The 65067-nt window shown below is 41.2% G+C and overlaps 4 protein-coding genes across 4 annotated transcripts in view; 3 read left to right on the top strand and 1 right to left on the bottom strand.

Moving 5' to 3' along the window:
• C6H17orf98 (chromosome 6 C17orf98 homolog) overlaps positions 1-1990 on the top strand; it is a 5651-nt gene extending 3661 nt beyond the window's left edge. Inside the window, exon 3 of the mRNA XM_042475056.1 lies at positions 1747-1990. Coding sequence (XP_042330990.1) covers positions 1747-1904 — 158 coding nt within the window. The 3' untranslated portion in view covers positions 1905-1990. The remainder of the gene's footprint in view (positions 1-1746) is intronic.
• A 3236-nt stretch (positions 1991-5226) lies between these two features.
• CWC25 (CWC25 spliceosome associated protein homolog) lies at positions 5227-14831 on the top strand. Its single transcript, XM_042475054.1, has 10 exons — positions 5227-5424; positions 7150-7322; positions 7691-7927; positions 9004-9073; positions 9919-10034; positions 10604-10667; positions 10899-11062; positions 11342-11428; positions 12385-12546; positions 14489-14831. Exons 1-10 carry the CDS (start codon positions 5407-5409, stop codon positions 14601-14603), a joined length of 1206 nt encoding a protein of 401 aa, XP_042330988.1. The 5' UTR covers positions 5227-5406; the 3' UTR covers positions 14604-14831.
• Positions 14832-17482: 2651 nt separating this feature from the next.
• PIP4K2B (phosphatidylinositol-5-phosphate 4-kinase type 2 beta) lies at positions 17483-50388 on the top strand. The gene is made up of 10 exons (XM_042472589.1): positions 17483-18581; positions 30622-30719; positions 38148-38244; positions 39344-39496; positions 41311-41457; positions 41958-41996; positions 43732-43845; positions 44291-44549; positions 45781-45884; positions 46978-50388. The coding sequence occupies exons 1-10, from the start codon at positions 18402-18404 to the stop codon at positions 47056-47058; spliced, it is 1272 nt and encodes a 423-aa protein (XP_042328523.1). The 5' UTR covers positions 17483-18401; the 3' UTR covers positions 47059-50388.
• Positions 50389-53495: 3107 nt separating this feature from the next.
• PSMB3 (proteasome 20S subunit beta 3) lies at positions 53496-62475 on the bottom strand. Its single transcript, XM_042472590.1, has 6 exons — positions 62367-62475; positions 58113-58297; positions 56368-56475; positions 55462-55639; positions 54083-54177; positions 53496-53702 (listed from the first exon to the last, which is right to left on the bottom strand). Exons 1-6 carry the CDS (start codon positions 62367-62369, stop codon positions 53654-53656), a joined length of 618 nt encoding a protein of 205 aa, XP_042328524.1. The 5' UTR covers positions 62370-62475; the 3' UTR covers positions 53496-53653.
• Positions 62476-65067: the final 2592 nt, after the last annotated feature.

The following is a 65067-nucleotide window of genomic DNA, read 5'->3' as shown; positions in this document are numbered from 1 at the left end:
GCCAATAGTATGGGGTTGTGAGAATCATAGTCCAAAATATCTAGAGCAGTGGTTCCCAACCTTCCTAATGCTGCAACCCTTTAATACAGTTCCTCATCTTGTGGTGACCCAAACCCATTAAATTATTTTCATTGCTACTTCATAACTGTAATTAAATAGGTATTTTCTAATGGTCTTAGGCGACCCCCATGAAAGGGTAATTTGACCCCCCAAAGGGGTCCCAACCCACAGGTTGGGAACCACTATCTAGAGAGAAGAGCATTCACCTTTCCCATATATACCAATTAAAAATCATAATTTCTTAGTATGCTTTTCAAGTTAATAGTGATACGAGTGGAATGATTGCTCTAAAATATGACCCAGAATCCTCTGCAACACTTGGGCTGTCCCTTCTTACACAAAAGCAGATTTAGAAAGGGTTGCTTCAAGGTGGAAAGAAAACTTTTATGTATTATTCAGATGGGGTTTAATGGCCAAGTGTCTCTCTCAGTGCCATGTAAAATTCTAGGAAGCCAGTTTTACACCATGAACTTACAAAGTTTATTCAATAGTCCTGCGTATATTGAAATAAATGTTGAAGGCCCACTGCAAATTGTTCTTCGGTGGTTGAATACTCAAAGGGGCTAAACCTTTTTAGTCCCTTTTCATCTGCTGCAGGTGGAAGATCATTTAATTTCCAAGGCAATTCCCTTAGATGCTCAAAAATCTGCCCCAAATAACAATTTATATTAAAGGAACCCACTTCTAGGGCTCTTTTGCACTGCACAATTATTACACTGTGGTTTTACATTAACTATCATGGGTCCATCCTATGGGATTATGGGATTTTCAGTTCAGGGAGAGGTGTTTAGAATTCTCAATCATAGAGTTCTAGTATGTCTGTAAATGACAAACCCCAGGATTCCATAGAAGGCAGACAATGCAGTTAAAGTGGAATACAGTACTATAATGGGGTCATGGGAAAGGGTGTCTGTTTTTGAGAAAGCTATATTTATGTTAAACAGTACAGGGATCCTAGAATTTATTAAAAGGCAAACTGCAACTCTTTTGAGGCTTCCAAAAGAGGCAGTTCATCTTTTGTTGACAAGTAGGCCACAAAAAGAGAGATGTGGGTTGCATGTAGTACTGGGGCTCCACTTAGCCCACCTTGACCTAGAGTCCAGTGCATGTGTAGGCAGCTTTGGGCTTCCCAATGCTTTTGAACTGCAACTCCCATAATATTTCAATATTGGCTAGGCTGGCTAGCCTAAGCCTGATAGCAGTTGGTGACAACCAGAGGCCAAAAACATCTGGAGATCCACAGTTGTCTACCCATGATTTAGATACTACTCAGATACGACCAAAGAAAAAGAATATTGAGTAAAGTGATAAAAAGAGGGTAGTGGGAACTTAGTATCTGTTGGAGATTGGTTCCAACTTCCAGGCCATTCATTCATTCAGAGTTTTTATACCCCAAACAACGGTTTACAAATTATTACACATTTCCCTGTCCTCAGGCTTACAGTCTAAAAAAAAGGACATGAAATAGAAGGAGAAGGGAATGGCAGTGGGGAAGGGGCTCAAGTCTAGTGGTTCTTCTCTCCCTCTGAGAGAATGCCTTCCATAAATACCAAAATCTACGGATGCTCCAGTCCCATTAAATACAATGGCACAGTAAATTGGTATCTCTTATATAAAATGGCAAAGTCAAAGTTTACTTTTTGCTTATTTACTTTCTGTACAATACTTGTTTTTCTTTATGCACAGGTCATTCTCCACAGCAAGTGGCTGGTCATCATTTATACTTGATGAATGTGAAGCCTATCAATGGATTCAATGGCCGTTATGGTTACCGCCGTAACACTCCTGATCTCCGCACACGCTCTTCTTGCTTTGGCGAAGTCACATGGTTCCCCATCCATTGAGGAATAATATGGCATATCTTCTGTGCCTTCCTTTGATGCGTTTTGGTTTTGATTTTCCCATAATAATAAAATACGCTTAATTTTCACATACCTAAATTAATCTCTGATCACCACCATCACTAGAAAGTTAAGATGGTGAAGAGGCACCCAGGTCAAATCTTTCATGTGGTGAAAAATGGTTTTGACCGCACATACACCTGGATTGTGTTTTCAATGAAGAGAATGTATGTCTTCTGAACCCACAGTGAATGTAGACAGGATACTGTCCATTCTTCAAAAAGGAAGACCACAGTAAATTTGCTGGGTCTGTTCAATCAGCCTTCAAAGTTTCTTCTCCTACTACTGCCGTTGCTCTTTCCACACGTACTTTGACCTGGAAATGTTAGTGGGCATAGTCAAAAATACGGAAGACCCACAGGACAACTGGTGCCCCGGTGTGACAATTTAAGATAGGCTATGACAGGTGTGTAGCTGTGGGGGTGCAGAAACGAAAGGAGTACATGACTCCTAAAGAATTCAACACACACCGCATGAAATTTTACTGACTTTCCAAATTTCTAGCATTCCAGAGAGAGAGAGAGAGACTGAAAAATCTTCATATCTAAAATTCATATTTTCTGTGTTCACATTTCCTTGGTAACACTGCCTGCCACTTTTCTTTGCACAGCTATAAAGTAGGGCCTTAGTATCCACTGGAGTTTGGTTCCAGGACCTCTGTGGATACCAAAATCCATGGATGCTCAGGTCCCATATGAAATACAATGGCACAGTAAAATGGTGTCCCTTATATAACATGGCAAAATCAAGGAATTTTTATATATATTAAATATTTTCAAGCTGTGGATGCTTAAATTCATGGGTAAAGAATCTGTGGATACAGAGGGCCAACTGTACTCTGAATTCCCAAATGCTGGACTGTAGTTTTAAGTTACTGCAGTACTACAGTTTTGGGGACTGAACGAAAATGTAATTTGACAGGCAGGATTCTTATCTGGGGTCAATAATCTCACCCTCGGAGCCCTCCTGCCACAACAAAAAAAAAAAAATATCCCATAATTCCATAGAATGGAGCTGCAGCAGTTAGAGTAGTTTTTGGTGGGTTTTTCGGGCTATGAGGCCTGTTCAGGAAGAGTTTCTTCCTGATGTTTCGCCATCGTCTTCAGGGAATGGTGGCATGGACAAGAGTGGGTATATATGCTGTTGGTTGAGGGGAAGTGATTTGCATGTTGATCTGTGTATTGTTCTGTTGTTGAATGGCAAGCCCTCCGGGTGTCTATTTAATTAATGATCCATTGTCTGCTGGGAAACCCTCCTCACCCTGGGTAGTGTTCATTTGCATTTGCTGGGTCTTGATTTGGGTGTTTTGTTTTTCAGGACTGGTAGCCAAACTTTGTTTTCTTTAAGGGTTTCTTCTTTCCTGTTGAAGTTGTCCATGTGTTTATGGCTTTCAATGGCTTCCCTGTGCGGGAGGTTAAAGCGGTTTCAAAGCATATTATGTCTCCTGTGAGGATGCAACCAGGGTTGCAGTCCAATGTGTAAACCACAACACAATGCTGACTCCATACTAGGAGCACTGGTGGCACAATGGTTAAATGCTAGTACTGCAGCCACTGACAGCCACAAGGTTGTGAGTTCGATCCCAGGCAGGGCTCCAGGGTTCACTCAGCCTTCATCCTTGGTAAAATGAGTCCCCAGCTTGCTGGGAGCAATTGGCTTACACATTACAAACCGCTTAGATCGGTCCTCAAACTGTGCTCTTTAAGGGATTTTGGACTTCAGCTCCCAGAATCTCAGACTAATCGCCAATATGGCTGAGGCTATGGGGAGCTGAAGTCCAAAATCTTTTAAAGGGCACTGTTTGGGAACCACTGCTTTAGAGAGTGGTGAGTTCACTATAAAGCAGTACAGAAATGTAAATGATATTGCTATTCAGTGCTATTGCTGTACTACACCATACCACTAAAGAAAGACATCATGGGCTTGGCACATTTACTAAGGAAAGTATGCACTCGTGCATCTCCACAATTCAAAAAGGATGTTGAGAAGCTGGAGCGTGTCCAAAGGAGGGCGACTAAAATGGAGAAGGGTCTGGAAGCCATGTCTTATGAGGACTGGAGAGACTTAGGGAGCTGGGGATGTTTAGCCTGGAGAAGAGAAGGTTAAGAGCTGATATGACAATCTGGTTTAAATATTTGAAGGGGTTTCATTTTAAAAAAATTTAATTTGCTTGAAAACAAAAAGATAAAATACAGTTTAGCTGTACAATAATCCATCCATCATTTTTCTTCCACTGAAGTCTCTTTTTCTATTTTCTATTATATTTTTATACCTCTATCTATCAATCTATCATTTTGTATTACTATTTGTCTTAGTCCCGGATAAGTCTTTCCCATTTCTTTTTAAATTGCTGATCTGTTTTTCCACGAATAACCATCAGTTTATCCATTAATGCTAGTTCGTTTAATTTAAATACCCTTTTAATCATAATAACATAAACTATTTCTTCTCGGTTGAATTTATCTTTTAGTCCCTCAGTTATATTTAACAAAAAATAGTTCTGGACTCATCCTGAATCCAATTTGGAAAATGTTTTGTATCTTTTTATGAAGTGTTTCCCAATTTTATTTATTTATTTTCTCTTTCTTTCTTTCTTTCCTTCTTTCTTTTGTGCTTCCACCACATATGATAAAGGAAGGGGTTTCATATTGAGGATGGAGCAAGCTTGTTTTCTGCTGCTCTAGAGAATAGGATGCAAAGTGGAGGAAAAGAGATTCCTCCTCAACATTAGGAGGAACTTCCTGACAGTAAGAGCTGTTTGACATGGAACACACTCCTTCCTCAGAGTGTTGTGGAGTATCCTTCCTTGGAGGTTTTTAAACAGAGGATGGATGTCTGTCTTTTGGGGGTGCTTTGATTGAGAATTCCTGCATGGCAGAATGGGGCTGGACTGGATGGCTCTGTCTTGTGCTCTCTTCCAAGATTGTATTTCAATGGTCCCCAAACTGTGCCCCTTAAGATTGTGGACTTCATCTCCCAGAAGCCTCGGCCATGTTGGCCAATACTCTGGGATTCCGGGAGCTGAAGTCTACAAAACCCCTTAAAGAGCACAGTTTGGGGACTACTGTGACTCTGTACACATGCGGACGCTGCTTACATGTTTAAACTTGCAATATTCCCTCACACTTTCAATCCGAGTGAACTGAAAGAGTGCTCTAGACTTTCTATCTCTACACACCCGGGTGTCCGCGCAGGCGCAGTCAACCCTCACAGGCCGCGGACGGAAATGGTTGATCCTGAAGTTTGGGAAAAGCGGCAACCACAGAGACTGACGTCATCATCCTGCGACCACCGCAGGGGCGTTGAAAGGAGCGTTTACGTCATCATCCTGCGACCGCCGCCGAGCGTTTAAGGGAGCCTTGACGTCATCGTCCTGCGACCTCTGGACGTTGAAAGGAAGGAAGGGAGCAACTGAGAAGAAGCCGGCAGAGGCTCCTCGGGCAAGATGGGGGGCGGCGACTTGGTGAGGAGAAGGAGGGGGCTTTCGAGCTTTGTTGTCCGGGATCAAGCGGGGAAAGGAGGGAGGGAACCCTTGGGGAGCTGCGGGTTGTGGGTAAGAAGGATTTCCCCGCCGCAACGGCTGCTGGAGTTCCTGGCGAAGGGAGGACAACAGATGGACTGGGAGTAAAGTTGAAGGGGAGGATTGTGGCGCCTTTGGAGTATTAGGCCCCAACACACTGCAATCCAGTTTGAGACCGCTTTGACTGCCCTGGCTCAGTGCTAGGGAATCCTGGGAATTGTAGTTTTGTGAGACATTTAGCCTTGTGTCATACAGAGCTCTGGTGCCACAATGAACTACAATTCCCAAGATTTCCCTAGCACTGAGTCAGGGCAGTTAAAGCGGTCTCAAACTGGATTAGTTCTGGAGTACATCTTGGATCTTAGAATCATTGCTCAGTGGCATTGATGGAGTTGACAACCCCTCCCTTTCAGAGTGTCTACACTGTAGAAATGCATCCCTCCCTCCACAATTGCGCCTTTGGCTTTTGCAGATGTTATTATTCACGGATTTTATTAATATGTTCTCCTCTAGGAATATCTAGGTCCTCCGTTGCAACTCTGTAGTCAGCTTTAACCAAAACGCACACTGAAAGACCTAGAGAGAACGCTCCGCTGGGCATTTGTAGCTCCTCCAGTGCAATTCTGTTGCCAGTGTCTGGCTGAGGTCAACCGCAGAGTTGAACTTGAGGACCTAGAAGTTCTTAGAGAGGTGTTTTTCTACATTCAGGGGGGTCTGCCATGGCTCCCTGCTCCAGGATCCTGGGATTTGTAGTTTTGTGAGGCACCAGCACTCTTCGGCAGAGAAGGCTTAAAGACCTTGTAAAACTACAAATCCCAGGACTCCATAGGAAGGAGCTACAGCACTTAAAGTGATATCAAACCACAATATAGTATTTTTACCTAACGTGGCTAAAACATGGGGAAGCCAGGCATGTTTTTTTCTGGCTGGCTGTGTCCTTGCTTTAAGGGAGAGACAACCAGCCTGATCATTTATTATTTAATTCATTAGGTATGTTGATATTCCACTCTTCCTCTAATGTGTTTATTTAGTTAGAATATTGGACTTCAGCTCCCAGAATCCTAGATTATTGGCCAACATGGCTTACAGTTTACGTCCAGAATGTCTTAAAGGGCACAATTTGGGGACCACTGGTTTAGAGTATTAATATCCTGCTCTTCAGTCACAAAGGTCGTCAGAGCAGTTTACAGGTTGCAAATTTGACAGTTCCCTGCCCTCAGGTTTACAATCTTAAAAGACTCAGTTTTTCTAATGTGTTCATATGGGCGTAGTTAGCACTTATTTCCCCTACTTTATTCTCACAACAAACCTGTGAGGTAAGTGAAGCTGAGAGGAACAGACTAAGGTCATCCTGTCAATGCTCTGGTGAAATATTAGTTTTCCAGGGTCAGGTCCTGTATATTGATTTGCCAGGGTCAGGTCCAAAATACTAGCCATTACACCACATTGGCTCTTAAATTGTCAGGTTAAAACATAATAATAATAATATTAATAATAATAATAATAATACGTTTTATTTATAGACCGCTATTCCAAATAGATCTCTCCTCCTGAGCACTCTGTATGTGCTGTTGCATTACACTGAGACTATCTTTCCATTTGCTTTCCCCTCCCTTGGTACAGAAGTTGTAGGAGAATATTAATTCAGTTGCACATTCTTGTCAATAGAACCTGAAGAAGAGCTGGCATCCGCAAACCTTGCGTAATGTGGAAAAGGTTTGGAAGGCAGAACAGAAACATGAAGCTGAACGGAAGAAAATTGAGGAGCTCCAGCGGGAGCTGCATGAGGAGCGAGCGCGAGAAGAAATGCAGCGTTACGCAGAGGATGTGGGCGCTGTCAAGTATGTTGGAAGCAATTTTATTTGTGGATGGTCTTGCCTAGGCCTTTAATGCAGCTAAATCTTCTCCAAGGCTACATAACAGAAGCAGAATAGTTCAAGAGACAGAACAGATATGATATGATAACAAAAATCATACAGTATATTATACATACCTACATATACACTCTTTTCAGGATTCTCCTAAGTCATGCTATAGGTTTAAGAATTAAATATTTCAAATATTTTAGTCTAAACCTTCTCTCTGGCCTCCTAGATTTCTTTATGTTGGGAGAACCAGTTTGAGAAGCTTCTTAGTGGGATAATTGCCTTATGTTTGCCTTGGTCTGAAAATCTTGTTTTGTGTCATTCTCCCCCTCCCCATACATTAGGAAAAAAGATGAGAAGCTAGAATGGATGTACCAAGGACCAGGAGGCATGGTGAACAGAGATGAATACCTTATGGGCCGTCCAGTTGACAAGTTTGTCTTTGAGTCAATGGAGGACAAGGAGGCAGGCTGTTCTTCTGAGACTGGCCTTCTGCCAGGCTCTATCTTTGCCCCGACAGGTGCCAACTCTGCCTTAGATATGGCCAGCAAGATCCGAGAAGATCCACTTTTTATGATAAGGTAACAATGATGAATATCTTTCTATGGAAAGTACCTGTAAATATATATTATTGACTTTATTGGAGAAATGATGGTAAAATATGGATATGTAATTTATATATAATATATGTAATAAGGTAAGGATCAGTTGGGAGGCGATAAGAGTATTAAATGTTGGGAGCGGCTGGCAATTGGCTTAATGTCTGAAGAGATGAAAAGTGTGTAGGACGGTCGAGGAGAGATAAGAATTTAGTTGAGGTAAGATTATGATGACACGGGAAGAATTAGTAGAGTCAATTAGGATTTAGATAATTTAAATATTTAATTATATGTTGTACTGTTTAATACATTATTTTTATATTATATGTCTCTCTGGGAATGTTACAGTAGTGTTATGTGTTGAGTTCAGACACATTGTGTCAGCTGTGGCTCAAGGGTAGTGGTGGGATTATACAAAGAAAGGGTGTCACTCAGGAACCACAAGAACATTTAGAAGGTGCCTATAAGTGGTGTTGGCAACAGCAGGACAATTGGGGGGGGGGCACATTTGGTGCTAGTGTAGGATAAGTAGAAATCTTCACATACAGCACAATAAAATATGAGATAAAATTAAGCAGAGAGAATAAAAACACTGTGACCATATAAAACTAAACAGAATCCACCAGCAATTATAAAGAGTTCTAGAATATTAAAAAATACCAAAAATAGTTCTTAGGATATCTGAGAAAATAAAAATATCTTAATGTAATGTTGGAAACACATAATTTGATGTTGAAAACATAGATGCCAAGTGAGTTTATGTGAAGAAGGCTTTCCACAAACAGGATTCCACCTCTGAAAAATCCCCTTTTCTTGTAGCCAGATGCTTCTCCTTATTTAGGCTGCAAGTTCAAACTTTTTTTAATACTACATTAGAGGTCAGAATCACATGGACCTCAGATGTTGTTGAGCTGCAACTCCCAGTAACCATAGCCAGCATAGTCATTGGTGAGGAACTCTGAAGTTGCAGACCAAAATTTGGAGGATCACATGAATTCCTACCTCTGGTCTTCAATCTGCATAGGAATTTCATATCAGCATTATTACTTTTTATTTAGGAAGAGGGAGGAGGAAAAGAAACGTGAAGTTCTGAACAATCCTGTAAAAATGAAGAAGATCAAAGAATTGGTGAGTTAACGCAGAATGTTTTGAGAATAAATAAAGTAAGAACAGTATGAAAGTGAACTCTAGGACTTATATTCTTTCCATGCTTCTTCCAAGTAAGCATGTTAAGTAAATTTCATCATGTTGGAAAGGGATCAGAAATAAAGCTGTCGATATTCCATATTTGCTTTTTGCAAATTCTAGTTCAGACACACTTGAAATGTTACGTATATTGTTCAATTCTGTACCTCAGAAATGATAATGTAGAGCTGAAGGGGTTATAGAACATGACAGCTGTGTGAACGGGAGCATCTTTCTATGACGAAAGGATGTGTTTTCAGCTTTATAGCTTTAAAAAAAGTTAGTGAGCAATGATAGAGGTATATAAAGTTAAACATGGTGTGGAGAAAATGTATAGGAGACGGTTTATTCCCTCTTTCCTAATACTAGAGTCCAAGGTCACCCAATGAAGGTGAGTGGTGGGAGACATGGGTCAGCAGAGTGCATAGTTAAACTGGAAGCTATTCCCAAAATGGGTAGCTACTAACTTGATTTTTTAAAAAGGCTAGAGATTCGGGTGGCTATGTATTTTTAGCATCAGAAGAAGTATGTCTCTGAGCACCAACTTGTTGTTGTTCATAAAATTAGGAATATGCTGGTGCTCTTGTGTCTTACTTATGGTCTTCTCAGAAGTGTTTGGTGGGCCATTATGGGAGGAGACTGCTGACTAGATAGGCCTGTGATCAGATTAAGCAAAGTTCTTAAAGTCTTGGGATAAATGGGTTAAAAAATTACTTAGAACTATTACCATGAATAATGTGGAATTGCTCTCTCCCTCTCTTTGTATCTTTTTCCTTTTTCAATTACAGTTGCAAAGCAGTTTGGATAAGAAGAAAAAGAAGAAGAAAAAGGAGAAGAAAAAGAAGCACAAGAAGCATAGACACCACAGTCCTAGCAGCAGTGACAATGAACAGAATAAAACAAAGTACATATATGCACCACAGACTGACAGCACTACTTAACATTTATTTCACCCTCTTTATTTTACAAAGTACTTTACAGTCTTTGTTGTCTTGGCCTTGCCAAATAGGGTTGTCCTGTTCCTTTTTTAGAGATAAGTAAAATAGACCAGGAGAGAATAAATTTCCTAAAGCTGCAGAAGTAGTATTTAAACAGAGGGCTGAGCCATATCATCTATGTAATTATACTAGCTCTGTGGAAATTAATAGCTGTTACGTGGGATCTGGTTATCTTCTTGTCTACACTACCCACAGGTTACCTTGGTCTCTTATCTCTGTAGCTCAAAAGAACACTTGTACCTCCCCATCTAGAAATTTATCAGAATCCCTCAATATATCCTGATCTGCTTGTCATTATTTAGTCCTTTTCTGTCAGTTAGGTTGGAAGCTGGGCAAGGACATGGCTTGGTGATTATAGGATCCAAGGGGGTTTAGAATTAGAGTGTCTTAGAATAATTGGGGAATCTGGGTGCATCTGGCAGCATAATGGTTGTCATTCTGACAGGCATTGAATTTCAATATACTTTTGCCTTAGATCACGAGAGAAAATGGACAAAATGGAGCCAGTTCATCCCAGAATGCCAGAATATGGCTTGCAGGTATGTACAGCTGTCTGCAGATTGTCTATGAGATGATTTTTACAGTGAGTGGAAGTGAAAGAGTTTAGTAGTATGGCTGCCATTGGTCCTACAGTTGCTCCCACAAAAAATCTCCCAAGAGGAGAATTTATGTATGAATGACTGATGTTTATTTGTTATATGTTTGCTTTGTGACAATAGCATCTTTGTCTAGCTCTAGCACTTATAACAGAAGCATCTCTCTCATTCTAGATTCGAGGTAATGGCCATGACAAGATGTCTTCCCACAAGCTACAACAGAACTCTATGTCAAGGAGCCAATGCCTAACACCAGAGAGGCACTCAAGCAAGAAAAGCACATATGAGGTGGAGCAGAGCAGTCACAGAAGGTCAAGATCACCTAGAGATAATAAACAGTAAGCAGGGGCAAAGCAACTGTTGTTGGTTATCTGTTGTATTATAGAGTACAAGCTGCTTAACAATCATTTGAAGTCATTTGTATATGGTGGGATGTCTTAAAGCAGAGCAGGAACTGAGTGTACTTGAACAGCAGTTATTGTGCCATCCAACACACACTGAAGTCATAATGCAAGATAGTGAGTTGGCAAGGACGTGGAATAAATCCAGTAGTTTTAATTTCATTGGGATCAGGTGGCCATTCTTGTGGTGGAAAGAAATTTCTTCCTGAATTGCAGGCACAACAGCAAGGACCAGAAGACAAAAACAGGAAGCAGGAGCATTTCTCCCAAAAAAGAAAGTTACAGAAGACAACAAACCTCAAGGTATGCTGGGTGGCTATAGTAACAATGGATATTAGATGATTTGTGTTATAAGAGAGGTGAGGAGAACAGTTTTATAGAGCTGTGCAATCCATGCAGGAAGCATGAAAACTGAATGGGAAAAAAATGGAAATACATTCATAGGCCCATTTTGTTTCAGTGTGTCGACTGAAAACAGCCAAACACAATTCACACTTTTAAAAAGCTACCTTCCTAGATGCTGAGGATTAGAAATATGTTCTTAATTTTGGAATTAGCAGAGTATAATAGGAGTGAAGGATCCCATCATACACGGGTTACTATTCAGTGCTCCCAAAGTTATTCCTTCATGCAGGCCAATGCAAAAGTGAACATTCAGCTTTCAAATAAAAGAACATTGTCCAGTGTTACGTGATTTATCTCTGTTAAAATCACATAACATCAGTGACACAGTTCCTGCCTCTGCACTGGTTTTCTGGTTTGTGTGCGTGCCTTTTAGTCACCTGCTGCACACACAAACTAGCACTAAACACGAGTGCCCCTGTTTATCTTCCAAGACCAGACAGGATTTGGTGCCTTTAGTCTATTTAGGTTTTCTATTAATTACTAGATAAAACTATGCTGCAGGCACCTGTTTGATTTAGAATATTCTAAACAACTTGGAACACTGCATATTGCCACAGAAGCATGTTACAGGAATGAGTCCTGGTGCTGCAAGGCAGTTTCCAGGATAAATCCTTGCTGCAATTAATTATAATTGATCTGTTAGAGCCTTTTTATCGATAATCTTTGATTCCCTGTGCTTTATAACCTAGTGGTGATGGTGGTCCCTGTTTCTCTTTATAATAGCTGGGAGAAATTTACTTGGTGCTCAGCTGGTGGCTGGGTAGAGATGTGATTTTGAACCTTGACAGTCTATTGTTGAGCTTCCAGCTCAGAAAGCCTGGGTGACTAAAACCATGCATGCTTGATTTAAGCAGAAAACTCTCAGCAGAAGAGTTGGAAAGAAGACGGCAAGAAATGATGGAGAATGCCAAGTGGCGGGAAGAGGAAAGGATGAACAATGTAAAAAGACATAGAAAAGAAGAGGAACGAGAGCGAGCACTGGAGAAGTTTGGCCGTAGTGATGGGAAGTTCATACAGTAAGTGTCCTGCTTCCCCTATCCTCTAAACCTGGGGAGAAGCTGCAGCTTATTAATAGAGCATATGTTTTCACATGCAGAATGCAACAGCTCCACCAGTCAAAAGGTGTGAAAGATCTCTTGCTTGAGATCTTGAAGAGCCACTGCCTGTCAGAGTAGAGCCCTGGTGGCGCAGTGGTTAAGGAGCCCTGGTGGCGCAGTGGTTAAATGCCTGTACTGCAGCCATTCACTCGAAACCACAAGGTGGCGAGTTCAAGACCAGCAAAAGGGCCCAAGCTCGACTCAGGCTTGCATCCTTCCGAGGTCGCTAAAATGAGTACCCAGACTGTTGGGGGCAAATTAGCTTACTTGCTAATTAGCTTACTTGCTGTTCACCGCTATGATCTTTAGAATAGCGGTATATAAATAAAACAAATTAATTAATTAAAAATTAGACAATACTCTTGACGAACAAATTCTTTAACTCAGTATAAAGCACCTCATGTGCAACCAAAAGAATAATGTCTGTATTAGTGGACTGTGGCTTGGAGTGCTTGCTGCCAGCTTCAACTGGTGCACCAGCTACAGCTTTTCCTGGACAGAGATAATGTAGCCCCAGTGGTCTGTCCATGCCCCACCATTGAGGTTCTCTCTTTCAGGACATGCAAGAGGGGCTTCTCAGCTGTGGCACCCCACCTGTGGAATGTTCTCCTCTGGAGGCTTGATTGGCATCAACACTCTTATCATTTAGGCACCAATTTAAAGCTTGGCTGTTAGTCAAAGTCTTTGGGCCTCAATAATTCAACTGTTATACAGTGGTCCCTCCACATTCGTTGGGTTAAGGGCACAGGACCCCCATGAAAGTGGAAAAACAGCAAATGTCTTTTTTACCTGACCATCTTTCTAGGAATTTCTAGGTCCTCCAGCATAATTCTGTGCTCAACATCAAACAGAGGTTGACCATAGAATTATGCTGGATGGCCTACAAATGTCCAGAGAAGTGTTTTCTCTAGGAATATTTAGGTCCTCCACCATGACTTTCATGGTCAGCTTTCAGCCAAGCCTCACTGGAGGACCTAGAGATTCCTAGAGATAACATATCAATTAAGTCCATGAATAATCAAATCCACAAAAATCAAAACCACCGATATGGAGGGACTGACTGTATAAAGTTTTTAAAATGTTTAACATTTTAAAATCTGTTTTTAACTCATTATGTCGCTTAATACGATTTTACCTTCTTTAAACTGTCTTACTGTTTTTAGCCTATTTAACTGGTTTTAATGCTACTGTAACCTGCCCTCAGATCTCTAGATACAGGGCAGGATATAAATATTTTAATAAATACATAAATTAGATGAGCAAGAGCTGAGATTGATTAATAGGGAAAAGTGAGTGGCTCAGCAGCAAGTGAGGTGTGACTCTTGTTATCCAGAAAAGGATTAACTAAAGCAGGTATTGAGGAGAAGCTCCAGGAATGGTGAGAACTGAATATGAAAGTGGAAGCTGCATTAAACATTAGTAGTCGCATAGAAAGGAATAGCTGGGTAAAAGAGGCAAAGAGCACACCTTATTTTTACTGAGATGTTCTATACATCATCATCATATGATCTAGAGACTCAAGCCAGCTAACAACAAATTTAAAACAGTACAAGTTAAAAGCATTAAAATGTAGATATAACATTAAAAATATTTTTAAAACTCACAAATAACACATTAAAAATTAAAATGTATTGAAAATTCTATACAAACTCTATAGAAAAATTTACGCATCCTGATCACTCAGATATTATTGTGCATATAGTGGAGGGAGCATTGCTCAAGATTTGTATGCCCACCATTTCTACTTCATATTCTCCTTTCATTAACGTATTTCCTTCTGTTCCCTTCCCATCAGTTTCCTTTTGGGGAAGGAAATGTGACTTTTCTAGTCTTAATCATATGTCTTCCTCTCTCTCTGTAGCCACATGAAGCTGGAGAGTGCATCTACCTCCTCTCTTGAAGACCGGGTCAAAAGGAACATTCATTCCATTCAAAGGACAGCAGCAGCCCTGGAAAAAAACTTCATGCAAAGATGAGATTCTCATGAGATGAGAGACCACTGAGGACTTGCACTTGCGGGGTGCTTTTTAACCTCAAAGGAACGGGGATGAGGAAAACAGAAAACTATGAGGCTTTCACAGCCTTGCATCAGCTCTTTCCTCCATGTGCGAGAGGTTTTGTGTCTGAACAATGAATTGAAGTTTACTGTGATGTATTGTTACAAACACAGTTCTAAAATACCAAACTAAAGTATTTTAAAATTCTGTAGGTTCAACATTTTTGAACTTGATGTACTCCATGCAAGCCATTTCAGCAGTAGCCCCTGACCTTTATTTGATGCTCTATAATTTCACTACATTGTGGAAGGGCTATAAGTTGTAGACAGGAGGGCATGAGTTAACAGAGGATGCTACCTCATAAGTTCACATCTACAGTGGGCAGGACTGGTAAGCAGCAGGGGAACAACAGAAGCAGAATACTGTACCAAATATCCAAAGCCCCCAAAAAAGCACTGGCATTTCATTGGTTAACAGTATTTTCATTCAGGAAGACCTTAAGGCATCTGGAGTTTGAACAGGTCCAGACATATAGTGAGATCTAATGGACTGTGCAAGGTTCAGTTTGACAGTTTCTGCCTTGTTTACTTGTTTTTCTTTGCTCTTCAAGACTGTTGTGTTCCCTTCAGCCAAGTCACAGCTTGTGCCTTTTATGTGGATTAGCAGACTTCTAAGTGTAGGTACAAAACAGATTTTGAAATGTGCAAGTAAAAAGTAACCTTTGGCCAAATAGAACTTTAATACGACATCCTTCTGTACATTACATTCTTCCTTGGTAATATGTAAATATTGAACTTTGTATATCTGGATGGCATTTAATATACTTATAATTCTCGTAAGTGGCTAATGTTTGGATTTTTTAATAAGCTGCTCATGTTATATATAGGTCAGTGAAGATATTGTGGGTTTCCTTTGAAACTGGAAGAAAATGTGCAACAGTTGCGAAAAAACATTAGTATTTCCCACCCACAGCAACTAGTTTTGATGTGGGGCCTTTCTGTAATGGGGAAGAAGGTTAAGTCTGCCCACGAAGTGCTCTCCTTGTTCTCTCCTCATACTGGTGCTCTCTCAAATCCCTCTGGGCTACACACTGAGAAGTGGCCACATGGAGGGGTATTATAATAACCACTGAGCTAGATCAAAGTGAATACCTAAGTAATCCAGCATTTTGGTTGCACAGTAAGCCAAATGGCTATGGAAAGCCTGCACTAGGGCATGTATGCAATAGCACCCTCCCTCTTGTGGGGCATACTGCCTTTGATACTGGAGATAATGTCACCATTATGACTGGTTGCCATTGAGTGCTTACTGGGATAGCTTGTAATAATATTTTAGTCTACGAGAAACGGTCTTGGTTTGCCACAAGGCAAAGGTGACTTTTCTTAGACCAGGGCCTTCAATGCTAGAGACACTCTTCAGAGCTGTCTTTACGAAGGTGTCAGGGAAGAGTGGGTTAAACCTGCCACAGTACACCTAAATTCTATGTCTGATAAGCTTTATCATTTATCTTGACAGGTAATGGCAAAACTATAAATCTAATCAATGGATGACTCAGTGCAAGACCTGGTTTTCTCCCATTTATACTGAAGGCGGAGAAGACACACACATTCCCTCTCTCTTTCACACACATACATATATACATGTATATATACATACACTGATGATGATTGCCACACTACCCTCTTATGGTGCTGCTATTCCACATTTACTGCTCTGGCTGCCTCCTGTTGCATTCTGGGATTTGTAGTTCAGTGGTGCCTAAGAGCTCTGGCTGAGAATTCTAAAGGCCTCCTCCTTCAACTGCAAATCCCAGAATGCAACAGGAGGCAGCCGGAGCAGTAAAACTGGAATAACAGTGCTATAAGAGTGTAGTGCAGTATTTTAGCAACCCTAGTGATGCCATTGCCTAGGCCTCTACATTGTACATTTATCATATGTATGCCAGCATGGAGTAGTGGTTTGAATGTTGGGGTTAGGACCTCAGGAGACGGGTTCAAATGTTTCTCAGCCACAATGGAAGGTGCTGGGTTATATCACGTGCCGTCCCTAAAAAAAAATAACCCCACCTGAGAGAATTCAAAGATATAGCCATGTTAGTCTCTGGAGTCAGTATGTAGAGAGATTTTGCAGCGCATTTGAGACTTAACTGAAAGAAGTGAGTTGGCAGCATGAGCTTTCCTAGTCTTCAGTCTACTTCCTCAGATATATTTATTATTACTTAGATCTTGCAGCACCTTTGAGACTGACTGAAAGAAGTAAGTTGGCAGCATGAGTTTTCCTAGTCTTCAGTCTACTTCCTCAGATGCATTTACTGTAGTGGAGTGCAAACCAGGGACAGCTATCTATATGCCATGAGAATGTCAATTCAAATTCAAACTCCTTTGTGTCTGGAAAGAGGTGAATAAGCAGCCAGACGCTGAATAAACGCAGAAGCTCAGCATCGCTTCCCCCAAAGCGCCGCTGTTGCTTCTGTTTCTCTTAGGGCTGAGACCCGCTCCGGCCAGAGGGGGCGCTGTCCGCAAACAAGAGCGCCGCGGGAGACCCCGCCGTAATCGTCCATTCATAATTCCAGGTGCCTAGTCGCCGCTGATTGGCTCCCGAGCTTGTATTGGCGCAGCCCTGCCTCTTACGTCACGTTATTACGGAACGTACCATTATCGAAAGGAGGGGAGCGAGGGGGAAATAATCCCTGACTCCTAAGTCTGTGCCTTCCCTTTTGGTTAGTCTCGCCAGCTTCTTCACTAGTTAAATTTCCCCGCCTTTACCACCAACCCTTCTTACAGGTATCCCTCCACAATTTCCCCCCCGAGCAGAAATGGTACGTCCCTTCTCCGCCCCCTCCCTCCCCTCCGACCGCCGCCATCTTGGCGCCTCCTTTGCGCAGGAGCCGAGCTTTTGGAGCTCGTTCCGCGGCGGAGCGAACCAACGAGTCCGAAACGCGGGGGGGGGAGCGAGTAGGCGGGGCGAAGCGACGTATTGTGGCAGCGGACTGAACCATTCCATGGTCGCTGTGAGAGAAAAAGGGGTGTATGTGTGAGAGGATAGTTCCACTTCGGGAGAGGGCACTACTATTTGGCAGCTGACAGGGGGGTGGGGCTGGGACCCAACCATTTATAGAAAGAGGGGTGCAGGGTGGCTGAGCTGAACCATTGCGCCTACGGAGGGGGAAAGGGGTCTGTATAGATGAGTGGCGCTGTTGTTAAACGCGGTGTGACGGGTAACGGAAGAGAGACGTAGCGGGGCGTAGACGGTACCATTGTGTTTCTGCAGAGGGGAGTGTGCACCCCTGCTTTGGTTGGAATGGTGCCGTCCCAAGCGTAGGCGGGAGGGGCCGGGCTGTACCATTTTGGGACCATACAGGGGAGGCTGCCACAGATTGAATGGGGCAGTCCATTGTGAGTGGGTGAGAGGGGGTGTCCATGTGGTTATCACTGGAAGGCTCTATTTTATGGGAGAAACCACTGTCTTTCGCAGAGAGGGGGGGACAAGGGGTGGTGCCACTCAGTGGCCTTGTGCTCATATTGGCCTCAAGGGTGGCACTCCTGGAAGGCCAGGCGAGGAGGCGCTAAGCAGAGGCGGCACATGGAGCCAAGGGTGCCATTTTGAGCACTGACAGGGGCCAAAAAGGCTGGCCCCATTGACATGAGAGACAGTTGCCCGAGTCGGATGGGTACAAGGGGTACCATGCCAAGCCCTGACTATTAGGACGGCGAAGAGGAGGAGGAGGAAGAGATTTGTCATCAGGGCAGGGAGTCCGGAGCGTCCTCTCTTGCCGCCATGGCTTCCAACTGCACCAGCAGCAGCACGGCAGCTGCAAGCGTGGGCGCGGCGCTGGGCAGCGCCCTCAGCGCCTCCAAGACCAAGACCAAGAAGAAGCATTTCGTCTGCCAGAAAGTGAAGCTCTTCCGTGCCTCGGAGCCACTCCTCAGCGTCCTCATGTGGGGAGTCAACCACACGGTGAGCGAGAGATGCACCTCCCCCTTTCCCATCCCACCTCTCTATTTGCAAACGTAGGTGCAGGCTTGTGGCGTCCATCCCAGCACAATACATACATGCGCTTCCATATTCGCTAGGGTTAGGGGCACAAGGCCCCCATGAATATGGAAAAACCACAAATAACAAAAACACCATGCTTTTACCTGAGAGGACACCTCTCTAGGGATCGCTAGGTCCTCCAGTGCAACTCTGTTCTAGAAGAGTTTATTCCTGATGTTTCGCCAGCATCCGTGGCTGGCACCTTCAGAGAATGCTGGCATGGAAGAGAGTGGGGTATATATACTCCTGGTTGAGGTGAAGTGATTTGCATGTTGATCTGCGTATACTTCTGTTCATTCTACCAGTCCTGAAAAACACCCAAATCAAGACCCAGCAAATGCAAATGAAAACCACCCAGAGTAAGGGGGTTTTCCAGCCGACAATGGATCGTTAATTAAATAGACACCCTGAGGCTTTGCCATTCACCAAAGAACAATACACAGATCAACATGCATATCACTTCCCCTCAATCAACAGTGTATATATATATATATATCCATCTCTCTTCCATGCCAGCTTTCTCTGAAGATACCAGCCACAGATGCCGGCAAAACGTCAAGAATAAACTCTTCTAGAACATGGGCACATAGCCTGAAAAAAAAAACACAAAAAATTAATTAAAGCATCTATATATAAAAATGCATAAAATATAGTTAAGTTAAAGACAGACTAAAAACCAACCTGCTATGCGTTATGTACCCAAAGCCTGTTTTTACCTGGCAGCGAAAGGCCAGCAGGGAGGGGGACAGCCTAGCCTTCCAAGGAAGCAGAGATGTCCAACAAGCCACCCGCCAAATGTAAAGCTGAAGGCTTTCATGGCCAGCATCTATTGGTTTTTGTGGGGGGTTTTGTGGGCTATGAGGCCGTCTTCTAGAAGAGTTTTATTCCTGGCAGTTGTGGCTGGCATCTTCATTTCTGGCGAAACGTGAGGAATCAACTCTTCTCATATCCCGAAAAACCCACAAAAAACGTAAAGCCACCAAATGTTTCTGCTCTTCAGTACTTCTTCTTCTGGGGACAGGTGCAAAACTGTCAGTTTGGTGGATAGCTGTAGCCGGAATAACCAGCCCTGACATAGTGGTTTGCTATAAATTGACACCGATTATGTACCTTTTGGGAAGCTCTTCCTCATATTCATGTATCATGCATGCATGGTGCTGGAGACTTGAAAAAGGATAATTCCCTCTCTCTTGGGTAGTTTTAGTGGCTTTCTCTACAGACATTTTACAACTGCTGCAGAAGGTATCACTTCCTTTTTGTGGCTAACCTTTCTGTAGCTAATCACATCTTTCCTCAGAAGTGAGACCTATTGACCTCATTGCAACATAGTTCCATCAAAGTGCATGTGGGGTTGAAGCCTTGTTTAAACTCTTACCCAACAAATCCCAGGTCTTTTATCAGCTGTATTTTATCAATTTAGCACAACTGATCTTTCCTACAACCCACCCACTATTTTGTTTTTGTTTTTATCTATAATGAATTTGGATTTCTTGGATTTACTGTTTCACAGTTTAAAGGAAAAGCACAAATATAAAGCATATTTTTGAATGGCTGTTGAAAGCTCATGAAATCTGAAATATTTCAAATTCTCTATAATGTCATGTCTTCAATTGGAATTTTATAATTGTGCTGGCCAAATGGCTGTAATAAAGTTTGTCTATAATGTACACTCATCCCTCCACATTTGAGGCTTTGACATTTGCGGATTTGATTATTCACTGATTTTATTAATATATTCTCTCTAGGAATATGTAGGTCCTTCAGCACAACTCTATGGTCTACTTTAACCAATAGTCACACTATTAAAAAACGCTCCTTTTATACTGTATCAGTTAACAGAAATGAATGGCATATTCTCTTGTCAAGGCAGAACTAACCAGTTGGGGCTAGGTTTTAATTTCATGTCATCTTTACCTCATCCTCAGATGTCTAGAGCAAATGGTTGCATTACTGCCTCAGTTACCTGTGTAAAATTAAAATAATTGTCTCTCAAAGTTGCCGAAAAGTGGGGAAAGCGATGTAAAAAATTTCAGCTTGCAGCAGAGTGCCATATAAATGCTACATAAATATTTATGAATTATCATAATGATTTCTGCTTTTGTTATATGCTCATGCATATTTGTGGTTCCTTCCCAGAGTTGTAGAAAGCACTGTCTTGGGAATTCTGTGACAACCTGTAAAGGCTTTCACAGTGAACTTCTGAAAATCTCATTAGCTCTTGTTGTTAAGATGATCCACAGAGAACTTGGAGAGGCACATTTTTGAGTCGCAGCCACTCCTTCCTTCTGTGGGTTGGGGCTGAGTTCTATTTATGCCAGAGTCTTAAGACTGATGTGTGTCAACATGTCCATGTTATCAGTGGAAATGGCATCTGCCACTTCAAATTATGGGAGGATGAACTAAGTGGAGTGTATACCTGCCCTGCCTATAATACAGATGACCAAAGTACCACCCCCAAACAACTGTCACCTTCTCTGTGGCAAACAGAGCAGTGTTATAGGCATGTTCTGTGTTTGTGTAATCGGACCTTCTTTTCAGCTGTACTAGATATTCTGCTCAAGCCTAGAAATAAGGCAGAAAGTTTTCTCCCACCCTCTGCCGAACCTTAAACAGAATACACTATGAAGCAAAAGGAATATCGGTTTGGGTAATATATGTTCCACGAAAGCAACTGTAGGGAGCAAGGGAGAACTGGACTTTTGATATACAGGACCTGAGTAAAGAAGTGTGGTGGGATCTCAAATTAATGCTTTTGCTTTCTGTGGCTGCTCTGTAAGTTTGTATATTTTAATGTTTATTTTTTATTTGAATTTTGGGTACGTTTTGGGAAATATCAGACCAGTAGAGTAAATAAAGAGGCTGTAGTAATCCTTTAAAATTTATTGACGTAGGCTTGGGAGGGACCAAAGGGTCATACAATTAATCTTTAACACTTCTTGCCACAGGAGATTGTTATAATCACCAGCATAAAAGGCACTGGTTTATTAGAAGATATTAGCCACAGCAGATCCATGTGTAGAAGCAGGATGTCTCTGATGGATAGACACTGACGGCACACAACAATATAAAGTTGTTGCCTCCTGGGAGGCGTCAGTGGCCAGACACTGTTAGAGGCAGAGTGCTATGCTGCGTTTCCTTCATCATAACTTGGAGCTGGTAGTTCATAGGTTTTTAAAGAGTGGGCTTGGTTTCTCGGTCATTTGGCTGCTCTTAGTAATCAGATTGTGTAGATTGCTTTACTTTCTGTTTATATGAGCTAATTGGTACTTAAAATCAATTTTTCTTTTTGAATAAACTCATCCCTCCACATTTGCCTTTTGTGGATTTGATTATTCACAGATTTTATTAATATGTTCTCTCTAGATCCTCCAGCACAACTCTATGGTCAACCTCAACCAAAAGTTGTACTGAAGGACCTAGCGATTCCTAGAGAGAACACTCCACTAGACATTTGTGGCTACTCCAGCACAATTCTAGGCTCAATGTTTGGCAGATGTTGACCACAGAGTTGCACTGGAGGACCTAGCGATTCCTAGAGAGATGTTCTCTCAAGTAAAAAGATAGTGTTTAGTTATTTGTGGTTTTCCCCACATTCACAGGGACCCCGTGTCCCTAACACCAGTGAATGTGGAGGGACAAGTGTAATTTGAGTTCTCCCTCTGCCAGATAATAATTTAATAATAATTTGTTTTATTTATATACCGCTATTCCAAAGATCATAGCGGTGAACAGCAAGTAAGCTAATTTGCCCCCAACAGTCTGGGTACTCATTTTAGTGACCTCGGAAGGATGCAAGCCTGAGTCGAGCTTGGGCCCTTTTGCTGGTCTTAAACTCGCAACCTTGTGGTTTTGAGTGAATGGCTGCAGTACAGGCATTTAACCACTGCGCCACCAGATAGTTGACAATGCCTTCCAAAACTGTGCTCCTCTCTTCACTGCCCTGTGGAATATTGGCAGCTTCTGCTTAGGAATAAAGTTAAAACTGGCAGAGTGTAATGACTTGACTGTGACTTGCTTACAGTGAATAAAGAGACAAAAACGTGATGATGACAGAAAGGGTTTGGGGACAGAGGATGGTTGTTTGCTTCCCATAGACATTTGACTGGCTGTTTTGAGGAACCGTGTGCAAGAACCCAGTGTCCCTACTTCTCATTAATCAGGCTTTCTTTTCATTCTTACATATGTGATGAAGAAATGAGAGGTGGTCACTGCCAAATTGCCTGCCATGAGCAAACAGTCTGCTGTGAAAGGCTAATTAAATATCGTGAACACTTCTATGTTAACCACTCACACATGAAGCCACAGGACTTGATAGCTTTGGCAGGGTGTCTTCTCAGGTTCTCCTCTGCAGGAAATCCTGCTATATTGCTGCATTAGGTCTGTTTGGTTCATATAAGTAACAACATTGCTTTACCCTTCTTGAAGCAACAGAACAGTTTGGGGAGGCTGCCCACTGTGTTTCTGTATCAGTATGGTTATATTGCTGCCTCTGATCACATAGATTACTCCATTCAGCAAAGGGGCTTGAGTAGTGATCTGCAAATTTTGAGTATCACACATTCTTAAAGTAACGTAAGCTGCCTTGTATTAAGTCAGACCACTATTGCAGTGCTTCTCAAATGGCGGGATGGGACCCCTGGGGGTGGTGGCGGTGGCAGTGACAGTTGCTCAAGGGTTAGACTTGGAGGCCCTAATCTCTACTCCTCCTCCTTCTGCTTTCCAACCAGTGTGGCGTAGTGGTTTGATTATGACTCTGGAGACCAGGATTCAATTCACAGATTGGCCATGAAACCTAGTGGGTGACCTTGGGCAACAACACATGCTCTCTGCCTCATGGAAAGGCTCTTGGAAACCACCTCTGAACAAATCCTGCCAAGAAAACTCCATGACAGGTTTGCTTTAGAGTTGGCATAAGTAGGAAATCTGCACTGCAGAAATAATGCTGACTTGAAGGCACACAGCAACAAGGGGAAGAGAAAGGCAAGAACACTTGGAGCAGCTGCCTCTGCCTGAAGGAGAAGGAGGCAAAGAGTGGTGAAGTGGTTCATGGTTTCTGGCAGGGCCCATCCCAGACCACCACTTGTCCTACCTGTCCCATCACTGCCTTGAGAATTAATGTTTCTGTGTGATTTTGTGTGTATAAGAGTAAATGAATATGTCTTTGAGTGGAAGAAAGAATGAATCTGCTGAATATGCACTGGAGAAATAATACAGGTTGACATCACATTAACTGTTATGGCTTAATGCCAAGGGATTCTGGGATTTGTAGTTTTGTGAGCCATTTTGCCTTGTCTGTCAAAGAGCTCTGGTGCCACAACAAACTACAGTACAGGATTCCATGGGATGGAGCCATGAAGGTTAAAGCGGAGTCAAACTGCATTACTTCTGCAGTGCAGATTCAGCCTGGATGTGTAAACATCTGTAAGCACTGGTGCATCTAAGTGTGGCTGTATTTGAGACAGTTTTTTTAAAAAGTGCACGTATTAAGTATTGAATTTATTTAAATAATACTATCTTAATTTGAACAGTGTTATTAGCCTATAAAATGCTAAAATACTAATAATATACATGAATGTGTAAACAAAATTACTCACACTAAACAAATACAGTATTTTGATTGATCTACTATGTGGGGTGGGGACATCTGAATGTAGATTTAAACGGGGTCATAAGGGGAAAAAGGTAGGGAACCACTGCATTTTTTGGTTTATGTAGCCCAGAACTGGCCAGCAGCTGCTCTCCAGAGATTTCTGTAATGGCACTTCCTACTTCTGATGCCTAAAATCCTCTGCAGTGGAAATGCCAAGGCATAGACTAGGTCCTGCGTAAAAACAGGCACCCCATCAGTGAGCAATAGTGCGACTTCTTACTTTTTCGACGTAAGAATGAAATGTACCACAGGTTTTAATTTGAGGAGGAAATGATCCCGATCAGATTAGTGAACATTGGCTGTAAAGGGGATATAAGCTTACACTGAGGAACTGAGGAAGTTGTTATTGGGTTTTCTCTGTTCAGAAGAAGCAAACTTACAGGCTTCTTTATGCAAAGATTGGTTCTCAAAAGAGGATTTGCTTTGGCAAGCAGCTGGTTCTTACATGTGCTTGAGCCTGGGAAGGAAATCCCATTCCACCTCCTAGAGTTTAGTGAGCTTTTATTTTTGTTTTCCCCTGCAGTCTGTGTCTCAGTTGCTTTCTTGAACCATATGGATTGTAGGCAAGTTTTGGCAGCTCACCTGCTCTCTGTGCTGATCAGATGTATTGAATGGCTTCTTCCATCTTCTACCGAGAGGAAAAAGTTCTTTTGAAACTCTGTAATTCTGAGTGTCAACCCACTCAAGTCCACCAGTTAAATTGAGCGTGACACTGATGGTATAAGCCAGAATGGCCCTTCAAATGTTGGATTTCATATTATCCCTTTCCAATGGTTATGTTAGCTAGGACGGATGGGAGTTATTGTCCAAAAGTATCTTGGAGGTCCTACTTTCCCATCTCTGTCCTAAGCAAAGCAATATGTTGTTGTCCTGCTGCATTGTAAGAATGGTTGAAATACACCTCAAAGAATTCATATTTAATGAACCTACCATTCCCTGCATGTTTGGAGTAGGCAAGCTTTTTTGTTGTTGTTGTTCATAAAAAATTACATCATCCCAAAAGAGGGAGAAAAAGTGCACAAGGTTTCCATGATATATCGTTTATACCCGTGTACAGTATAAGTCAACTTTACGTATAAGTTGAGGGAAGCTTTAGGGTCAGAATTCTGGATTTTGATATGACCCATGGATAAGTTGAGGGTAAAACCTAAGGGGCTATAAGGAAGGATAGAAAGGGGGAAATGCTACTTCTGTTACTCCTTCTCCTTCTCTGGACCTGTCCCAACCAATTCCCAGGTGCTGGAGGAGAGGTTTTAACATCGGATTGAGAAAGGAAGCAAAGGCTTGCAAAACAGACCAGACAGAGAAGCAAGTGGATTTAAATGGGGAGTTTTTCTGATATGAAGCAAAGGCTTGCAAAACAGACTGTAGGGGGGAGGAATTGGTGTTCAATGGATATTGAAGCATCAGGCTTGCTTGCTTTAGGACCTTTCTAAGCACTACTGATGTAGTCATCCTTATATAAGTCTACCCCAAATTTTAGGGTCAGTTTTGGGGCATAAATTTTTCGACTTATAGTCGAGTATATACGGTAGCTTGTGTAACTGTTTGCAGCATGGTGAAACCTCATAAACATGATCATTACCCTGAAATCAAGACCCTATGCATGAGCAAAAAAGAAGGCGGACATAGGAAATAACGGTCAGTTCCCTGTTCTACAGATGTAGGACAAATGAATGCCTGTGGATCGGGAAGCTGATCAAGGGAATATAGGTCTTCTCTTTAACTGATACAATCAGAGTGATGTTGTTACAAAGTGATGTTGTAATAGTGTAAGAACATGTAATTTCTAATTTCCATCTACCCAATGCAGTTACGTTTTTGCATAAAGAACTTGTCAAGCATTGCAAAACTAAACCATCAAATTATCCAATAAGAGCTGGTACTTTTCTTTTTCTTTTTTAATTTTTAATTTTATTGATTAAAAACAACATACATTGAGCTGGTACTTTTCACAGTAGCAACTAGGCCATGTTCGCTGAGGATGATGGGAGTTGTAATTCAATCCAACTGGAGATTGCCAGGTTGAAGAAAGCTGTACTGGAGTAGATGGGATTGCTCATGACTAAATATACAGTGTAATTCAAAAATAATAGTTCAAAACCAAATAAGAACAGCTTTACTTTAGCACCATTCTTTTAAAATCACCTATATATGGTTGCTTCCCTATGGTGGGAGAATCATCAGCTTTGGGATATTTGGATGTATTTCTGAGTCTTTGCTACATAAAGTAGAAAGATTTCATCACTGGTGACATTATTTTTATACACATTGTGAGTTGCACAATTTCTCTTTCAATTTTAAGTACATCTTTTCAGCCAATTTAACTCTCACAAAGGCCTGGGAGGAATGTGAGAAGTTGTCCTTTAAGACTTATCTCATTAATGGAAATGTTTCCAAATCTAGTTCCTGTGTGGGGGAAAATGCCAGGTGAAAAGTGTGTGTGCAGGGGGTTGTCCCTATATAAATATTCATTTAGTGGCACAGAAAGATGAAAGACTAGACTGAGGCTTTGTCTGCACTGATCAGGATGCTCCCCTGCACCATGGCAGCTATTTGCACAAGTATTCCACTGGGCTACCCACCACTGTCATGGGTCACTTGCTTCTGAGGTCAGAATGGGGTGCCCAGTGGTGGTCACATGCTGGGTCCTCATTCTGACCTCAGAACATACAACCCACTATGGTGGCAGACAAGCCACCCAGAAGATCCATAGCAACAAGGTTTTAAAAAATCAATTTTAACCTTATTATGTCCTGGCTCTGATTTTGTCTGCTTGTTATTACTCCAAAACACCTTTTCAGAGTATCCACAGTTAACACTTGGGCCCCATTCAGACTAAACAATTAAAGAGCTATTATTTCACTTTAACCACCATGGTTCCATTAATCCTGGGGTTTGTAGTTTGGCACTAGAGCACTATGGCTGAGTATTTTAAATACCTCTCTCTAAATTGCAAATCCCAGAATTCCATGGGGCGAAGCCATGGTAGTTAAAGTAGTATAATAACTCTCTAATTGTTTAGTGTGAATGAAATTTTACTAAGAGGTAACACAGGTCTCAACAAGGCCACAATCCCTATGCTGCTGTAGAGGTCATCCACCACACTAGGGCTGCATCCACACTGCAGAAATAATCCAGTTTGACACCATTTTAGTTGGCATGGCTTAATACTATGGAATTATGGGAATTGTAGTTGTGTGAGACGTTTAATCTTCTCTGACGGAGAACTGTGGTGCCACAACAAACTACAAGTTCCAGAATTCCATAGCATTGAGCCATGGCAATTAAAGTGGTGTTGAACTGGATTATTTCTGCAGTGCAGATGCAGCCTAGAATGATTTTTGTTAGAAATCGAGGGTGAAGTTCAGCCTGAAATTGTTGAGAAACTGAGGATCCATAGGTAGAGGATACCAATTGATTAGTGCCTACGCTGCCCCAAAGTAGACTTGTAACTGGACAGTAGTTCAGTAGTTGAATAAATTGTTTGGATGCAGTGAAGAGAGTTTAAGAAAGGGCCTCATGATCTCTTCCTTCAAGGCAACTGACTAGGCCCCTTCTTTCAGCAAAGTATTAACTGCCTCCTGGATCTCAACTGGTCATTCTCAGCTAATTTTTAACTTTTGTCAGCTATAGAAGACAAAGGCTGGGTGAGCACCCATCCACATCCTTAGCTTGCAATAACTGAATTTAATCCAAAAAAACTGATTAACTAACAGTGTAGCAATTCTCTGTCCAGTATTGTGTCACTGGAGTCCCACATTGATGTAGATATCAACAATTTTATGAGTAAAGTGGATAAAACTTGCAGTGGATTTCTGAGAGCATAGAAGAATCCATGTGAGGAATAAACTAGAGGTTCTTAAACTACTTTAGGCACATTGTACAGGTGCACTGGTGATAGTGGGATATGATGGTACTGCTATCACCACTGTTAAATAGGCCTTCAAATGGGTTGTAGCTAGGATCTGGCCAGCTTTCCTATGATTTCATTATTATCATTTGTTTGAGATGACTTGGGGACATGGTTGCAAGGATGTCCTGAGGCCTTAGCATGGCTGTTGAAACCCTTGCAGGATTAGCATCCTGGAAGATTTCAACACCAATCTTTAAGGTTACATCACTCAGCTGTGGGACAGTGAAGTATAGTAGATAGTATAATAACAGACTCCCATACCGTGTCCTGTAATGTGATGCTAAATGTCAACACTCCAAATGTGGTCACGTTTGAATGGGAAACCTGATGAGGGACATAGTACAGTCGGCCCTTCTTATACGCGGATTTTTTATACACAGGTTCAAGCATCCACAGTTTGAAAATGTTCAAAAAAAGTATAAATTTCAAATATCAAACCTTGATTTCCCATTTTTTATAAGGTACACCATTTTACTGTGTCATTATATTTAATGGGACTTGAGCATCCATAGATTTTGTTATCCACGGGAGGTCTTGGAACCAAACCCCAGCGTATAACAAGGGTCTGCTGTATTGTGATAGACCAAGGTGATACTGCGGCCATGGGGACTGAGCTTGTACTGGTGCTGCAACAAAAAAGGAGTGGACCCAATGACCTCAGTGAGACTTACCTACTTTATTTGAAGTGTATGAGAGAGTGTACAACTTCGGACCCGCACTGTACAAACCAGAACTGGAAGTGGAATGTTTCACTTTCCATTCTTGGACTGGCGTCCTGTTAGGTATAAGTCCCTTTTACACCTGCATATGTCTTTTTGGTTGTTACAGAGATTGGTACAGTATTCTGTTTCACGCACTGTAATAATGAAAACACCTCCTCCCGAACGTATTGTTTAGTCACTGCAGCCACATACACATATGACCATATGACTCTAGCTGATGGAGAGCAGGGGTGAATCAGAGAAGCATATAGCTATGTCCCTGTAGACTAGCAGCATGATGTTTGAGCTTTGGACAAGGAACCTGGTGTGACTCGCTGCTCAGCCACAGAAACCCACCAGGTGACTTTGAGCAAGTCACATTCTCTCAGCCTCAGAAAAAGGCAAGGACAACCCTGCTTTGAGCAAATTCTGCCAAGAAAACCCCATGATAGGTTTACCTTTGGGTTACCACAAGTCAGAAATGACTTGAAGGCATTCAACAACAGCAACATGTCTCCATAGCCAGACACCGAATGATTACATAATCCATCAAGACCTCTGGAATCTGTCAGCAGATCTCAGTAAATGAAGTAATGATTCAGTGTCTGACTATGGGACTTAGCCAGATGCCTTACTCACCACCAGTGACATAATGGCTGTGGGAAAAGACTCCAACAGCTTAATTGCGACTGTGGGAGTGTTGAGTGTACATAGCTGTAGCATAGTTCTGCATGTAGAACTATTACACATTGCTGTGCCATGCAAGAACTTGACCATTGTGTTCCTACACTGTAAAACGTGTTTCTAGTTTTAATCCAGAACAAAACTGCCCTTTGCTCCACACCCTAAATATCAACATTTGCAAGTCACTGCAGAGTAAGTAGATAAAGATTTTCTAAAGCAATCTCTCTCTCTAAAGAATGTCTGGATGTCCCCCCCCAGTTTTTTATTACAGTCTTTGTACTTGTAATTTTTACTTACAATTTCTTCCCCCTCCTTTGGAAATTGACAAAGGTTTTGGCAAGACCTGTGTTTGGTAGTTATTCTTTGCCCTCACAAACATCAGTTATGTGAGATCATACACAATTCTTGGTGAGCACAGGAAAAAGTGATTTTCCTTGAAAAATAAGGACAAGATTTTCTCCCTAATGGTTACAGAAATAGGCTTGAAAATGTGTGGTTAATACTTTATAAAACCCAATAAGCTTTCTTGTAGCCAAGCAGGACTTTGGTGGCATTGTTTTTCCCTATGCCTGTTATGTAGAGAGGAAAAAATAACTCTTTGTAAGAATGCAAGTTTGTACAACCTGTAGAATTTATCTTTTATTGACACCAAACTTGATTGCCTGTTAATTTTTCCCCCCAAAGCATGGCCTGTTCATGCCCCTGAAATCCTAGTGATTTCATGAGAGAAGAAATGGGACTTGCTCCCACCTTCCCCAGATACTTTGCCAACTCTAACCTCAGGATCTCTCTCTCTCTCTCTGAATACCAAATGGATTACTCGGTGGGAATGCCCTAGCTAAGTGGTTGAATATAAATTTCTTTTCTGGACTGTACAACTGCAAGTCATCCACTTAGTGTTGAAATTGCCAATTAAAGTTTAATAAGGTTTATTGGCTCTGCGGTCACAAATGCCAGCAGTACAGATGGTTTCCTTTTCTCCTTTGCTCAGATTTTACATTTCTTTTTCAGATTAATGAGTTGAGTAATGTCCCTGTCCCTGTTATGTTGATGCCAGATGACTTTAAGGCCTACAGCAAGATTAAAGTGGACAATCATCTTTTCAACAAGTGAGTAATTAATTTAATATCAGATTTAAAGCAGTGTCAGCCTGCAGATAGCTGGTTTTTGTTTGCCTGTGATATGGTTAATTTTTTTTTCCATGGGAGTGAAACAAAGCAAGAAGTATGGGCTACAGAGGAGCTAATTTAACATGTAGTTTTCCATGTACCTTTCCATGCGCTCTGAGGAGTTTGTCACACCACTTCCATTCTTGCCACAAACATGCTAATTTAGGGAAATGCATACATACCGGTTTGAGAGCACTTCCTCCCTCAAGTCCCTCCATTAGCATGACTGGGCTGTTGCTGCATTTACTTCCACCCTCGTCTTTAACCTCATTTCCCTGCCCTATGCCCTACCCGTGTGCCTTGCCTTTGTAAGTGTGTGTGGTTTTTGTTTATTTGTTTAAATGCAATTCTGGAGATATGTGAATGTGATTTTACACCACCAACAACAGGACTGAAAAAAATAAAATAAAAAACCACCTGGAATAGTTAAGTGGGGAGGGAGAAGAAGAGACAACGACACCATATTACTATGCAATCCCAGAACTGCTACTGGAGTAACTTACTGCACCTGAGGACTAGCATTATACCAGCACTATTGAGATCTTATTGACTGGATTTTCCATCAGTGGCAAAGTGTAAGCTAACTATGCTTCAAGGCCAAGGCAGCAATGAGAGGGAAATGGTGTCATGAACTAGGCACTATTGTCAAGCATTTATGGTGTGTGTGATAATGTCCTGAGCCACTTCATGAATATGATTTGAGTGGTGAATATAATTTTCTGATAGGAATAATATTGCTCCAGTTTTGGTTCAACTACATTGGTCGCTTATATTCCTGCAGACCCAATAAGAAGAATTGATGAGATCACCATAAGAAGCACCTATGTTCATAGGTGTCTCCCTGCTAGGGATGTTGTTCTATGTCCAAGGTTTTATACATTTTAAATCTAAGAGGAAATAACATTGCAGGTCCTTTTTTGGTGGTGTCACCCATTTCTCTAGAATTCTGTTATCATGGAAATGTGCCTGAACACATTCCTCTTAGCATGTTGATCGGTGGTTAAAATGTAACATAACTGTTTTGGAAATGGTTTTAAGTCTTGTGGATCCTTTTCTGGACATTTACTTCTGTACTGATGTTTTCACAGTGCATTGTAGGGATTTGATTGTGTTTTAAATTTCAGAGCATTAAGATTTTGTGATCTATTTTATCCATTTATTCTGATATTTGTCTTTATTCTCGTTGGTTGTTTCTGCTATTGCTGTCAGTGGCAAAATAGCAGCATGGAAATGCTAACTAATAAAATAAATAAAACTTTAAATGACAGCAGGGCCAAGTATTTTATGCTGGTGGAAGAGTAAGAAGAATGGGATTCTAAGTTGGGTAAGGTGACTAAAGGTGGAGAAATTGTGTTGAGAATTGTGGGCCTTGACAAGTTCTCAATCATGCTAACACCAGAAGGGCTGAACCTGGAGAAACTGGACATGTAGAGGTCAACTTCATATGCCCATCCATTATTACCACCGTTTGAAATACGACAGCCTCTCCCCACTCTGGATCTGTCAAGCTACTTGCCATCACTCACAATCAGCATGGCCATACTGGAAGGGGATGTTAGAAGTTGTAGTCTCCCATGTCTGAAGAGTGCCAGTTTGGGGTAGGCTAAGATAGGCACTTTAAAGATCACCTATCAAAAGTTAAATTTTCTTCCAAGTAAGCAGATGGGCTAGCTTGTATTAACTGGGAGACTATTGCTTCTTTTTTCTTTTCTTTTCTTTTTAATGCCATTGGTAGGCTTGTGGACTAGCTAGCAAACCTCTTTTTTCTCTGATTTGGGCAGGCAAGTAACCTTTGTGAATTTTTTCTTCCTCCTTTTCCGTACTTCACCTGCTCCATCTTCTTTGGAGCCCCTGTTTCAATTTAAATTAACGTTTTCTCAGCTTTGCATGCCACCACCTTCCAGACACACAAGGAAAGAGAATTTTGCCATATTTCAGCTGCACAGCCTGCAGTGTGCAAGTTTACAGGTAGTTATTGTCCAAGTTGCAAAGCTCGGGACATTTCAATTTTGTGGGAGACAAATGTACTCCTTATAAACACATTTTCAATACAGTTTCGTCAGACAAAACACTAGCTGTATAATATTAAGTTAAAATAAATAAATTCTCTCTGTTTTCCACTCTGCCACTGCAGGATTTGCTTTTTCAAATTTGGGAACACTTCAGAGATATGTTTCATTTTCTCTTGACATTTACTGACTTAAATCAATCTGACTTAAGAGAGAGAGGGAGAGAGAGATTGGCAGAGTTGGGGAGAGATTTGTATACACTGCAAACAGGAGTGCTTATCTCTCTGGTTCAAGAGTAGCTGGCTAGCAATCTTTCCTTCCCTACCTCAGAAGGTCTATTACCAAACCACATAATTCCTTTCTGTAGTCCATGCTGTGTTTGAGTAACATTGTTTTTATTGATTTTTTAAAAATTGATTTTCCAGTTGTGGCTACACCATTCATTTCATCCAGTAGCTGCACTCAGCTTCTGTCTCTAAACTTGCAGTTATTGGTGTGTAGTGCTTTTGAAAATGATGTGTATCTTGGCCATGCTGATTCAGAATCTTATTGATGCTATCTTGTCACTTTTCAAGAAAGTATATATATTTCAGCTGGCATCTACTTTCTTTCCTGAAAAAGAAAAAGAACCTAAATACATTTCTACAAGAGACGGTACAGTCATTATTTCTGACTGAATGTGAGATCTGGGGTTCTGGTAGCCCATCTGTATAGCCTGTCAACATAGGTGGGTGGACCTATGTTGGTGAAGTGGGTAATATATTTTAATATTGCTGGAAGTATTACTAATCGTAGCTGGCTGCCACCATCATGTGTGTATCTTTTATATCTTTATATTAGCCATGTGTTTTGTGAGAACAGAAAAGAAAGGAGAATTTCCATTTTACTTTTCAACTGTTCAGGAGATTCCCGCACTGATGTGGATTGGTGGAATTTAACCGCCCTATCCAAGGAAAAGGAGGTGTTTGCTAGTGGTCAAACTCCCTACTGAGTAATATAAAGCCAACCATATGTAGTCCAAACATTGTTATAATGGGTGGTTTGTTACCTTCTTGGACATATGTTCATCAGTAATGTCAAACCTATGGCATGCATGCCAGAGGTGGCACTCAGAGCCCTCTCTGTGGGCACACATGCTGTCGCCCTAGCACAGAGTTTGCCAGAGTTTCTTACTAGAAAGCCAGAGGGACGTAATACTTTGCAATAAATAAGTGGAGTCTGGGTGCAGTTTGGGCACTTGATCTGTAAAAGGTTCACTATCACTATTAGATGCTGCCAAAAATCAAATTATCTGATTGTTATTCTCACATGCTAATCTGTGTGAGAACAAGTGACATATCCAGAGGCAAGGTTGAATGCTCTCCAAAGAGTGTAGAAACGGGCCCCATAGATGGTGTTCTCAGGAAATATTTTATTTCCAGGGCCATAGCCAACAGTGTAAAAGACTCCTTGTAGACTGAACTTCACAGACCTCAACGTTTCAAATCTGATAATGAGATGAGGGGAGGGGGGGAGTTCAGAGCTGTCTGTTGAGACAAATATATGGGGCAAAATATAAAGAAGGAGGCATGACTAAGGGTGGAGGACAAAAATTTTAGGGGCATTAGGAAGGCATAACACATTGAAATTGAGGTTAGTTAGGCGCGTACCATGGACTTGAGAAAAGCTAGTTTTGAAAAGCTAGAGAAAAATCATGTAAGGGTGCATGGAGGATATTTTGAAGGGAAGAATGAGCTCAGTAAGGATGGGACATCCTAAAAACTGAATACTAAAGGCACAATTGCAAATTCTTCCTATGAGATGAAAAAAATATGGCTATTTTAAATGTAACTCATATGGCTGGAGCCAAGGAGCTCTCTGATGAGCTGAGATTCAAAAGGAAAGTGTATACAGCATAGTAGAAGGGCATAACCTGTGAAAGTAATTAAAACTATAACTAGTAAACTTCAGTTTCTAAGGACGCTGTCAAGAAAGTGAAAGTCCAGAATTAAAAAAATGAAAGATGATCAAGAGAGAGGTAGGACAGCTGCTTAGAGAAGATAGTGAATTGTTCACAAGTGACAAAAAGAAGATAGAACTACTGAGCTCCTACTTTGCACCAGTCATCTTCTACAATGAAGGATGTATTAAACCTGGTACAAGTAAAACAAATGATATAAGGAGGGACTGATTAGAGGGCATTTAGCTACTTTTTGAAATTTCAAGTCTCTAGGTAAGATTAATTATTCTTCGTGGTGCTGAGGGATATTATTTCAGAGCCTTTGTCTGTAGTCTTCGGGAATTCTTGGAGAACAGGTAAGATGCTGGAGACTTGGAAAGATACCAGTCTTCAAGAATTGGGGGTGGGTGGGGAATGGATCCAGGTACTGGGAAACCAGTCAGCCTAGTGTCTATAATAGAAAACATTCTAGGATTGATTATTAAATTGCAATTCTATAAGCATCTAAAAAGCATTTCATTGATTACTAGGAGTCATGTGCAGTTTTCAAAATTAATCATGCCAGACTGTTGTTATCTCTTTTTCCCATAGTTTAGTAAATCATAGGAATGCTATCAACTTGTTTTATACATTTCAGCAAAGCCTTTGACAACACTTCCCACAATATCCTTGTTGATGAGATGTAAACTGTGGGCTAAATGATGCTACTGTAGGTCCATTGCTGGTTGAACAACCATACTCAGTCAGTGCTAATTAATAGATCATCATCATTATGGAAGAAGTTCTCAAGTGGAGTGCTACAGGACTCCATGCTAGGCCTGTAGGTGTGGAGGAGTTCCTTAACAGTTTTGCAGATGACATGATGCAAGACAACACAGAAGACAGGCTGAAGATTCAAAATCATTTAGAATCCTGGAACATTGGCCTGAAACTAACAAGATAAAATCCAGCTGTACTAAACTGTTGGAAATAAATGCAAACAAAACAAGCCCTGTGAAATTACAGTTAGATTGGCTGTGTTTAATCTGAAAACGGTTATGGAAACTTGGTAGTAGGTTTCAAATATTTGAAAGGCTGTCAAAGGCTGATAGAGCAAATTATGGTCTGGAGTGCTAGAGCCAATGAATAAAAATGGTAAGGAAGCAAATCTTAGCTGAACATGGGGAGAAATGTCTTAATACTGTAGTGGGAACATGTCAGCAGTGGAAGAGGTTGCCTCAGGTGGTGATATGTACTCCTTTGCTAGAGGTATCGAAACAGAGGTTGAATATCCAAACATTGCTTAGTCCTATATAAGAGATTATCTCCTATCAGTTTTGCCACTGAAAAATGGCATGATTTAAAAAAAAAATTCTGTATTCTGAGACAATTACCATCAACTTCAATCAGAAACACAGTGAAAGTTAACGCAAGGGAAACATAAAGTGACTTAATCCAAATTGCTGGCATAGTTTTTGATTTCACATATGTTGGCAGGTGGGAAGTGACCACAGCTCCCACAGAATGATTACCTTTCCAGGGATTTTACCTGATACATATAGAACATCCACAAGTTTGGCTATATATTAGACTTTTAAAAAAAGCATTTATATGGTGTGTGTTCAGGTGGTATGTATGGTTAGCTATGCTGACGAAGGATACTGGGATTTGCAGTCCAACAACTAGAGTTCCACACAGTTCCCATCCCTATTCTATAATACTGATTGCATAATTTGTTTAGTTGAATATTATTTATTTGTATGTTTGTTTGAATAATAAATATTATTTGTTATATTAATAAATAAATATTATTTATATGAATATTTATCATACAACCTGAGGAAAGTGTACAGTAAAACCAGCTGAACCAATTTGAACAGTATGGAATAATGTAATAAAAAAGTAATTTAAGTAGACTTGAAGCATATTAAATATGCTTCAAGTCTATTTAATATGCATTAAAATAGCATCCAGTTGTTTTCTGCCAATGGCACATCAATATTTTATTAATGAAATTGGTGGGGGTTTTTAAATCAAGTTGCTGTTTAATGCTTAGTTTGAGCATTTTTACATACCCACGTTTGTTTGTTTTTTACTGATCTGTCTGCCATCTGAAGAGGTGATATAAGAGTATACTAACAGATCCATGGTTTATCATTGGGATGTGAAGTCTTCCTTGTCTTTGAGAGAAGCTGCAAGTACAGTACAGGCATATCTCAGTTAACAAAGCCTCTGACAACCCCCTCCTTTTTTTACAAAGGATGTCTTTCTAAACACACACACACACAAACACACACACACACACACCATATTTTCTTCCTTGTCCCCTGTCTAGTTGGATGTTTTAGCAGGGTTATCATTGGGAGAATAGTGAAGGGAGGCTGGAGAAACTCAGACATTTAGTATCAGGTTGCAGCTGTGTATCTGGAGTTAACAATGCAGCCAAAGCTTGAATTGGGGGTAATAATCGGATTCTGCTCTAACTCATCCTACTATATTTCTGTGTGCCTGTGTACAACAGGCAAGGTAAACAGCAACTATCTCCAAAATCCCTTATAGAACATGCTGAACACCAAAACTGAGAGAAAGGGGAAAAGCAGATAAAGGCTACTTCACCAGTTATTTTCACCAGTTTTTCCTATTATGTTAAAGAACCAAGGATACATAAGTTTGATCACCAAAATGGAAATCGTAAAACAAAATGGAGGCTAATGAAACGAGGGGGGAAAATGCTGGATGCATTTTTGAAAAAGCTTTCAAGTGGTCTCTCCAAGATCCAAAATGTTTTTCTTTATTTATGCAAGGCTTATTTGACCAAGTTGTTTCATTTCATATGTGCATGTCATTATTTTAGATGCAATATTTGCTTCTTTTTTGTAATGTATTAATGTATTCCTATTTATTCCATGTTATTATTTTCTGTGTGCATGATGGGACTCCTTCCCCTCGAAGCTCCTAAGATCTGGGCTGCCTTTTATGCAGGCTTACAGATAGTCTGGGCCAAAGCTATATGTTGCTTCAGAAACCCTAATCTGCACTTTGAATTGTGTCTGGAAATAGACCAGTAGCAACCAAAGCTGCTTCAACAAATGAGTTTTCATATTTAGTCTTGACTACTATTTCTTGTGTCTGATTAAGAAAAAAGAGATTTTGCAAAATAGAAACCAGCTTAGCAGTGTGCATTCATTAGTCTATTCCTCTGAGCACAGATTTGTCCATGCTAGTTTCCTCAAAACAACTAGACATTTATATACTATATTTAGCCTGTCTAACATGATTGACTTCAGCTGAGATGACTGTGGTAAACATATATGTATGTGTTCAGTACAAAAACACACACACACAGTATTGAGAATTTTCTGTGGAAAAATAGAAATTTTCCACCCCTACATCTGATTATTGTATCGTAATACTGAAAGACTTCTTTCCATCTCCTTCCAGAGAGAACTTGCCAAGCCGTTTCAAATTTAAAGAATACTGTCCACTGGTGTTCCGAAATCTCCGGGAGAGGTTTGGGATAGATGATCAAGATTATCAGGTACAAAACAAGGTTATGGCATCTCAAAAGACTGCACAGTCCTGGACCTTTTAAGAGAGAATTGAAAGGGACCTGTGCTTACAGTGTGAGATCTAAATGGAAGTTCTTTACAAGAGTAGGTTCAGTCACCAGAAGCAAGACAGAATTGTGCACATTATTTATTACATGTACACCTCAGCTTTCCTCTGAGGAGATGAAGGTGTAGTTATATGGTCCCCCTTCTCACAATACCCTGTGAGGCAGGTTAGGTTAGAAGTGGTGACTGCCCTTAATCATGTAGTGAATTCGTGATTCAGTGGAGTTTGAATTTAGGTCCTCCTCAGTCCTAATCTGATATTCTAACCAGTACATCTTGAGGATGCAAGAATGGTTGAGGGGTAGTCACTAGTGCTTGTGGTCCAGGTGAGAAGTGGAAGGTAATCAATTTGGCCTTGTGACAGAGAAAACAGGTAGATTGAGGTAGAAATTGTAGAGAGAGGTCCAAAAATGCAGTGAAGAAGAAGACAACTGGCTGGGGTGGAGGTGGGGATTTAGAAAGACATAGAAGGTAAATACAGCATAAACATGTGAGACCTGACTGTGTTCAGGATGGCTACATCTCCCAGGACTAGTCTAGAAATTAGTGTGTGCGTAGATAAGGATCTGTCTAGAAATAATCACAGATCAATCCTGGTAGACTGGCATATTCCTGATGTATTCTGCAAACAGTATGTGAACAATATATATTAAATGAGAACATTAGTCCTTTTAGCTGTTTCAAACAGTTTTGAATATTTGTTGAATACGGTACTTATAAAAGAGGAAGGTAGGTAGGTAGGTGTGTTTGTGTCACAGAGAGAGGGAGAGAGAAAGAGAAAGAGGGAGGCCAATACACATACACAAAAACAAGTGCTGGTAGTCACCAAGAAATACACAGAACCTGGTTAGCACATGAAGTTTTTTTGATGCAGCATTGAATATATTTCTTATTTTCTACTGACACAAAGGATTTTTGATGCAGCATTGAATATATTTCTTATTTTCTCATGAACTAAGATTGGCCCCTTTACGATGCTTGGTTGCTACATCTCCTTCTTGTTCTTCTTTTGCCTCTTTGTAGAATTCCGTGACACGGAGTGCCCCTGTCTACAGTGACAGCCATGGCCGGTGTGGGGTTCGTTTTCTTACCACCTACGACCGGCGATTTGTCATCAAGGCGGTGTCGAGTGAAGATGTTGCAGAGATGCACAACATCCTAAAGAAGTACCACCAAGTAGGGGTGGTAGAGAGGAAAAGGGGGGATATTAGAATACCTAGCATGCTGTAGAAAGACAGCCCTATTGTGTGGGTGCGGGGGGGGGGGCTTCTACAATTTCTACAGTGCTGCACTTCCAGTAGTGTGTAACTGGGAAGAGGCATTTCAGATTCAACTGCTTTAGCTTTAGACATCCAGCAGGTCTCCTTATCCACAAGGGGTTACAGTACTAGTGCAGTCTTACTGGCATTTTGGCCACTAAAATGAACTAGTTCGTACTTCTGATTTCCAGTATGAGGCCTTCACATAGAAATGCCAAGGATAGAATAATGCCACTCTTTGCCCATAAGGAATTGTGGCCAGTGACTGCCTTCAGTTCAAATTGTATATTGGATTGAGGTGGCTGGGTGAGAGAAATTGTGGCCCACCAGATGTTATTGAACTACATCTCCTGATGTTGTGCTTGCTATGGCTGCTGGGCATTTCAGTCTAGCATCATCTGGAGGGCATGACTCCCATGCCTGACCTAGGCGTTAATGTTTTTGTGAATCCCTGTGCCTAGCCACTTTCACTGCTCACTATCTCACATCTCTTCCAGCAGCTCTCAGAGTAATCCCTAGCCAAGCCATTGGATGATGTCACAGCCTGCAAGTTCTGTGGAGAGAAACTTTAGGCACTTCCATAGCATTCACAGGCTGGACTGAATCAATATTTCCTGTCCCTTTCCTAGGGGTGCTGAACTGGAAAGAGCGTAGACAGACTCTTTTGAAAGGTGGGATCTGCGCTTCTGCTCCTCCTTTGCTTTATCTCCCTCATTCAGTGGGATCAAACTAGACTCAATGCTAATATCCCACAATGGAGTTGGAGGACTCTCAGGATCACAGTTGGAGTGAATGGAAGGCAGTTTCATGTGTTGCACAGTCTAGCCTTTTCCTCCAGAAATACAAAGGCATAGACAGTGGTGGCAGTAGGAAAAAGGTTGTGGTTACTGCGGTCAGGAAGGGAGGAAGGGGACTTTTTCCCAAGGAGAGTCAGGCTGGCTCCATCCCTTTTGAGCTTCTGGCAGGCAACCAAGATTCCACTGTATTGTGTGACCTTTGGTTCCTCAAATCTGAATTAGTTTTTGGACTGTTTTCTGTGTGTGTGTGTGTGTGTTTAAATCTGGTTTTGAAATATTTTTTTACTTCTTCTTTTTCTTTTTTCTTTTTTCCCCTTGGTTTTACCTGGGGAGCCCTGGCAGGCTGAGAAGTGGTATTCAGGCAAACAAGGCATTGGAGAAATAAGTTGCTCAGAGACAGCTGAATATGTCTGCCTCCTCTCTTTCCCATTGCTCAATCCCTGATGAAGCAGAACACTAGTATAGTGTGCCTACAAGATTCCAACTTTAATGTCTACAGCTTGAGCTACAAGTACAGTTGGCCCTCTGTTTTCATGGGGGGGTCCGTTCCTGACACCCCCCTGCGAAAACTGACTAGTGCATATTCAAGCCCCATAGACTTGAATAGCAGAGGTTGCCCCCTGTGGATTTCCAAGATTGTGGATCATCTGCGAGTTAGGAGGGGCGACTGTATGACCTGCCTTGCAAAACATTACACATCATCCTTCAATTTAGGGAGTGATATGTCCTGTTACCTTCACTTACTAGAAATTATTTGGGGCTCCAGACTGTTTTTGTATTCTGACTTTTTTTTTTTTAGGTGTCTCAAATATATGTGTTGAATTTGTCATAGTCTCTGTAGCCACTTTTTCCACTTAAACTCTGCTGGTGAGTTTTAGCCTCATGCTAATTGACTTCCACCTTCTCTCCCTCTTTTCCTCTTACCCCCTTTCAGTTCATTGTGGAATGCCATGGGAACACACTTCTTCCTCAGTTCCTTGGCATGTACAGGCTTACTGTGGATGGTGTGGAAACCTACATGGTGGTCACCAGGAATGTCTTTAGTCACCAGTTGACAGTACATCGGAAATATGATCTAAAGGTAAGAGCCATTAATATGGAGCATCTCCACGGGATCACATCCTGTGCCACAGAAACCTTGCTCTTTTCTAGTGGGGGACATCATGATAACTGGGTTTTGTTCTCCTCAAGAGACATTAGGCAGGTACTGGAGTCTTGTGGTGCTGAGGGAAATGAAGGAAACATGAACACATTGTTCAGGTTTACTGTATGCAAGTGGATTCTTTGGGGGCATTTCTGCATGATCAGAACCAGGATGTCACAAGCAGCATTACAGCAGGAATGGCTAGCAAGCTGTCCACAGGCCTCATCCTCCTTCCATCTATTTTGTGGTTCCCTGGTGCACCTCCTGACCTTTCCAGGCACTAGTAGAGGTTTGTTTTAAAATAAAATAAAATAGATGGTATGTGTAGAAAGGCCCTTAATTAATCAAGGTCAATGTTGGGTTTTTATGTACTGAACTGCTTGGTTCTAAGTTAGATCTCTTTTCCCCCACTCCACCCCCTTTGCTTTCTCCTCCAGGGTTCAACAGTAGCAAGGGAAGCCAGTGACAAGGAAAAGGTAAGGGCAACCATTGGGAAGACCTTTTAAGAGAGGGAGAGAAAACACTTGCAATTTAAAGTAAAGTTTAGAAAGAAGTGGCTTTACCGCTAGTAGAGTTATAAAAAAAGATGGAGTCCTGATTAGCATATATGGGAACTGTGTGTCCTTCCAAATATTGGTGGTCTGAAACATCTGAAATCAGCCTAGTTAACCTAGCCCACAGGGAGGGTTTATGAGATTTGCACTCTAGCACTATTTGGAGCCCACATGTTCTTCATCCCTGCCATGTAGTTTTTGAAATGGTTTGGAGGAGCAGAATAGCTATTTCTAACTAATGCTGGCTGAAGGATTCTGGGAGTTTTAGTCCAAAGGAGTAAATTTTCCATGCTCTGCAGTGGACGAGCTGAAAGTATCAAATGGCCAGATACAGTTGCCAACCTCTCTCCTGTTTAGGCCTTTCAAACTCTGCGTCTCATTCAGGATTATTCATCATTGCAATCATAAACAAATACAATTCCCAGCCTTCCCCTTCCACTCTCAAACTGTGCTCATAAAATATGAAAAGAGGGAGAGATACTGGTGTTTTCCTTTAGTGAGGATGGGTGATTCTTAAATTGCTTGAATTTCATTTGTTTTCTTCATTTTTTTAAAAAGTGTTCCTCCCATTTGGTTGTTTGAGAATGTGTTTTAATTTTCCATGCCCCACACAGTGACCTTTTTTTTAAATTCTAATCCGGAAAAGCCAGATGGTGTTCTTCTATTTTAAGGACTGCCGGTTGATTAGATATTCAGATTAATGATTTTTAAAACCTTGTTAGAACTATAAACCATCCAAACTGTACACCAGATCCCTTGATATCAGTGCCCTCATGGCCTTGAGGAAAACATTGACTTCTAGTGTAGATTCCCCTGCATCTAAGGAACACCTAGATAGATCATTTGTTTTTATGGGACTTGATGTTCATTTTCAAAAAGCACAATTCTGTGGTAACCAGTAGAAATTTCCACTATATGAGCCAGGTAATGAGTAAGTCAAATAGCAGTAATAACAGTGGGGAAAGAGAATTGTTTTTTGCTGTAGTGTATAAGGTTGTTGTATAACAAAGAACGTGGAAGGGGTCCAACTTGGCTACAGTTGTAATCTGTTTGATGACTTATGCAAAGCTAGAATATGATTTTGCACTGATCTAGGACGCTTCCAGGAATGTCGTTCAGTTTGGAAACAAGATGCACACTTCCTGTGCATCTTGCTTTAAAGAGAATTTGCAAAAGTGTGAAAACAAGTACATGCTCCATCTGCATCTTGTTTTCATGGGAATTACAACAACACCGTTGAAACTTTGCCAGCTTGTTTGCAGAAACAGGGTAGGGGGTGGAAGAAGCTGCAAACAGAAGCAGAAGGATTGCATGAAGCCTGTAGGCCATAGGTTGCCCACCCCAACCCAACCCAGTTAGATCACCACAAAGGTCAGAAGAGGATAGACCTAGATGTTTGAGCTATAGCCTCAGCAGTTGTAGCTAGATCATTCCAGTTTAATTCCCTTCTTTTTTTTTAAAAAAAAAGCATAACATTATGTTGGCCTTTCCTGCAACCTCAACAAACAACATATTGAGCCAGTGTTCTCTGTGAACCTCCTCTTATGACCAAGAGCTAATTCGTGGACAAGTTTCACCACTTTGCATTCTATCAGCATGCCTGTGAAATTAAGATACTTTCTGGTTCTTACTTCAATTCATTCCTTCTTCTCTCTAGGCAAAGGATCTTCCAACATTTAAAGACAATGACTTTCTGAATGAAGGCCAAAAGCTCCATGTTGGAGAGGAATCCAAAAAGAACTTTCTGGAAAAGTTGAAACGTGACGTTGAGGTAGAGTTGTGCTTAGCTGGTGGTGGGAATGTGGGTAAGTTGAGAAAGGTTGTGATGTTAGAACCACATATCTAGAAAAAAAACTGCAAAGGTTTTTTTTCCTTCCCCAAAAGGCACTTTGGATAATTTATTCAGCCTCCAAGGCTCCCTGGTCCACCATCTCCTAAACATCAAAGCTCTCCAGTTTGTAGAATCTCTCTCTGCAACAGTACCTATCCCCTCCTCAGCTCAGTATCAGTTGTCTCTATGCCCATCCAGTACCTTCTTTGCTCTGTGACCTTTGCGTAAATAAGGTTATGGTAGCCTGAATGAAAGGCAAATAAAATCTTGAAGCAGATGCATCAAGTTTGAGGGATCCAATTGTGTTCCAATGGGAATGCGAGTTGTGAGGTCATAACAAGAAGAGAAAGAGAAAGAAAGAAAATGTCTTTTTATTGGCTTCCAGTTTCTCGCCCAGTTGAAGATCATGGATTACAGTTTACTGGTAGGGATCCATGACGTGGACCGTGCAGAGCAGGAAGAAACAGAAATTGAGGACCGGGCAGAAGATGAAGAGTGTGAAAATGATGGCATTGGTGGGAACCCTGTCGGTTCCTATGGAACCCCACCTGACAGCCCTGGCAACCTTCTCAATTTCCCTCGATTTTTTGGGCCTGGAGAGTTTGATCCGTCTGTGGATGTCTACGCTATGAAAAGCCATGAAAGTGAGTGTGGAAGGAGGGAAGGGGAAGGAGGAGGAAGTGGGACAGAAAGGGTAAAAACACGTAAATAAAAGCCCAGAGGCTTGTGTTGAAAAAAAAATCCTCTGACTGCAGGTGTTTAGTAGCATAAAAACATAGCTGTTGGGACTGATATCAATATATGGCATTTAGCGCATTCCAACACTTCCTGTTTCTTGGGTATCACAGGTTCCTTGGCTCCCTAACCAACAATCACTTGGCAGCAAAAGATCCTTGGCCAGTCTTTCAACAGCTAAAAGCCTGTCCACTGTTCCTGAGTTTCCCCTATTGTGTGTAGCTGTAGGAGAAGTTTGGATTTGTTTTTGGCCACACACACAAGTCACATGGCTTGTCAGCTAGGAACACACTTGGGACTCAAACCAAGAGTGTGACTTAAAGCACTTCTACTCAGAGTAGTAATCTGTAAACTGGTGCCAGTTCATGAGTCATTGGCTGCTGGTCCATGGCAGGTTTCCAGTTGTAGCCAAGGACACAAATGTGGTGCCAGTCCCTGACACATTGGTGGGGAAAATTTGCCACATCAGATAGCTTAAAAAGTAGTGCCCTAGAGAATATGTCACAGTCTTTTGCAATGCAAAGGGTTTCCTTCATATACAAAGCAATCTTGTAAGAGGTCCCTGCAGACATTGTGCTAATGCACAAGCAATCTAGCAGTCCTCCCTCCACCCTCCTGGTGCCCTCCAGTTGTTGGACTAAAAATCCAGTCATACCCAGTACAGCTGGCAGGCACTTGGTGTGAGAACAGCTCCCCTTCAACAACATTGCTTAGTCCCTAATTCTTCTGTTTTTGAATATACAAACAGCAGTTCCTGTTTAATTAATGTATTTAACCTTTTCCTTCTATACATACCTAGTCAAAGGGTAAAGGTGCATTATGGATGTGGAAGTTATGTTACAAAATAACATCAAAAGGAATGAATTAGTCATGCATAACCTAACTGATGAGAGCAATGTTCTGCATATGCTCAGGGCAGCTGCTTATTTCTTGACATGCTCCACCAAATTCATAACATTCACTGGGATATTTTGGGTGCTGCTTTGAGGCCTCTGCTCTATTTGAAACGTGATCCTCGGGCCACTTATCTAGCCTTGTAATTGCAGCACTCTGACTGTATCGGCTATTCAAGGAGAACAGTAGCTCCAAAAGATGATACTGTGTCTGTGTCAACATCTCTCTCTCTCTCTCTCATATTAGGTGCTCCCAAGAAGGAAGTGTATTTCATGGCCATTATAGATATCCTCACACCATATGACACAAAGAAGAAAGCAGCACATGCTGCCAAAACTGTGAAACATGGGGTAAGAAGGAACCATTTCATTTTTTTAATCCTGTGATTATTGCCACAGAGTTTCACTGGATGTCATAAAGGTCTCCTATTAGAAAGGGAGAAGAATTTTTCTCATTGTTATTCTGTTTAACCTTCTCAGAAAGCTCTGCTGTGATCTTTATCCCTCTGACCTGTTTAATTCACATTTTGAAAAAGTTACTATTAAAAAGTAGTTCTTTTTGTAAAGTGTTACAAAGACCCACAACACCCACTAGTCACTGTTCTAAAAAACCAGTAGCTCTTTCTGTTGGTAATTACTTTTTAGTTTCTTTCAAAGGGCAGAAATCCATCTTCATAGATAAGAAAATGGTCTACAACAATCTGAGTGAAAAAGCAGTGGGTCAGTCTCTGTTGGCACACTAAACTTTGAGATGTACTCTACCACCATCAAAGTCAAGGCTCTGTCTGTAAAAATTATATGGTTTGACCCAACTTTTCACATATATATGGCTGTAGTAATGGCAATAATAAACACATTTGCTACGTGTCAGCATGCATGCGTGTGTTTGAGATGGTGCTAAGATTGGCTGGCAGTTTGTAGTCTACTAGTTCTTGTCGAAACCAGCATGGCATAGTGGTTTGAGTGTTGGACTATGAGCAGGGTTTAATTACCAGCTGGGCCATGAAACCTACTGGGTGACCTTGGGCAAGTCACACACTCTCAGCCTCAGGGGAAGGCATTGACATACCTCTGAACACATCTTGCCAAGAAAACCTGGTGATAGGTTTGTCTTAGGGTCATCATAAGTCAGAAATGACTTGAAGGCACACAACAACAGATTCATGTTGGACTGAAGTTACTATCAGCCCTGACCTGCATATTCCATGGTGAGGGAAGATGGGAGTTGTAGTTCAGCCTCTGGAGGGTGACAGGTTGCCCACCACTGGGCTTTGGAAGCTTGTTAAGAGGGATCTTTTTATATTACAGAAAGTGTCATGAGATTGATGTGAGAGGGGCAGAACTAAAAGTTTTAGAAACAGTGTTGGGACATCCTAAATGTGAAATTTTATTGATGCTGATTTTATTGATGCTGAATGGAATCACGCTGCTTTTTATCTTCCAGGCTGGAGCAGAGATTTCCACTGTCAATCCAGAACAGTATTCGAAACGCTTCAATGAATTTATGTCCAATATCCTGACATAGTTGTCTTCCCACTGTTGGCAAAAAAGAAAGTGGAGAGAGAAAGAAGTGGAACAGGGGGACTGTATCCAAAGCAACAAGAACGTAGCCCACTCTGCCTGGGTGTAATGTTCTGTACGTTTGTGGCAACAGCGTGACCTAGCTGAAAACTAACTTCTAGCTGTAGGCCTCTGAATCTTCTGCTTGACCTGGTGAAAAAAGTGGGATTTTTAAAAATCTCCTCCTCTCCTATTTTGATTGCTAAAATACACAGATCTGATGAAATATACTACCTTATATTTGAAGAGTATCCCAGTCTTCAGATGGTCAGATGCTAATGTGAATAAATAACAGAAGTTAACGCTACCTGCGGTTGTACCTTCAACTTGACTGTGTTTCTTCATTCAGAGCAAAACCCCTTGTTGCTTCTTTCTCTAAGAACTGGACAGAAAACTGTGTGCCATTTGGAGGACGAAAACTGTTACAGTGATGTGGAGAAGCCATTTAAAGCAAATTGGAAGCAAGGACTTTTTCCTTACCTTATTTTGGTATTGCATTTTCCCCCTGCCCCAATGTCATTTTCAAAGATATGGGGAGAAGGACATGATAACAATTTGCCTGCTTAAAATTTCATGCAAATCAAGGAAGAAAAAGCAGCTATACAAGAATCATACAGCTGTCAAGACACACCATAGATCTTCAGTGGAGATAATGACTAGAAGAAGATATAGCAGCATTAAATCAATCTTTCGATGAGTTGCAAATACATTTGTCTTGAAATAGTTGGACTAAATTGCCTTTGTAGCATAACTGATGTTCTACTAGTGTTACTTTAATCACGGTTCAGTCAGCTTTTTTTAACCTTGATCCGGTTGCATACCCCTTAAGATGATGCTTGCCATAATAAGGCCACAACTTTTTTAAACAACATTTTGTGTTGTGAATCAGTGTGTTTAGAAATCTGTCTCCCTGGAGGGTTTTTTTTGTGAATCTACATTGGGAGAATTCTAGTCCCAGAACCTTGGAAATACAGTATGTAATAAATTGATGCAAGTGACTGCTGTGTAACCACTAGGACAGACTGTGGGAATAACTTGTGCTAGATCAGTTTTCTGGAAGAATGCAAACTCTTCTTGCCCCTATTTGAATTACAGCCTTTTCTCCCTACGTCTGCAGACTGTAACTCTGGATTTCACAGCCATGTGTGTTGAAACTGCTGAAGATTTTGAATGCTACACGTTGATTCTATGTTTTAAATATAACCAGGGGAGGGAGAGGGTGTTTGTGGGATTCTTTTTTTTTTTTTAAAGAGATGGATTTCACTATTTTGAACCATCACCTTGCAATCAAGACACTCTGCTTACTCTGCCTTGAAACGGTTTCTCACACATGCCTTTCTTCTCCTGAATGTGGCTGTTGAGATGTGTGCGTTCTGTGGCGTAGTACACTTTTTTGCTTTGTGGAGTCCACCTTGTTGAGAGTCTGGTGAATGTGGGTTCTTTTCCTTCCTCCTGTAGTATATGCCCCCTTTCAGGTGGGATTCGCACCACCCATTTACAAAAATGGTATTCCACAATTTCAGACACTAGGAACACACTTGAAACATCATGGAGTATGTTGTAGATGATGTAAGTTTTATTTTTAAAGAAACCCTGAACGAAACCATTAATTAGGAATGGGATATGGACGTCCCTTTTCTGTTCACTTGTGATTTCAAAGCAGGATTGTTTTTAAACTGGCAGAAGCCACTGTCTGCGGTGTTTAGATGTCCACTGACTATACCATAAACTAAATGTGAATATGTGAACATATTTAAAAAGTAAGAATGAGTATGTTTGACAGGCTGTAAATGTTTTAATAGCCAAAGGGCTACCTTTTTTCTCAAAGAGCGTGCACTTGAAAGTCTGTTGTGAAATAGAAGATATAACCTGTCTTTGGCTTGGTAAGGTTCTCCATTCTTGGCTCTGTGTGTTTTGTTTTTTAAAATAATAATAATAATAATAATAATAATAATAATAATAAAATTCTGAGATTTTACATGGGGAGAGAGTTTAAAGTTTCGCCCGAGTGGAACTCTGCTCCATCTTTCCCCTCTCTTCCCACAGAACACACATTCCTGCTGCTAGTGCCTGTCCCCCAACAATATTGCCATGTTGTAGCTGGGGAAGGCCAAGATTTGTCCAGCTGTGTCCCTGCAGCTGGATATGCTTCTGGTCCCTCTACAGGTGGAGGAGGACGATGCTGTCATTGTCTACCTGACTGTGAGGACATAACCAGATGCTTCTCAGCTATCCCAACTTCCCCAAGGCATTATGTAACGATATTGGGATGGTACAGGAGAAAATTGAGTCTCAAAGGATGGGGGTAATTATGCAAAGAGAGGTAGTGAATTCCTCTTTCTGCAACAACCATAAAAAGACATATGCCAAAATTAAGTCAGTGTATGCCACTAACAGGGCCCAGCCCTCTTAAGATGAGGTTTGCCTTTTATCTGTCACACTCTTTTGGTACATTTTAACTCTAAATAGCCAAGCATTCATTTCATATATTTCCTTTTCAAAACAAAACACCCGTGACAAAATATCTACTGTTTGGATGTTTGGTACTTCACAATTAGAAGGACCATAGAAAAATGAACTTCCACATTAAGAAATGCATTAGTGGAGATTGTTGCACCCAGAACTCAAATACCAAAATCAAACTTAATTTTTATAGTTTTGAGGCTTACATTAATTGGTCTTTCCACTCAACCCATGGCTTTCAATATTATAACTATCCTGTTCTCACCCACCTGAAGGCGTCTTCTTCTTAATTCAGTGCTAGATTTATACTTACTCTAACCTGGTCTTGCTTGATACTCCCATTTATTCCTCCCCCCTTTATGGAGCTCTGCTCCAAAAGACAGATCCTAGCTCACAGTCTGCTCCTTTTGATGAAGCACCGGGTTGGGTTGCGGCAGAGCCTTTCTCCTTGGGCTCAACAGAGGCTGCTCTTTCCCCTCTTCATCTCAACCCATCCCGTGTTGATTTTAATGGCAAATAAGTGGTGCTCAGTCCCAGCAGCAGCAGCAAGGCCTCTACAGAAGCATGCAGAAGAGTCCACTGAGACTTCTTTCCTTCTTTTTTGGACCTGCCTCCTCCCATGCTTGCATTGTTTTGGGTGCTCTACCACCACTTATGAGAAAACACTGTGACTGTTTAAAGTCTAAAATGTGTGAAGCAACAGCAGGGAATTTGAGAAAGACTTTAGTGCCCTGAACTGTTTATCCTCCATTTGCCTTCTCCCAGGCTCCCATTGGTTTCTCGTCTCATTATTACTGATTTCTAGATTCTCTAAGCCAAATCTTAAATGTAATAATCAAGATATTTCCTCTTGCTTGTAGTGCTGGGATATTTCTGTGTGTGGAAGAAGGCAATTGCCATCAGAGCAGAGCTCAGAAAAATTACTATTTTGGACCACAACTTTCACAATTATCCATTTGCCATGGCTAGTGGCTATCTGGGATGGGAGATTCTGGGAGATATAGTACTTTTCCCTTCCTAAATTCAGGTGCTAGCAGATTACTATACTGTACTTGGATTTGCTTGCCCAAAATATTTTGCTGTTCTTCTGATACTGATCACTCTGGACTTTCCCTTCTTTTAACAGTGCATCATTCAAGCAGTCTGTACATCTGCAGCTGTAAGAAAACAGAAGTTTTGTGTAAACTAAAGGAATAGTAGCAGCCACGGCATTTTGCTTCCATTTCAGCAAGATCTGGTGGTTAGATTTTGCCTGGAGGCTTTCTCAGAACTTTTGCATTTTCTGTTCTGTCCTTTGAAAGCGTGCTTATTTCCTTACAATTTCAATGAAGGGCAGTAAACATCTACATAAGCAGTTTATCCACCAGCTTATCCTTGGAATTACTGCGGAACATAGCTCTGTTGCAATAGCATTCATGCTACGGCAGAAATAAATCACTATTACAGTGCCACCTGAAGACTCAGCGTTTCTAATGGGCTGCTTTAAAAAAAATCCCATGGAAGCAGCTGCTGTAGATGGTATCAGCATTCTGGTCCTTTGTGTACTTTTCAAAAGACAACGTCTTCTATTGTGAATTCATAACCAGTACTTCTCAGTTTGTTAGGTCTGCTGAGCAGCAGCCATAGTTATAATTGCCTCCCTCCATACACATCTGCATTATAGAATCAAGATATTTTCCTGCTGTTTAGAGAATCTCTTTTGTGTTCTCTTTCTAATGTGAAGAAAACATGACATGCAAAACACAGCCTGTGACTTCAGTCAGAAAAGTCTTTGTACATATTTGTTATATGTCTGTTACTCCAAATAATTTAAGAGCCACATAGTGGTATGGTTTGAACATTTGACTATGACTTTGGTGATCAGTTTGAATCTCAGCTCAGCCACTGAAAACCACTGGGTGACCTTAAGCATGTCACATTCTCTCAGCTTCATAGGATGGCAATGGCACACCTCCTCTGAAGAAACTTGCCAAAAAAACTGTAGTCATAAGTCAGAAACTATTTGAAGGCACACAACAACACCAAACAATTTCTCTGTAATAGCCATAGAAATTCACTCCAGGTAGAGCTTGGAAAAGTAACTTTTCAAAACTAATTGTATGCTGTATGTCAAAGCCTCAGCTCTAAAGGATTAGATTCCTTCCGAGTGTTATCTGTCAGTGGCTACTAAGCTGAAACAGATGCTCCCTGGTTTCAATGTACATGAATTGGCTCTTCCAACATATTGGAACCACCATTAAATTGGTCAGAGAATTAGCTGAGTTAGGGAACTGAACAGTTTCTCCCCACGCTTTCTCTAGCCCATGATTTCTGGTATCCAAGATAGCCTGGAAAAAGTTTAGTGGGGATGGGTTCAGCTCACCTCACTGCCCTAAGACAAACACACACCCTACACATATTTGAATAGGCATCACATGCCTAGAGACAAAGTTGCTGCTTGCTTCTAATTTGGCTACAAGAGTGAGAACCTCAGAGCAAATCTGTATAATACTCATCATAGGGCACTTTTTAAAACTGCACAGATGGTAAAAAGAGCCCCAGTATTGGTCATGATAAAAAAAACAAAAACCAGTTCTGCTCTGGCGTTTTAAACTTCGCTTTTCACCAACCATCTCCTAATCTTATGCCTGTATAGCATATGCAATAGATATATATGTGTTTAAATGTATCACAGATGTTCTAATGGGGATGTAATTGGTGGCCAACAAATTGAATCTTTTAAAACAATTATTCAGATTTTCATAACTACTTTTTAAAAAAGAATTAAGAAGTCCAATGTGCTTATCTGTTTTCTAGGACACATATGAGGCATATGTTTGGAAATGCATGTATCTTAACAAGGTGAAACCTCCCAGCTGGGCTGAACAAAATAAAAATAAAATATTGTGTACGTTTTTAAAAGTCATCTTTACAAGGAGAAAATATTGGGGGGTTAGACAAGAGTGTCTGGGTATGAAGAACTGAATTTCAGAACAATTCAAAATAATAATTAGGCAGGTTTAATATAATATTTCTATCCCGCCTCTCCCATAGGATCGAGGCGGCTTTTCCTAGCTAACAATTTTGCACTCCCAGGGGAACTCGAAACTATTTTCCTTCTAGCAGTTGAGAACTGTGGGCAAATGAAGTTCACAGCATCCATCTGAAATCTGTAAACTAATCCAGCAGGAATTTCTACACAAGCCCCATATAGAAGAGTCCAAGTCAAAAGAGGATTTCTTAGGGCATTAGTTAATTCTAACCCTTTAATAATACTGAATCTTTTCGGACTGGCATACTACTGTAAGAAGGAGCACCTGAGATTCTCCTATGAACAAAAAGGCAAATGTCATACCCTTAAAAAGGAAGGCAAAACATGAGTTTTGTTAAAGTGTACCCTATTTTGGAAGAGCCTTTGGGAGTTTTCAAAATTGTATTTTTCCAAAGAGTTACAATGTGTAAATGTACTAAAAAGTAAATCTACATAGAATCTACCCTTATAGTCCTCTGCTTTGGTCAGACACTCAGCTTGACAATGCAACCTATATCTGCCCCGCTGAATTTAGCTGAAAGCATTCCCAGATAAATAGGCATAGGATAAAGCTGAATTCACACAGCATGCAGTTAACACGTGAGACATATTATCATGCTATTGTAGTTGAGCTTAAGGCCAGAACCCCTTTGGGCACTTACAACTCTCAGGACAACCAGGCTGCCAGAGATTTACACTCTGCTAACATTCTGGATCTGGGCCTATAATGCATATCTGAAACAGCAATTCAAACACTCCATGACAACTAATAGGCATGACAGCTAAATAAAACTTTTATATGACAATACTAGTTTATTTTGCTGGTAGGTCAGTAATTTAAGAATGCTACCTTTGTTCAAATGGCCATCTGAACTGTAGCCTAGTTTTCCAGACATTTTTTTTACTATACATATAATCAAACCACCTAGTAGACTTCTTAATGAAAATGTTTATTCCACCAACAACCTGTTTTGAAGAGCATTCTTTTACTACAAAATTAACTGGTTTCCTTAACCAAAGTGGCATGCCAGTTGTCCAGAAAACATAAAGCAAAATGTTGAGCGCCCCAGCACATCCATGATGTTGTCTAGTCCATGCGGGCTTTCAGTGTTCGTGTAGTTATCTTGTCTTTCTCACTGAGGAAGAAAGAACAAGGGGAGAAATAACGATAAAGTCCCACACTTGGCATAAATCTATTATTTTACTTCTTGAAAGCACACCATCAAACACACACGCACACATCCAGTGAGTCTAGCTGGATTAATTAAACTCTTTTCCCCCCTTCAACAAGTGCTGCCATTTATATTCTAATTTACTTCCTCTGATTTCTAAACCCACATTCATTCAGGAGGGAGGACTATTATTTGTTTTACTCTATCTGAATGAGGAGTGTCAATATGTTACTTTTGGCAGGGGAACCACACTCCCTGCAACTAAGCCATGGAGTTTGACCCACACTGATGTTTACTACTTAGCAAATTCAGAACTCACCCATATGCACTCAAATTGTACTTACATCACATGGACTACTACACCCATGCCTGATACTGCATCCCTGTCGATTGCATTTAGCATGGCTTGGCCTATAGTTTCAAAGAGGTGATCTGGTTCCTGCAATGAAAGGGAGAAAAAAAAAAAAGAATTCCAGTTTTCTAGCTGACTTCCTTCCCCCAAAGTATGTGTTGTGTCTAGGATTTTCTTGGTCAGAAGGAATTAGTGTGTTGATTCTGGAAAGAATTCAATCTGATAAGAGGAGAGGAGAACTACAACACACTCCAGCCCCATTCAGATATCCATAGACAACATGACTATAGGGCTCTAGAGCCACACCTGTAAGCCCCACCCTGAATGTTTTCTATTTATTACATTTTTTCATAATTTTCTGTTAAAAACAAACAGCTAGCGTATATAATTAAAAATAAATTATAAAGCAAGTGACACAATAAAGGAAAACATCAAATTAGCCAGCAAAATATCAATCATTTTAAGACTGGCCTGACATTTGGAAAGATGTGTCTTCACATCTATCCTAAAAGCTAAAAACACAAATGTAGGTCTACAGCAGGATTTTAAGTGTATTCAGTTAGTTGAACATGCCAAGATGTTTTGCTTAATCAGGTATGCTGTGTTTTTGAAATACATTTACCTTAACATACTTAGGCCCAACATCCTATTCGAGACATATACAAGTGTTAAGTCCACTTCATGCTTGTGTATATTTTTTATCATTAGTAGTCTCTTTTTTATATTTAGTATTCTTTATTTCCCTCTGACACAAGGAACCTTCCTCACAACTGTCACTGCTTATCTGTTGCAGTCCCCCACCTATGCAGTGGAGATCAGAGAAGCATATGGCATCTTAGCTGAATGCAAACTGATGAGACTCAAGGACCTTGGCAAATCTCAGTAGATGAATAATACATCATCTGAGTCTGGCTACAAGGACATTGCCAAATACTTCTCTGTTCCCCCAGCTCTCCACCAGCCAGGGAATAACCATGTCAGGTAGGCTGCAGTGGCTAAATTGTGAGCTCAGGGGGGCTGAGAAGACAGATGTAGCATAGGTCCACCTGTGGAACATTTATGCTGGACTGTGAAGTACAGGCCTTCAAATCCTGTTTCAGACATTAATAGCATATGACATACTCAAAAATCTCTATCTGGGATACAAACATTGGACAGAATTTGCATGTGCCTGCATTCACAGCCCAATTCAGATGATCTCTTATAATCACTGGACTAGGACTTGTTTTACAGCGCTGACTCTTCACCCTAGTTGAAGGCAACTTATCAAAAGCAACTGCACAAAATCTAATGCAGAGGTGCTGAAGTCACAAACAAAATACCTAGGCATTAACTTCGATGCATTTCTGGACAATTCTATATTCCTCTTACCATGTCTGGCTCCCAGAGGGATTCACACATGCCATACATCTGTTCTGCGCAAGTCCCGCTGACCACAAAGTCATCTGTTGTCATTGGACAGCCAATCAGGTCTAAAGAGCAAACGAAGGGCTCATATGTGACAGGGTCTAAGCCAGCTATCACGGGTTCTGTGTAATAGGGTCCAAACCTGGCAACAAGAAGAAAAGGATATCACTTTAGGATAATGTCTGCCAAATGATGGCGTACATATAACTACAATAAACATATATTGGCTGGAATTTGTTGGTCACTCTTGAACAGAGTCGTTCCACTGAATCAGCAGTTGAATGGAAAGCAACATGTAGGTAACATCCAACTGATTCAATGGGTTTATTCTAGTAAAATAGGATTTAGGCCACAAAAATTATTATAAAGCTAACTTCAAGGTGGCGGGAAAAGGCCAGATACTGAAAGACATCCCATTAATTTCCCCTTGGAATAATTATGTCAGGCTGAGCGTATGTTTAAAATTCATCTGCTTTCCACATATCTGGGAGTAAGACAAATCCCCCCAGTCTTGATGCAGCCTGCTAAAGTTGTACAGAGCTATGGCAAGCACAACTTGTTCTGTGGACATTGGCTGCTGCATAGCCCTGGGCAAATCTTCCAAATTAAAGATAATGTAATTCCCAGATGACATCTGAACACATTTTCACCTTAAACTGAGACTGCAGAAGCCAGTCTCAAGTGTAGCCAGACTAGGATTTATCTTTCGTTCCATCCTGACTCATTATATTAGAGCAGCAAATCCATTATTCAGGAGACATATCAAAAGGTGACAGACACAAACAGTTTGTATCACTTTAACATTTTTAATTGAAACATTCTTTTAGACACTAGCTAACTGCCCAGGATCTTGTACAGTTGATCTTTTACCGTTTCTCATACAGGAGGTTGGACACCATGCTCATCAAGGTCTTTGGTTTGATTTGTCTGCCTTCTTTCAGTTCATAGAGATTCAATCGAAACTTGAGCCTTTGGGCACTGTAAGACGAGACAAAAATCAGTATTAAATCCATTCATGCTTTTATTCTATCCTCTCCTTTGTCATTCTCAAAATATACTGAGATTTTCAAAGAAAAATAAGCTGAGATTCAACACAAACCTTGTTTATCATGAATGAAGTACAAGCTAGTCCATGTAGATCCTTTGTTCTTGGCCACTACCATGGCTAATAAACATTAGCAAGAATATGCTTTGTGTGTCCTTTAAACCAAGCTTCTGCATTGCTGCAGTCAAACAAGTCAAGAATGGTAAACTTAGGCCCAAAACACACAGGCTAAAAGGAGTGGTTACCTGCCACTTCAGGGGCATGGCATGCAAATGACACATGCCCCTGGAGCAGCCAGAAGCCGCTCTGAGGCTACCTAAGGTGGGCTGAGGCCACTGGCAAAAGGAGCAGCGAATATCCGCTCTTTGCTGGCAGCTCATTTGGGACTGCAGCAGTGATCTGTTTTTAGAGCGGACCATCCAGTCATCATGGCCCTGGCCCCATTGGGACCCAATTGTGGCTGGAGCAGTCAGAGGCTGCTCCAAGCCGCCTGTCTTTTCATTCCTAAGAACCCCAGTTTGCAATACTGACTTGGAAGATGAGCAAAAATCCATGACCATTCAGATACATTAATGAACCCTTCCTTCTTTATCAGCCATAGTAGTGTGGAAAACCAAGATCCTCCAGGTTCCTGGCTTATCATTCTATATGAAGGTAGTCAGTTACACACTGGATGTGTAACTGTGTCGCATGGCATGGCATGGCATGGCACATAGCTGTTTATTGCAGAATCTGAGACTAGTGTAATGATCCCAAGATTGTTGCTTCATGCATATATATTTTTTCTTCTAAAAGACCAAATTAAGAATCCTAGTTTTCACAATAAAGCTTAAAAATATGGAACTGGATGCTAAAAAGGAAGGAAGTTGTATGAAGCTTCAGATGTACATACTCCTCATATTGCACCTTGATTTTTGAGGGGGGGGGAAATAAAGCTACAAATGTGTCTATTATGGAAAGAAGCATTCCTAAACTATGTTTGTGTTTTATTTGATGTAAATTACAGTTCAAATTTATATTGTTGTAAGAATAAACAAACGTAGTGCAATTTTTATGGTAACTTTTTTTATTTATTTTAGAAAATGGAAGCTATGCTTCTGAATATTTTAGATGCTGAATACAAATTCAGATAGAGTCTACTGACGATTGCTAAGAAGTGGGCAGACTTTAGACATGAAATGACTCACAGTTCTTTCACATGAAAATCCACATCTAGGTGGCCATGTTTCTTTACTTCAATAGCCCAGTTCAAGTAGGAAAAATTATTTATTGCTGCTATTGTTAAACAACTACGACTCAAAAATTTTGCCAATTGTCTATAAATTACCCAGAGCTCTCCTAGTAGCTATATATCTATCTTCTGTCAATTTATGATCTGTAACATGCCACTCCATCTGCCTTATTTTAGTCCATGGGACAGCTGCAGAACTGGAGCTGACTTTGCTGAGAAATCCGAGATAAGAAAACAGCAAACTTGTCAAGTGTACAAGGCCACAAATATTAGCAACATCCCAAGGACAATTTCCTAGCTCTGCACCACAGGAGGCCTTATCAAATGCAAAAAACTTACACTGTCTGTACATCTGTAGCAAGCCCAGCTAATCCAATGAACAGCCTGTCTCCCATTGGGAAAATTTTCTGGAAGTCTGTAGTCACCATCTGAGCTTGAATGCCAAACCTCCGATCAGCAGCAATGGCCACACAGTTTTTCCCTTTCATGGCCATGACGGCCCCACCATTATAGGACATAATAGACTGCAAAAAGAGAGAGGAGAAAGACTGGTTAAGTGAAATGGTACTGTTTTTGCAATGCTTACTCAGTAAGGTGGATAATTTTAAAAAAATCTGGTCATTTCATATAAATATACCCCTGTTGGAAATAACCACTGAAGAGAGTCATAATTCACAGGTGGGTGACATCAAGGAGATTGGTACATCACTCATTTTATTAGAGCATATGATTCTAGAGGTGTCCGTGTATTCCCAAGACTCCTGCCTCTCCTTTATCTTTGTTGATAGCCAAAAACAGTAAACAACAATAACAGTGCCCACATTCAAATGCGTCTGGTCACGTAATTCCCAGTTTTGTTTATACAATGAGTTAATTTTCCCATGCGCTGCCAAATTCCAAATTTTGTCACACCACTTAGACAAGGAACATGCATCCCTCTCCTTTCACCTGCAATCTGTGGCAAGTTGGCACACAAACAATAGGCCTCAGAGCAATTTTTTATGGGGAAGAGTGGTGTTGCTTCCTTTTAATATGTTTAAGAGTGACAAGAAGGAATCTAAATAATTATAAATAAGCATTTATAAATAAATACTGTACCTATAATTTGGGGATTCGTTCCTTTCATTTATTCAGAATTGGCACAGAGTTTGGCAATTCCACCACTAATGCAAGTAGGATTTTCAAGTAAGGCACCCTTTCCGATATTTAAGGGAGGTGTTTCCATCTATATGTGCAAATGTAGGTGGGCTTGAATACCATCTAAATAGTATCTTTAGTATATTCTCCCAAGTATGGGCTGAAATTATTTTTGTAGAGAAGAAATTCCATACATGGGTCCATTTTGTTATCACAGCTTGTTCAAAATGGGGATTTTGGAAACCACGCAAGCTTCTGAAACATGATGGTAAATACCATACATATGAATAAACGCAAACAGGATTTCCTCTTCTTTCTGTTATTTGTGTTCTTCAGACTGTATTCTATGTACAGACAGGGCTTTGGAGTAAGCAAATTAGACAACGATCACAACATCCTGTTCCAAAATTTGACAACTTTTTGGCTTTCTTCTTCTTTTTCAGTTTTCTTCTGTGGGAGAAAAAGAGCTGCAGGACAGCAGACAAAATCCACCCAACTGGATGGGAGACAAAGTGAACTGGAATACCGTATAGTCTTTCTGAGCCAGCAGGGGGAAATAAATATTTTGTGTGCGTGTGCACACACACACATTCATGTAATGATGTTTCTTGTATTATTCTTTTAAAATACAATATTCTATTTGTAAGAAAAATGCTTCTGCAGTAAGAGTGAGAAAGTCAATATATGTATGTTATACAGCACACACTTCAAAACTTCCATAATATCCTAGCATGTCTATGATGAAATGTCAGTGAAATGCTTTGTAAGAACAGGTAGTCCCTAAGTCCAATTTCCCCTGGTAAAAATTCACCTTAGACAAGCATGGTTTGAGTGCTGGACTAGGCAGCTGGGAGACTAAGGTTCAAATCCCTACCCTGGCATGGAAACCAAGTGGGTGACCTTTGGCAAGTCATATTTTCTCAGCTTAAAAGGAAGGCATGACAAGACTCCTCTTTATAAACCTTGCCCAGAAAACCCTGTTATAAGATCACCAGGCTATATAGCTGACTTGAAGGTACATAAGAAAAATCAAGACATTATTATTTCACTCACCACCACTACAAAACAATTTATTTACTGTTATTAGGATAATAAGGATCAGTAGTAGCACCTCAAACTGAGCATAGGAACAAACTAGTAGCCAGTAAAGCTAGCACAGAATTGCTGGTGTATGCACTGCTTTGCTCCCACCAAAATCCATGGGCTGAAAACATAACAGCTGATCCACCTCTGTAGAGTCCAGAAGCAGCATCCTGAATACTCCTCTAGAGCAGAGAATGACGGCATAAAATCATAACATTAATATGTAAAAAGACTGAACCTTGGGTGCATCTAGACTCTTGAAATAATAGTTTGACACCACTTTTACTGCTGTTGCTCCATCTAAGCTGAAACATTGATCAGAATGGAGACTGCAGTCAAGAAATTAGAAGACTGGGGATGGGAAGGGCAGCTGTGAAAGAAGTAGACAAAATCCTAAAGAGTGAAGATATACAAATGAACACTAAAGTTATGATTGTCCAAGCCTTGAATTCCCCATCAGCATGTATGGATGGATGTGAGAGCTGGACAGGGAAGACAGCAGATAGAAGAAACGTCAGTTCATTTGAGATGTGATGCTGGAGAAGCACGTTGAGGATATCATGGACAACTAAAAAGGCAAACAAATGGGTCCTGGAACAGATCAAGCCAGAAATCTCCCTGGAAGCCAAGATGGCAAAACTGAGGCTGTCGTACTTTGGCCACATCATGAGAAGGCATGAATAACTGGAAAAGACAATGCTTGGGAAAGTGGAAGGCGATAGAAAGAGAGGAAGACCACATGGCAGAGACTCAGTCAGAGAGGTCATGGGTATGAACTTGCAAGACCTAAGCAGAGCAGTGGCAAATATAGGGTCTTGGAGATGTCTCATCCACAGGGTCGCCATGGGTCGAGATCGGCTCGAAGGCAGTTAACAACGATGACAACAGCAGCAGCAGCTCCAGCCTATCAAATTCAGACATCTATGGTTTTACAAGGTATTTTGCCTCCTCTGCCAAATAGTGCTGGTGCCCCGCAAAAGAGCAAATCCCAGGGCTCTGTAGGATGGAGCCACAGCAGTTAAAGTGCTGTCAAATAGCATTGTTTCCACAGTGTAGATGTGCCCCATGTTCCAGTCCATACAATGGTGAGTGAAGCAAAGGGGGGGACCAACAACCCAGCAGTGTACTTTATCCACTGTAGGATTATGAGAGAGCAATACTGAGATTATAAGAAAGCGATCATACTTGAACTGCCATTTTTAACCTTCAAATGTGTGACATTGTGGTTTGAGTTTTGGACTACGACTCTGAAGACCTGGGTTCGAATCCTGCCTCGGCCATAAAACCCACTGGGAGACCTTAGGCAAGTCACACTCTCTCAGCCTCAGGGGAAGGCAATGGCAAACCCTTTCTGAACACATCTTTCCAAGAAAACCCCATGATAGGGTTGCTTAATGTCGCCACTGAATTGGAAACACACACAACAACAAGCGTTCGGTAAATGCTGAGTAATAATTGTAAGTATGGCTTCTCTCCAGAGCAACTTTACTGAGAACAGCCATGAGGGCTCACAGCCAAAGCAGGGTGGCCAGAAAGGTCCTCCTTTTCCAGGACATGCCCTCCATTTCTCCCTTCTGTCCAGGAGCAATCCCAAAAGGCCCTCCACTTGTGCCACAAGTTCTAAGAAGCATGAAGGAGTGTTCCTAGCTTTTCATTTCATGATGTCCTCCTTTGTCTTCTTCTTCTTGAGGGTCCTACGCTTTGCTTTGCCTCGTCCTCTTTCACAGTGAGGGCATCTCCTAGATTACTGCACTACACTCTTATAGCACTGCTGTTCCGCTTTAACTGCTCTGGGTGCCTCCTGTTGCATTCTGGGATTTGCAGGAGGGGCATTTAATATTCTCAGCCAGAGAGCTCTTAGGCCTCACTGAACTACAAACCCCAGAATGCACCAGGAGGCAGCCAGAGCAGTCAAAGCAGCAAAAGTGAAAGAGCAGCACTATAACCCCATTACACTCTTATAGTGCTGCTATTCCACATTTACTACTACAAGCCCCAGAATGCAACAGGAGGCAGCCAGAGCAGTCAAAGAGGCATAGCAGCACTATAACCACATTAGCACACTACTCTCTTATAGTGCTGCTATTCTGCTTTGACTACTCTGGCTGCCTCCTATTGCATTCTGGGGTTTGTAGTTCAGTGAGGTCTAAGAGCTCTCTAGCTGAGAATTCTAAAGGCCCCTCCTGAAACTACAAATCCCAGAATGCAACGGGAGGCAGCCAGGGCAGTTAAAGTGGAATAGCAGCGCTAAAAGAGCGTAGTGACCAGAGCAGACCAAGAGGGCCCCCTTTCTCCTCACGACCCTCGGCCGCTCGGCCAGCCCTCCCCGCTCCTCTCGGCCCTTTTAATGCCCCTTCGCCCCTCAGGACCCACCATGATGACGCCTGGAAGAAAAGCCCGCTCCTCACGCAGCAACTCTCCGTCTCACTTCCGCGACCAAGGCTAAGCCCCGCCTTTTCCGGCAAACACCGGCCCTAATCCCTTGTTGCCATTGGACAAGGCTCCCCTGTCAATCAAAGCTCTCGGCCAATCCTAAGAGCGGACGGCGCAGGAAGTGAAGAGTCATGGTTTGTAGCCGTAGAGATATACTATAGACACCTATCTCACTATTTACACCGTACACTTCCGGGTATGCTTCCTAAGGCTATTTTTCAGAGTGCAGCCTTTGTAAAATACAAATAGAGCCACAGAGGTATTCCAGCTATAGACAGAAAAATGTGTATTTGGTTATAATCAGACAGAGGATATCGTTCATTATTTCATGTTCTGCCCCTTTTCTTCACCTACAATCCAGTGGTTTCCCCCCAAAATGTGCCCTTTAAGAGCTTTTGGACTTCAGCTCCCAGAAGCCTCAGCCATGTTGGCCAATTGAGAGGGATTCTGGGGGCTGAAGTCCAAAATCCCTTACAGAGCACAGTTTGGGGACTACTGATCTACACAAAGTTGTATATAACCAATTATTCAGCTACCTACAGACTTCACACCTCAGGAAATGATGGTGGAGTTGTTAGCTGATACGCAGCTGTTTGTTACATGCTCAGTAGCCCAACTTGCATTGGCTACCAAGAAACTGTGTGTTTGTTATATTAAGCAACATGCTATAATAGAGATATGAACTTGACACTTTTAATTTGTTGGTTATACAGGGTTTTGTCAAAAGAGTTTTGAAGTTGTGCCTAACATACTTAAAACTATTGTTTTAAATATATATATATATATATATATATATATATATATATATATATATATATAATTCTATTTCTGTTTTACTCTATGTATTGTGAAAGCCATTGGCTATATACAATAAATTAACTGAAACAATCATTTGATGAGCCTATAGGTCCAAATTCCTAGCTCTATGGTCGGCCGCAAAGCACCGTGGGTTTGCAGAAACCTTTTCCAGACCTGACAATCCACAGAGATAAGAAATTTAGAAAGGCAGCACTAATTTCAAGCTCCTTCATTAATTTCAAGCTCCTTCAAGGAGTGATATTTGAAGATGGATGCAGACCTGGGCCTTCAGGAAGAGCCCAACTTCTTCCAAGAGAAATGCAAAAGATTTAGCTGTGTTGGTCTGGAAAATCAGGATGCAAAGGATGCAAAGAAATATTATGGCATGATTCTGATTTGGGCCAATAGCATCCCACACCGGAGTGTCACTTGGTGCGAGGGGCAAGCTTTGGGGCAAAGCCAAAAGAGTCCCCTCCCTGCCTGCCTGCCACATGCCTGGTTTGTGTGGCTTTACTGAATAAAGCCATGTGTGGCAGAGAGGTCCCAGTTACCCCATCCCTGCTCCTGATGTCTTATTTATATTATTCAATTAGATTTTACATAATAGCCCCTGACTGCTTTTGCTACAACTTTCCTCACTATGAGTGCCACCCCATTTCTTCTTTCATTTCCATTTCCTGAGTAAAACACTGTGTAATGTTCTGACTGAAAATATCCTATTCCTGCCCACTTGAGCTTGCTCACCCTAAGTATTGCAATGCTTGTACATTCCACATCTGGTCTCACAATGCCTAAACTTCACCTGATTCATGCTTCTCACACTCTATGCCCCTATAATAAGTGTTATACAGATTCAGACTTTCCTTTTTACCGCTGAGCACATCAACAGCTGAACATCTTTTTGTCTCGAGTCCAGTTGTGTCATGAGTCACAGCGCTGCTTGTATTTGTCTTCTGCTCTTCCCCAGCAGCTTGAGTGTCTCCTGACCTGGGATCTCATCATCTGGCAATATCCCTTGTTTTGTTTTGGATTCTCTATGTCATATCATTTGCATGGTAAAAGACATTCAGAAGTGGTTTCTCTTCTCCTTCTGCAAGGTACTAACAAGTGTTAACTGTAATGCCATTGCCATTGTCTCTGAGAGATCCTCCTCCTGTTCAGTCATCCAGTACTGCTGCTGCCCAGTAGCTGTTTGGCACATGTATCTGGCTCCTTTGCAAAAGACTGTCTGATGTGGGAGACCCTACCAGCAGTGGGGCTACTGTCAGCATTGCCTCTTGCCTCACGGGAGCACACAATCCCACCACCACAAAAAAGTAGTGTCAAAAATGTGGGGGGGAAACAGGGGGAGAAAAAACACAGAAAATCCTCATACTACATGATTACAGCAGCCAGAGTAGCATATGCCAGAAAATGGAAGGAGGAGAAGACATTGGAACTATCAGAATGGAAATGGAAGGTGTATGCCTCTATGGAGAAAGATAAACTAACGCAACTGCCTAGAAATGCCCCTGCAGAAAAAAATTGAAAAGGAATGGGAAAAGATAGTAAATTATCTGAATATCATTCTAAATTTGATGTACTCTTCATATACACTCATCCCTCCACATTCGCTGGTAGTTTAATGAAAAGGAAGACAATAGCTTCATGAATCAGAGGTCTTATATTAAAGGGAAAATATATGATAGGACAGACTAGGATATACAAGGAAATTAAAATTAAAGGGAATTAGTTTTGTAAGAAAAAGAATCCAGAGTAGAGGACAGGAAGCATTTTGTGTGTATCTGTTTGGTTGTTTGGTTTGTATATTATTAGACATTATTTGTTTTATATGTGTTTGTAA

This window comes from Sceloporus undulatus, chromosome 6 (assembly GCF_019175285.1).
Source record: "Sceloporus undulatus isolate JIND9_A2432 ecotype Alabama chromosome 6, SceUnd_v1.1, whole genome shotgun sequence".
Classification (NCBI taxonomy): Eukaryota; Metazoa; Chordata; class Lepidosauria; order Squamata; family Phrynosomatidae; genus Sceloporus; species Sceloporus undulatus.
The sequence above is the reverse complement of the archived record's forward strand: the minus strand, read 5'-3'. Positions and strand labels throughout refer to the sequence as shown.

What these genes read in the sequence shown, in the direction of transcription:
- CWC25 (XM_042475054.1), top strand. An exon ending in TGAAGAAGATCAAAGAATTG is followed by an intron (nt 9,074 to 9,918) that starts GTGAGTTAACGC and finishes TTTCAATTACAG; the next exon opens with TTGCAAAGCAGTTTGGATAA. An exon ending in TCACCTAGAGATAATAAACA is followed by an intron (nt 11,063 to 11,341) that starts GTAAGCAGGGGC and finishes CCTGAATTGCAG; the next exon opens with GCACAACAGCAAGGACCAGA.
- PIP4K2B (XM_042472589.1), top strand. Translation starts at nt 18,402, where the DNA reads ATGGCTTCCAACTGCACCAGCAGCAGCACGGCAGCTGCAAGCGTGGGC. An exon ending in GACAATCATCTTTTCAACAA is followed by an intron (nt 30,720 to 38,147) that starts GTGAGTAATTAA and finishes ATCTCCTTCCAG; the next exon opens with AGAGAACTTGCCAAGCCGTT. An exon ending in ATCGGAAATATGATCTAAAG is followed by an intron (nt 41,458 to 41,957) that starts GTAAGAGCCATT and finishes TTTCTCCTCCAG; the next exon opens with GGTTCAACAGTAGCAAGGGA.
- PSMB3 (XM_042472590.1), bottom strand. An exon ending in AACCTCCTGTATGAGAAACG is followed by an intron (nt 55,640 to 56,367) that starts GTAAAAGATCAA and finishes TCTTGTTGCCAG; the next exon opens with GTTTGGACCCTATTACACAG. An exon ending in CCCTCTGGGAGCCAGACATG is followed by an intron (nt 54,178 to 55,461) that starts GTAAGAGGAATA and finishes CTTTCATTGCAG; the next exon opens with GAACCAGATCACCTCTTTGA.